The following is a 72,089-nucleotide window of genomic DNA, read 5'->3' on the forward strand; positions in this document are numbered from 1 at the left end:
CATGCTGTGCTCTGTCGCAACAGATAACCAGAGATATAAAAGGTCCGTGCCTGATGACGAATGGGGAAGGGGTTAGGCGCCCCCAATTCGCCCAAGTGCGAGCACCTGGTCTCTTATGCCATTTATTATTAACTTTGAAGAGTTTTGGGTAAAAATCATGTGAAATGGGAATGAATATCTCCGAGATAACGTCTAGCTAATCATGCATATCTCGGAGATGAATAAGAAGCACACACAAAAAGAAATGAAAGATATGACACCTAAGGATAGCTAGGTTATGAGTGTCATGCCTAATTGGTGTCTATGTTCTGGTGGACAAACACATGCATGCTACAGCTAAAAGTATAGGATCTGTACATGAAAGTAAGAAAACATAGCAAAACACACAACACAACACGACTCCACACGACAAACTCTAAACTCTAATGCGATAATTGACTCGGACCAAGATGGCCATCCATCTTAGCTGCACTACGTATCCCGGCCTCGGGAAGAATCAGAGCCAACGTAGTTCGGCGACCTATGCTAAACTACAATGCCTAACCTTCTAGGACTGCTATCCTAGACTCGATCAACTAGACCTGACTAGTTTTTAAAGCTTCTTGCGCCATTACTTAAGTTCGAGTGAATGGTAATTTTTAGGACTCCCTATATGCCCTAACTAATGCAAGTGGACCCTACACCCTAGGTGTGACTAGGTTGTGCGTCCTAAGGAAAACCATGGGCTCTCTAAGCGCGTTCTAGTCTAGCCATCGGCTCAACTAAGTGTCTAACCGACCACGACCTGAGGCCTCCTAACTCTAAGGACACTCACACGACCAGACATGACAAATCCACAAGATCAGGACAGACTCCTAACTCTAAGACACCCCAAAAGCCTAGGACTGACTCCTAACTCTATGGGAAGATCTTTTGAAGCCGATTTGCAAGGTCATTTTGAAGAAATTTTGTAGTTTTGGAAGGTTTTGAAGTTGTGAAAGTTATGAAGTTGTGGGAAATATTTGCAAAATGGTGACTGCACTCAGGATGCCAGCAGCACGCCTGAGCTGCCTACGTACCCCTCAGCTAGGGATCAAGCCATCCGTAGTTCGGAATTGACTACTCCTAATGACTCGAGATTTTGAGGTTTTTGATTTTTAGATGTTTTTGAGTGTTTTTGAAATGCCCCTTTTTTTTTGGAATTTTTGACACGAGAAGACAGGACCCTATCATCATAAGGGTACGACAGACTCCTGATATCCCGCAAAGGTTGGACAGCATCCTATGCTTTGCGGGGGGAAAATGAACAGAATCACGACTCTGCAAGGGTTGGACAGCATCCTATACCTTGCAGGAGCGGATGAAAATCACATGACTTGATGAGGGGATGGACAGAATCCTAACCCCTATGATGATAGGACAGACCCTTAAAAGACTGAAGGACTGACTCCTATGCTGAAGACTGACTCTGAAAGATGGAAGGACGGAATCCTAAATAGGACAGAATCCTAAACTCTACAGGGGTAGGACAGACACCTAAACCCTAGGATGGTAAGACTGACCCCTAAACTCTCTAGGACTGACTCTAAAGAGGAAGAAATCCCTTAACCTGCGAAGACTCTAAGGCAGGAAGGGAAGGGGGTTTAGATAAATCCTAAGACGGAGACCAAATGAGGGCTTGGAATGAGTATCGACTCCAATGATGAGGGAAGTGAACTTACGCAAGGAGATAATGAATCAGGCTTCACAAAATTTGAAACAATAAATGAAACAGCATTAAACCCATCACAATCGTATTTACAGTTCACCAAAATAACCAAGCTAAATAAAACAAGAATCGACTTCGAACAATCACATATGCAATGCAACATTAGAAAGACAAAAGAATAAAAATAAATAAATAAATAAACATAAAAGTAAATAAATGGATGAGATATTTGAGTTACCTAAGCGAAGAGCAGATGGCGGACAACGAAATGGGGAGATGGGGCCTCGGTGGATAAAACGGGGTTGGTCGGAGTCGGAGTGTCCGGAAAGTGGAGCTCGAACTCCGCTTCGGAAAATGCTTCTTTTTTCTTTTTTTTTATTATATTTATATATATATATATGTATATATATATATATATATTTTAAAAAAAAACGAGCTCCTCTCTCTCTCTTTCTCTCTCTCTCTCTCTCTCTCTTTCTCTCCCTCTTTTTTATTTTTTTATCGCCAACAGCAGAGAGGGAGGTGCGGCGGCTGTGGGGGAGGTAGACGAAATTTGGGTTTTTGAAATGGGTTGGGGAAAAGGGCAGAGGGTGGCCGGTAGTGATGGTGGCCGATGGGGATGAGGGAGGAGAGGAGGGCCGGTGGGTCGGATTCGTGGGTTTGGGTTTTTTTTTTAAAAAAAAATAAAGAAAATAAAAATGGTGGTGGTGGTGCCGAGGGTGGTGGAAGGGAGGAAACGGGGAGGGTTGTGGTGGTGGCTGATGGAGACAAAAAGGGGGGGAGGCACGGCCGGAGTGGGTCCTCTTCTTCTTCTTCTTCTTTTTTCTCTCCTCTGTTTCTCGGTTTTTTCTTTGGGTTTTGGGTAAAAGAGGGGGTGGCGGTGGAGAAGCTTGGTGGGGGTGGTGGTTTAATGGAGGTTGGGCATGGTGGAGGATTTTCGAAGGGTTTGGGTGGCTATTGGTGGTGTGGGTGGTGGCGGTTGGCGATTTTTTTTGAAATGGGTTTGGGTTGTTTGGGTTTTAATGGGGGATTTGGGTTGGGGATTGGTGGGGGTTGGAGATGGGGGATCGTGGCCGATGGGGGTGGTGGCCGACGGTGGGAAGGTGGTGGCGATTGGTGTCAATGGAGGTGGCGGTGAATGGGTTTTTCTTTTATTTTTCTTTCGAAAAGGGTTTTGGGGTGGAGGAGTTGCAGAGGTGGCTCCGGTGGGAAGGTGGTGGCAATCGGTGAAGAAGGTGGTCGCTGTAATGGTGGAGGTCGGAGGTTGCGGCTGGGGATGGGGAGGAAGGTGGTGGGTTTTGGCACTTTTCGAAGTGGGCTTTGCTGGTTTGATGGTGGATGGATTTGCAGAGGTGGGGGTTGCGGCTGTGGAGGAGGAGGAAGGTGGTGGGTTTCGTAGGTGGTGGCTGAGGGTGGAGGTTGCGGCTGTGGAGGAGGATGGTTTGGGTGGGGTTCGGTGGTGGAGAAAAGAAGAAGAAGATGGTGGACGGCCGGAGATGGAATGGGGGCCGGATTCCGGCACCACTCGCCGGAGAAGAAAGATTTTCTTCTCCCTGCTCCTCTCTCTCTGCTTCTCTCTCTCTCTCTCTGCTTCTTTCTCTCTGTTTTCCCCTCTGCTTCTTTCTCTCCTTTTTTTTTTTTTAGGGACGAGGGAGATTACAGAGGTTGAAGAGTGAGATGGGTTTCGGTGGTTTGGGCCGGAGGTTGGAGGGTGGAGATGGAATGGGTTGTAGGCTTGCCGGATTCCGGCGGGCTTGCCGGAGAAGAAGATGGTGGCTGTGGGTTCTTCTCCCTCTCTCCTTTTTTTCTTTTTTTTTTTGAATCTCCTCTTTTCATGCAAGAAATCTCTTTGTTTTATACTTAGGGTTGAATCTTTAGCTCTAATCCCAACCATCTATGTGGCATCTTCCTTCCCTTGGGTGATCTCCACCCTTGATCTACTTCCTCCACAAGCATTCCTTTCTAGAAACCCTAAAACCCTAAAATGTTCTAACTAATCTAGACCCTACACCTCATCTCTTAATCCAATGGCCCATGCATGTTGCTTGCAAAGAAAGTAATGCCCATTTTATTAAAATACCCCTAGGACAAGGTGATTTTACCCTATTGCCATTATGCCCTACTTGCTTTTATTTCCATCAATGAGCACCCTCACTTGGTTGTTTTCAACCCCCTCTTTCGTAATAAAGAGAGATAGCACCAATACTACCCTGCTTCGATAGCCGCGCTAACCTGTTCCGAATTTTTACACCGATTGACCAATGGGCCGACATGGGCGCACCCTCATTTTGTATCGGACGAGGGGAATGATATGAGCACAGCCAGTTTTGATGATGGCACACACTCGCCCGTCTTGTTCTTCATTTTTCGCCCGATTGCCCTGAAATTTTGCAGGGGGATTCTCGAGAATACTAACAACCTCCTGGGGATTTCTACCCAGAAATATGCGCCATAAGATACTCAAAGACTCAGGCCTTCCCCTCATTCTGGGCCCAGGCCTTCAGGAATTTGGGAATTTCGCTAGATTTTGAAGTTCTTATTTAATTTTTAGGAATTTAAGGCCTTGTCAAAATGGGGTGTCTACAGATGCCCCTCTTTGGCAGAGTGTGCTTGTCGCACGGAAGCCAAAGCCGAGCAGACAACACATTTTGACTGGCCCAAGATTTCGAACGGAAGGGATGCAAGGGGGTGACGAGATGGATCGATGAGACAGATTCTCGTCGAGAGGAAATGATAAGATGGATTGACGCGACGAGACAGATTCTCATCGAGAGGGAATGATAAGATGGATTGACGCGACGAGACGGATTCTCATCGAGAGGGAATGATAAGATGGATTGACGAGACAGAATCTCGAAAAGAAAACTGAGATGGACTCTCAAAGGGGGAGTGAGACAGACTCTCACAAATTGCAAAATGGAATGATTAGACATCATCTAATTAAGCCACTCAGGGATTTGGAGATTGTAAAGCGGAATGATTAGACAGCATCATGATCAAACCGAAATTAGGATCTGGGACAAGCGAAATGATTAGACGGCATCTTGATCATTCCTGAATTTGGATCTGAGAAGACAGCATCTTAACAGATAAACACAGCGGAATGATTAGACAGCCTCATGATCAAACCTGAATTGGGATCTGAGAAGACAGCATCTTGACAGATGAACACAGCGGAATGATTAGACAGCATCATGATCAAACCTGAATCGGGATCTGAAAAGACAGCATCTTGACAGATGAACACAGCGGAATGATTAGACAGCATCATGATCATTCCTAAATTGGGATCTGAAAAGACAGCATCTTGACAGATGAACACAGCGGAATGATTAGACAGCATCATGATCAAACCTGAATTGGGATCTGAGAAGACAGCATCTTGACAGATGAACAAGGCGGAATGATTAGACAGCATCATGATCAAACCTGAATTAGGATCTGAGAAGACAGCATCTCGACAGATCAACACAGCGGAATGATTAGACAGCCTCATGATCAAACCTGAATTAGGATCTGAGAAGACAGCATCTTGACAGATGAACAAATCGGAATGATTAGACAGCATCATGATCAAACCTGAATTAGGATCTGAGAAGACAGCATCTTGACAGATGAACAAAGCGGAATGATTAGACAGCATCATGATCAAACCTGAATTGGGATCTGAGAAGACAGCATCTTAACAGATCGACAAGGCGGAATGATTAGACAGCATCATGATCAAACCTGAATTAGGATCTGAGAAGACAGCATCTTGACAGATGAACACAGCGGAATGATTAGACAGCATCATGATCAAACCTATAGTAGGATCTGAGAAGACATCATCTTAACAGATGAACACAGCGGAGTGATTAGACAGCATCATGATCAAACCTGAATTAGGATCTGAGAAGACAGCATCTCGACAGATCAACACAGCGGAATGATTAGACAGCCTCATGATCAAACCTGAATTAGGATCTGAGAAGACAGCATCTTGACAGATGAACAAATCGGAATGATTAGACAGCATCATGATCAAACCTGAATTAGGATCTGAGAAGACAGCATCTTGACAGATGAACAAAGCGGAATGATTAGACAGCATCATGATCAAACCTGAATTGGGATCTGAGAAGACAGCATCTTAACAGATCGACAAGGCGGAATGATTAGACAGCATCATGATCAAACCTGAATTAGGATCTGAGAAGACAGCATCTTGACAGATGAACACAGCGGAATGATTAGACAGCATCATGATCAAACCTATAGTAGGATCTGAGAAGACAGCATCTTAACAGATGAACACAGCGGAGTGATTAGACAGCATCATGATCATTCCTGAATTTGGATCTGAGAAGACAGCATCTTGACAGATCAACAGGGGGATCATTCCCAATTTGAAAATTTGATTTGAACGACGTGTTCAAGTTTTCTCAAATCTTGATTTGTTAAAGCTGATATCTCAAACATCAATGCATGCTGGGTATCTTTTATGGTCTGACTTTCATCAGGACATAAAAGATGCCCCTAGTAAAATTTCGCTTCCAGCTCGGGAGTCTTAACAAAACTCAAACAGATTCAAGCTTTCTTTTATGAAACTTGGGTTACAAAGATTTTGAAGGTGCAAGAGACTGACCCTTGCTGAAAGGTCTACCACTTTTATGCCAATTGCAGGGGCTCCGGGCCTCAAAGGCTTTCAAAATGCACAAGAGACTGATTCTGCCTGAAATACTTTCAATTTTCTGCCAGCTATCAGAACTTCAGGTTGCAATGGTTTTCAACTTCCAAGCAGACTGATTCTGCTTGACACATCTTCAACCTCCTGCTTGCTGCGGGAATTTCAAATGGGCCTGAGAGCTTGCCGCGCTTCTAGACCATGTAGGTCATCTCGCCATCTGGAGATGCGACTTCATTTTCTGGTATCTGATACCCCAGCTTTTGAAAGGATACTGGACCAAACAGGTCATTTTGGGACACGCTTGACTCGATTGAGTACATGACTTTGACTTGACAAAGAATGACCTTGACAACTGCTTGACAAAGGACTTTTTGGTGAATACGCGACCGAGTTATAAGACTGACTTTCAGGAAAGACTGAATCTGCTTCTCAATTTGATAATTGTTTTAAGATGGTACAGCTTACCACTCTTAGAACTCTTTGAATACCGCGTTTTAAGGTGATTCCGCCTCTTTCTGGTATTACATCATGGTTATTATACCCTTTGGGTTGCTCGGTTTTAACCCCTAGCTTAGAGGAATATCAAAGGAAGCCTTGCCGGCACTATTCAGACCTTGAAGTGATGCCGATACAGGTATGAAAGTCTTGCTAGCTTTTGAAATTTAGTCCCTTACGAGAAGTCACTGCCATGACCAGATTGCCCTTTTGGGTTTTCAATCTGGCGGACCGCTTGCCTTAATTTTTGCCTGGACTGCCTACCCTTGCAGGTTTTCCGTCCAGCAGGCTCCGCACCCTGATTTTTGCCTAAGCCGCCCTTTCGGGTTTTCAGCTTAGCGGGCGAATGACCCTAACTTTTGCCTAGACCGCCCTTTCGGGTTTTCAGTCTAACAGGTCTAAGACTCCATTATTATTATTTTTTTTTCTGTTTCTCCACAAAACTTTGCCTTATCACACCAGGAGGACTTTTAGGTGGGTTAGGGTTTGAAAGAACTGGATCAGGGTGTTTGCATTGACTGGACCGAATCTGGACCCTTCCAGATAGCCTACGTACCTCCAAAGAGTGAGGATCAGGTCCGCGTAGTTCGCCTATTGGGGACTTTGGGTTGAGATTGTTTTGATTTGACTTCTTTTTTTTTTCTTTTTGAAAGTTCTCTCCCTTTTTTTTTTTTTTTTTCTTTTCAACCGTTTTGAAAGATTTGACCGAACCCGACGTTGTCAAGTTGCCTACGTACCCTGTGGAAAGGGATCAGGTCATGGCGTAGTTCAGGCTTTGCATCTTTTATGGTATAAGTCATAAAATATGCCCCTGGTTTGAGGGTGACAAAGAAGTTTTGATTTTGCTTATTGGCTCAAAGGGTTTGCAAACGGTCTTTGACTTTTCTCTTTTGTTTTTCAATTGGATTTTTGGATTTGAAGCTCAGATTGACCAAGGACGGCCTCCTGGTGTCTTAGGCATAATACTTTTTAAGTTGATCAAGGTTTGTGGGTTCTGTTAGTTTTTCACCATTTTGATCAAGGAGTCTGACGGCTTTTCCAGGCAGGACTTCATCGACAATGTAAGGACCCGACCAGTTTGGTCTGAACTTCCCTCGGGGATCATGGACCGGTGCCCTGTAGGATTTCAAAACGAGGTCATCTTTCTGGAGATCTCTGATCTTCACCTTTTTGTTAAAGGCCTTCTCAATTCGACGCTGATCCCCCTGGACATGATACAGAGCTCTGAGCCTCTTCTCATCAATCATCTGCAACTCCTGATACCGAGCCCTTGCCCATTCTGATTCTGGCAAACCAGCTTCCATCATTACCCTTAACGAAGGAATTCTCAGCTCAACTGGTAGGACCGCTTCCATCCCATACACTAATGAATATGGCGTAGCTCCCGTAGAGGCCCTGATCGACGTTCTGTAAGCCCACAAAGCATAGGGTAGCTTATTTGACCAGTCCTTATACGTCTCTGTCATCTTGCTGATGATGGCTTTGATGTTCTTGTTTGCGGCTTCGACGGCACCATTTGTCTGAGGCCTGTATGGTGAGGACTTGTGATGCTTGATCTTGAACTCCTCACAGAGGTGTACCACTTCTTTCTTGAAGTGCGATCCATTGTCTGAGATCAGCTCATGCGGCACCCCGTATCTGCAGATGATGTTCGTTCGAATGAATTTGGCGACTGAGGCTGAAGTCAGCGAAGCGAAGGATGCGGCTTCGATCCACTTAGTGAAGTAATCGATGGATACCAGGATGTACTCATGCCCGCTTGAAGATTTCGGAAACACCTTTCCAATAATATCGATTCCCCAGACTGAAAACGGCCACGGCGAAGTCAGAGAATGTAACTCAGAAGGCGGCACGTGAATGAGGTTCGCATAAACCTGACATTTATGACACTTCTTCACGAAGGCAAAGCAGTCAGCTTCCATGGTTGGCCAGTAGTACCCAAGTCTCAGGATCTTTCTTGACAGCATCTTCCCGTTCATGTGAGGCCCACAGACTCCTTCATGCGTCTGCTCTATGAGATTAGCTGCTCGATCTTCATCTACACAAAGAAGCTGGATTCCATCAAACGACCTCCTGAAGAGCTCATTGCCGCAGATAATGAAGTTAGCCGCCAACTTCTGGAGAGACCTCCGTTCTTTTCCTGATGCTTCAGGGGGGTGCCCTTGGCCTAAAATGAGATTCTTTATATCAATGTACCAGGGCTTTCCATCTGGACATCGGGCTGCTATCTCTATAGCGTTCACATGCGCTGGAGCCCATTGTAACCGCACTGCCAGAGGCTGAACTTCCATTGATGCAGAGATATCCAACATTGAGGCTAGTGTAGCCAAAGCGTCCGCGAAATGATTTCTCGTCCTCGACAGATGAGTAAATGTAACATTCTTGAACCTCCTGACCAGGGAATCCAGGTGCGTGTGATACGGGATCAATCTATCCTCCTTTGTTTTCCATTGACCATTGATCTGACAAATGATCAAGATCGAGTCCCCGAAAACATCTATCTCTTGAATATGCAGAGCCAAGGCTGCTTCGAGACCAGCAATGCAGGCCTCATACTCGGCCTCATTGTTGGTACACTTGAACTGCAATTTGATGGACACGGGGATGTACTCTTTCTTCGGAGATATCAACACTGCCCCAACTCCTTGACCTCGGTTGTTCACAGCACCATCAAAATACATCAACCATCTGGTGCTTTGGACCTCCTCTTCTACAGCCATGATCTCTTCATCAGGAAAATCTGCCGTCAGAACGGCATTCTCATCTATAGGCGCATCAGCCAACTGCTCAGCTATCACACGCCCTTTAACTGATTTCTGGGTCACATAGGCAATATCAAATTCAGACAATAGCAGCAACCATCTGGATGTTCGCCCGGTGAGAGCGGGCTTCTCGAACAAGTACTTCAACGGATCCATCCGTGAGAGTAAGAGAACCTTGTTTGATAACAGGTAATGCCTAAGCCTCTGAGTTGCCCAAACTAGTGCCAGACAAGTCTTTTCCAAGATAGAATATTTGATTTCGTATTCCAGCATCTTCTTGCTGATGTAGTAGATAGGCTTTTCTTTCTTCGACTCAGGGGCTTGCTGGGCTAACATGCAACCCATAGCTGTGTCGGTGACAGATAGGTACAGCAACAGTGGCTGGCCCGGAATAACTGGCGACAAGACAGGAGGCAAAGTTAGACACTGCTTGACTTTCTCAAATGCTTCCTGACACTCATCATTCCACTTCTTCGGAGAATTTTTCTTTAGCAGCTTGAAGATGGGTTCACACGTCATTGTCAACTGATTTATGAACCTTCTTAGGTACTGAACCTTTCCCAGGAAACTACGGATCTGCCTCTCGGTCCTCGGCGGCTCCATCTCTTGGATTGCTTTGATCTTTTGAGGATCTACCTCGATCCCTCTTTCGCTGACCATGAATCCCAATAACTTCCCTGAAGTGACCCCAAATACACACTTGCTCGGGTTCAAGCGAAGCTTATACTTCCGGATCCTTTCGAAAAACTTCCTCAGGACTACGGCGTGCTCTGGTCGAGTCTTGGATTTAACGATCATGTCATCGACGTAAACCTTGACCTCTTTGTGAATCATGTCATGCAATAAGGTGGTAGCCGCCCTCTGATAGGTTGCCCCTGCATTCTTCAGCCCAAACGGCATCACTTTGTAGCAATATGTTCCCCATGGAGTGGTGAACGCAGTTTTTATCATGTCCTCAGGGGCCATCTTGATCTGATTATATCCGGAAAACCCATCCATAAAGGATAACAAAGCATGACCAGCTGTATTATCCACCAGGAGATCGATGCTCGGCAAAGGAAAGTCATCCTTGGGACTCGCCTTGTTCAAATCTCTGAAATCCACGCACATTCTGACTTTTCCGTCCTTCTTGGGCACCGGTACTATGTTAGCCAGCCATTCTGGATATTCAACCACTTGAATGAAGCCCGCATCTAACAGCTTCTTGACTTCATCATGGACTTTCAACTCCCATTCTGGTTTTAATTTTCGAAGCTTTTGCTTTTTCGGCTTGGCACCTGGGATTAGGGGAAGACGATGCTGGACAATGTCTTCGCTTAATCCCGGCATGTCATCATAGGACCAAGCAAAAACTTCTTTGTATTCCTTAAGCAAAATGATTAGTTCTTTACGCTCCTCCGGGGATAACGTTTTGCCAATCCGTATTTCCCGGATTAAGGTTTCATCACCTATGTTGACGATTTCAATTTCTTCTTCAAGTGGTTTAGCTCGACGCTGCTCCTCCTGAGTAATCATGTGTTTGATCTCAGGGGGAGTTTCGTCGGCATCCTCATAAGAGGGGGAGTCTTGATCATTGTTATTAGTTTTATCAATTTGAGAAGCAGAAACAGAGTCAGAGACAGGAAGATACTGAAACGAGTCTTTCATTTCATTCATAGAATCAAAATTTACATCATTGATCAATTGGCCCACAGCAGGCTTTACAGTATGCTCAAAAAGAAAGTTTGTATCGTCAACTGAAATGTTGACACCTGACTCAACTGGACTATGTATGGACTTTGCAGTATATTCTATGACGGACTCATCTTCATAGACAGCATCTATACCGGAGGACTCGCCACCCACACCAGGAATGTCTAAGCTTCCTAAGGTACCTGCATCCAAAGAATTGTTAGAAATAACAGACTTTATAATTGACTCGGAAACAGACACATACTCAGAAACTTTAGACTCTTTTGGAGAAACATGACCACACTGAAGAACTAATTGAGGAATGACCTGAGAAGTCCAGTTATCGAGGGGTACCTCAGCTGGGGTAATTCGGCCCTTAGGGTTCAGGAAGCGCGCATCTTCTCCGATCATAGCAATGACCGGCGCCTCAACCTCGAAGAGGGAGTCTAGAAGCTGCGGCTCTAAGTTCTCAGCCCAATCGGATTCCTGCTTTTCAACTGCTGTAATCTGCCCATAGAAGTACTCATCTGGCAATTCATCGGCGAAGAAAATTTCAAAGCCTGGTAGCTCTTCCCCAGACTCATCAAACCACGGCTCAGGGAAACCACAGAATGGGCGATCAGCTCCTTCTTTCCTGAACCTACCATTCATCAACAGGCTGAATGGTCCCATAGGCAGCTCTAGGCCCCGACGACGCAGCTCTGCCCACTTCAGCATGTACTGCTTCCTTTCTCTGATCTCTTTCTTGGTGGGTTCATATCCTAACCCAAACAGATTGTTTGCGACCTTCAGCTCAGGCCACTCAGTTAAACCCTGCAGACTTCTCCCCAGACCAGTTCCAGGAATATACCCATATTTGCGCATTATTCGGGCTACCTGCGCATTTGCACTGGACATAAACAAAATTTCCTCGTTCATAGCTTCTTCCATAGTAATGGTTGAAACTTCAAGTGAAAACCCAGTCAGACTGACATCTATGGTGCTTGAACCGATCTGCTCTTGGGAAATCTGCCCAACCTCTGGTTTTGGGTCCCCTATAACTGTGATAATTCTGTTATTTTTGACGAACTTGAGCTTCTGATGGACAGTGGAGGGAACCACTCCGACTTTGTGAAGCCAAGGTCGGCCGAGAAGGAGAAAGAAAGAGGTCTTGATATCTAGAACTTGGAATTCCACGTCAAACATTTCACCTCCGATCTCAATTTCGGTGACCAAGGTTCCAATGACATCCCTTCTAGTCCCATCATAAGCCAGTATCCCCTGCTCCGACGGAACATAATCATTCGGCCCAAACCCCAAGGCGGTAGCGGTGCTCAAAGGACACACATTCAGAGCTGACCCGTTGTCAACCAAAACCTCTGGCACCTTCTTCTTGTTGCACACGACGGTGATTCTGAGGGATTTCGTATGATTCTTACCTTCTGGAGTCAGATCTTCGTCAGAAAAGGACACGGTCATAGCTGATCTGGCCATAGATACGAGCCCAACCAGCTCATCAGGGGTTATATTCACAGACACCTGTGCTGTATTCAATTCACGAAGTATAACCTGACGATGCTTAGGCGATGACATCAACAGACCCCAGATAGAAACATTAGCTTGGGTCTTCCTAAGCTGCTTCAACAGAATGTCCTCATCTTCCTCAGGACTCAGCCTCTGATTCTGGTTTACAACTGCTCTGGCGATCTCAGCAGGATTCTCTGCTCTCAACTCAGGGGGCTTAAAGAAACGTCCACCACGGGTAACATGGCGAACCTCATCACAGGGATCATTCAACAGAAGCAAATCCTCATCCTCAAGCTTGAGGACGTATGGGACTTCGCTCTTCTCTTCCTCCCCCTCGAATCTGAGGACATAAGGGCATCCAGAGGATTCCCCAACTTCTTGCGTAGAGGACAAGACATAAGGCTCTTCGCGTTTAACTTCTTCATCATCGGATTCCCATCCCAAGATATACGGCTCATCAGAAATAACGGCACATATACGGGAATAGTCCAGGACAACCTCTTCAGTAAGAATGGCAAAGACGTTCGGAGGAGGCATAGCATGCGTCGGCAATGGATTCCTGGTGACATTAGGAAGAGCTTCCACCGCAATTTCCTTTGCCTCGATCTTATCCTGGATCCTATGCCTTAGTGCCATACATCTGTCAGTCAAATGCCCAACACTCTGGTGAAATTCGCAATACTGATCCCTTCTCCAATATTTCGGGAGAGGATTTGGGGCTTCTCGGGGTTCCAGTAGAGTGATCTTCTTGTCCCTCAACAGCTTTTTGAGAGCCACAGATAGGGAATAGGGTAGAGGGGTGAATTGTCTGGGCTCAGTTCTTTCCGGACGAACTCCTCCGGGACCTTCTCTCCTAACTGGACGAGCAGTATTCACGTTGTTGACTTCCTTCGGAGGCGCCATAGGCCTTTTTCCCTCTCTGACATCTGAGGTGGAGGTCCTAGTTCTCAGGCCGCCCTTAGCTAATATATCTTCGATTCTTGTCCCGGTCTTGATCAGGTGATCGAAGTCATTGAAGTACTGGATTGACATGTGAGGAAAGTAAAAGGGGGAAAGATTCTTGACGGCAATCTTGATAAGATCGTCATCTGGCAACTTGTGGGTCATTTGTGCTGCCTTTCTCCTCCATCGCCGAATGAAGGAAGTAAAGGTCTCATTGGGCCCCTGCTTCAGCGATTTCAGATCCCTTTTTGTCACGTCAATCCCCTCTTCCATGGAGAATTGCTGGACAAATTTGTTGGCTACACCTTCAAGGGTCCTGCTTTCTTCTGGTTTCAGATGCAAAAACCACTTCTTCGCTGTCCCAGTCAAAGTTCTAGGGAACACCAAAGCAATCTGCTCTGGGGATAAACCGTGCTGCTGCAACAGAGGAATGACTGACTTAAGATGGCTACGAGGGCACCCCATTCCGTCGTATTTGTCAAAGTCTGGCATTTTGAACTTGGGCGGAAGTACGACCCCTGGAGCTATCATGAATTCAGACATATCCAAATTTTTGGGACCTTGGCACTTCATGGTTTCCATATCCCGAGTCAGCTTCTCAATTTGGTCGGCCAAATCCTGTGCTTTATCAGGATTTCCCAAGTCAGGGAGACAGTTCTCTGCTGCATATTGGCCCTCATCAAAGTCTTCGATTCCAGGCAATACAGCTGGCCTGGGAGAAACAAGAGGAACGGAAGGTATAACTGAAGGCTGCTGATTGGCCGGGTCTTTAGAGGTAGAAAGACGATCATTTTTCAGGAGGGCTATATCATCCTTCATGGCACTCAGCTGAAGAAGAATAGCCTTCATCATCTCATTCGTATCAGGACTGTTGTTACCGGTCCCTTCCATTGATTCAGATGCAAGTGAAATGGGTGAAAGAATTTCTGGACGACCAAGGAGAAGCGGCGCAGGAGAAGTAAAGGATTCTGGGGAAAGAGAAAGTCTATTCAGCCTGGAATCTGAAGACTGACGGGACCAGGCCGACTTTGAATTGGCTTTCTTAGGAGCGATGATGTCCCGCTAAGACTCCTAAATGGAAGTTAATAAGTTAGATTGCACATTTGATAATTGAGATGGAACACTTCACGTAAATTCAAGACGAGAAAAATAGAAAAGAACACATTTTCATTGATCACAAATCAAACTGTAGTTACGATTGATAAAACATGTCACTTTTAATTACAAGTAGATGGAACAAAATGAGTATAATGAAACTTGAAATTAAAATGACAATTGTATGAAAATGGTCTTCAATGCTCCATGATCCGAGCTCTCTTTCCCGCAGGCTCTTCTGGTAACTCCTTTCGATGGACTTTAGATGATAGAGCAAATCTCCTAGCGGTAACCTTGTTTCCCCAAGCAGCTACAATAGACTTTATGAGATCGGGAGTAAGCTTTTCGCAAGGAGGAGGGGTTACAAATCCGGGAGGACATGGACTTCCCGTGATCTGGTAAAGCAGACGAGTGGGAGCATAAAAGGTTGACTTTTCCAAACCCATAAGATACACAAATGGGTGTGGGCAGGTGCTAGTGATAACATGTAAGCATGAATGACTCACCCAGTGAAATTGATCCTTCTCCACGTGTTGCAACCAATTACGCCACTCATCAATGGATTGGGGTTTATTGGCCATTGGTTGCCACGAAAGATGATCCTTGAGGGTGTACTGAAGGGAACTCTGTGGCCGAAGGATGGTGAGTTTTTCACAGAGCCATAAATAAAGTAACTTGACGCACCCATGGAAATTATCCTTCACCTCTTGCCGGGCGATAAGATCCAGCCCAGAGAAGGTTTCTGCTAGCATGAGTGGGACAGGATTCCTTCCTTCACTAATTTGATCGACCACACTCAGTAAGGTCACAGGGGCAATACTGGAGTCTTCACGGACAACGTGACGTGCAAGGACACCAAAGATTAAGGCACTGCGTCGACAATTTTGAAAACGGGAATCGATAGGGTCAACGTTTTTAGAAAAACGCTCAATGAGGTCATCGAATTGCACGTACGTGTCTTTGAAATAGGGCATAGCATCAACAGTTTGGTTCTCAAAAAGCTTACAGAAAAGGGAACGAGGAGACGCTATACTCGAAGGTTGGATCCAGAGTCCCTCAGGTGGGAGTTCTAATAGGGCGCACCAATCCTCGAATATAGGACAGATTTCAAAGGGACCAAATTGAAAAACATGAAGAATAGGATCCCAGAGTCTTGCAGCTGCTTGAAGAAATTGCCAATTCACACCGGATGCGCTCAAATTATTAAACGTGCTGATGAACCTGTCGGCCGTACTCCACTGTGCACGCTCGCGCGGGAGAGCTCGAATTGACTCACTTATCCAAACCCTCATCACTTTGTTCGACATGATTTAACCTAATCACAGATAGGATAAGATCATAAGAGAGGGAAGATAACCCTGAATAACGAAATAATAGGGATAATTTTGACCGATCATATGGGAAGGATACAACTGGTGACAATGATTTTGTTCATCAATAATCATAGACTTTCGAATAGATCAGAAAGGTAGACCACGGCCACAAAATGACAGAAGTAGGTCATAGACTGGATCTCAAATCTGATGATGGACATTGACAACTGTATGATCAAGAGGATCGATAATGATAGATCATGGTCATAGAGACAGCGGACAAGCCATCAACCATATCTAAGACAGAGCATGCAAGTAGCGAAAATCTAACCCAATGAGTAATATCCACACACAACACGGATCTATGACACATGAATAGACCATGGCTATGAGAGTGACGAGTATAGACCACTAACCAGGTGACTCTGAAAGAATGTACATATGATTGATTGAACCAGGAATCCCTCACTGGAAAAGAGGGTTCTGATCTAACCAATCGACAAAACAGGACATACCAAAGAGATTTGTACAATCTGAAGACAAAACGACAGATATAGTCTCAACAAAGGTAAAAGAAATACTATCGACTGCATCGAAGGAGTGCAATAGGATGGATCAGACCTGGAACACCTATTGTAAAAAGGTGGCCTGATCTGAACGACCGACTCGACACATAGGGTATGCACAAGAAGATGGCAAAACTGTACATCGACTCAGCGAATAATACATGTACAAAGGAACAAGACCACCGTACACTCAGGAGACAAAACATAGACCATGATCAGGACAAAGACCAGGGAAAATGATTAACCATTTTGAAGACTGAGGAATGAAACTATGTAGCTGATAGTTAGACCAGAAAATTCTATTGATAGACAGACCCTGGTCTAACAGGTTAGCACAAAGACCGATCAGGAAAATAAGGAATCAAGGACTGGACCATGACCATGAAAGGCGGTGAACAAAACCGTCGGCCAGACCCAAACTGAAAGAAGGAATAGACTCTACCTGATGTAATGGATCAGAACAACTCAAACACATGAACCCAACACACCGGGGTGACCGTATGATAAGAGATCACAGGGTAAATCACGATCTAGCTGACAACCGAGCAAGAGTAAGGGTCATCGATCAGGTCTGAAGGAATGCACGACTGCGACAGATACAGAAACCTAATCTAGGAGACATGTCCTAATCTGAGAATAAATATAACACATACACGTACATATATACATACATATCCTAACCAGGGGCACCAGCCCTAACCTGATCTAGCGGAGCCAAGATAATCTTGACTCAAAAGTGCTTGTGAGTGTACTAGAAAACGCGCGGGTAACCACGGTGTGACTTACCCTTCTACACTACATGGGTAGGCTGACTTCTATCCTAGGCTCACATATGCTGGTCGCACATGTTCGTCCTATATGAGTACATATATATAGTGTCCTAGCAAGGGTTCCCTAATTTTGGTTCTAAAGGGAGCAACTAATATATACATACATAATGTAATGAAATAAAAGTAGGGCCCAGGCATCTCTGCAGGGTACTATGCTTATGACCATACCCTTGATGTATAATGCCAGCACACCCAGCATTATACAAAGTATGTTCATTGCTCATCGGCTGCTGTAGAACACCAGCACACCCAGTGTCTACGGCTGCAGCTCCGGCGCATAGCTCGGAAATAGATACAACGGTTCCCAACTGGTACGCGTCATATCTATTCCCTGAGGCCAATAATGAAAATAATGAAAGAAATAAAGAATATGACAATGTATGATGTGCAGTGTGTGAATCCCTTGTTTTAGTTACGCACCTACTTGGTGCCCCTGGATTTCTAACGATAAAGTTCTCATTTAACTTGATTTTGACCCAAATTTCTTCAAAATTAATTAAAATGGCATTTTTACAGAGTTAGGCAATGTTTCAAAAACTTCCCCAGCAGAGTCGCCAATCTGTGGAACCCGATCCGAGAGAGGCGGGGGGACGTGCCCCCACGCGAGTCTCAGGATCATCCACGTGAAGGAGAGCTCCACCAAGGAACTCTCGAAAGAGTGCCCCTCACAGCATGAGCGGCGATGTCAAGTGAGATACCTCTCGATTCGGGGACCAGCCCAGATTCGAGACGCACCTTAAACAAAGAAAGAGTCGCCATCCAAGGAAGTAGGCCCTGGATCCCATGCTGTGCTCTGTCGCAACAGATAACCAGAGATATAAAAGGTCCGTGCCTGATGACGAATGGGGAAGGGGTTAGGCGCCCCCAATTCGCCCAAGTGCGAGCACCTGGTCTCTTATGCCATTTATTATTAACTTTGAAGAGTTTTGGGTAAAAATCATGTGAAATGGGAACGAATATCTCCGAGATAACGTCTAGCTAATCATGCATATCTCGGAGATGAATAAGAAGCACACACAAAAAGAAATGAAAGATATGACACCTAAGGATAGCTAGGTTATGAGTGTCATGCCTAATTGGTGTCTATGTTCTGGTGGACAAACACATGCATGCTACAGCTAAAAGTATAGGATCTGTACATGAAAGTAAGAAAACATAGCAAAACACACAACACAACACGACTCCACACGACAAACTCTAAACTCTAATGCGATAATTGACTCGGACCAAGATGGCCATCCATCTTAGCTGCACTACGTATCCCGGCCTCGGGAAGAATCAGAGCCAACGTAGTTCGGCGACCTATGCTAAACTACAATGCCTAACCTTCTAGGACTGCTATCCTAGACTCGATCAACTAGACCTGACTAGTTTTTAAAGCTTCTTGCGCCATTACTTAAGTTCGAGTGAATGGTAATTTTTAGGACTCCCTATATGCCCTAACTAATGCAAGTGGACCCTACACCCTAGGTGTGACTAGGTTGTGCGTCCTAAGGAAAACCATGGGCTCTCTAAGCGCGTTCTAGTCTAGCCATCGGCTCAACTAAGTGTCTAACCGACCACGACCTGAGGCCTCCTAACTCTAAGGACACTCACACGACCAGACATGACAAATCCACAAGATCAGGACAGACTCCTAACTCTAAGACACCCCAAAAGCCTAGGACTGACTCCTAACTCTATGGGAAGATCTTTTGAAGCCGATTTGCAAGGTCATTTTGAAGAAATTTTGTAGTTTTGGAAGGTTTTGAAGTTGTGAAAGTTATGAAGTTGTGGGAAATATTTGCAAAATGGTGACTGCACTCAGGATGCCAGCAGCACGCCTGAGCTGCCTACGTACCCCTCAGCTAGGGATCAAGCCATCCGTAGTTCGGAATTGACTACTCCTAATGACTCGAGATTTTGAGGTTTTTGATTTTTAGATGTTTTTGAGTGTTTTTGAAATGCCCCTTTTTTTTTGGAATTTTTGACACGAGAAGACAGGACCCTATCATCATAAGGGTACGACAGACTCCTGATATCCCGCAAAGGTTGGACAGCATCCTATGCTTTGCGGGGGGAAAATGAACAGAATCACGACTCTGCAAGGGTTGGACAGCATCCTATACCTTGCAGGAGCGGATGAAAATCACATGACTTGATGAGGGGATGGACAGAATCCTAACCCCTATGATGATAGGACAGACCCTTAAAAGACTGAAGGACTGACTCCTATGCTGAAGACTGACTCTGAAAGATGGAAGGACGGAATCCTAAATAGGACAGAATCCTAAACTCTACAGGGGTAGGACAGACACCTAAACCCTAGGATGGTAAGACTGACCCCTAAACTCTCTAGGACTGACTCTAAAGAGGAAGAAATCCCTTAACCTGCGAAGACTCTAAGGCAGGAAGGGAAGGGGGTTTAGATAAATCCTAAGACGGAGACCAAATGAGGGCTTGGAATGAGTATCGACTCCAATGATGAGGGAAGTGAACTTACGCAAGGAGATAATGAATCAGGCTTCACAAAATTTGAAACAATAAATGAAACAGCATTAAACCCATCACAATCGTATTTACAGTTCACCAAAATAACCAAGCTAAATAAAACAAGAATCGACTTCGAACAATCACATATGCAATGCAACATTAGAAAGACAAAAGAATAAAAATAAATAAATAAATAAACATAAAAGTAAATAAATGGATGAGATATTTGAGTTACCTAAGCGAAGAGCAGATGGCGGACAACGAAATGGGGAGATGGGGCCTCGGTGGATAAAACGGGGTTGGTCGGAGTCGGAGTGTCCGGAAAGTGGAGCTCGAACTCCGCTTCGGAAAATGCTTCTTTTTTCTTTTTTTTATTATATTTATATATATATATATATGTATATATATATATATATATTTTTTAAAAAAAAACGAGCTCCTCTCTCTCTCTTTCTCTCTCTCTCTCTCTCTCTTTTTTATTTTTTTATCGCCAACAGCAGAGAGGGAGGTGCGGCGGCTGTGGGGGAGGTAGACGAAATTTGGGTTTTTGAAATGGGTTGGGGAAAAGGGCAGAGGGTGGCCGGTAGTGATGGTGGCCGATGGGGATGAGGGAGGAGAGGAGGGCCGGTGGGTTGGATTCGTGGGTTTGGGTTTTTTTTTTTAAAAAAAATAAAGAAAATAAAAATGGTGGTGGTGGTGCCGAGGGTGGTGGAAGGGAGGAAACGGGGAGGGTTGTGGTGGTGGCTGATGGAGACAAAAAGGGGGGGAGGCACGGCCGGAGTGGGTCCTCTTCTTCTTCTTCTTCTTTTTTCTCTCCTCTGTTTCTCGGTTTTTTCTTTGGGTTTTGGGTAAAAGAGGGGGTGGCGGTGGAGAAGCTTGGTGGGGGTGGTGGTTTAATGGAGGTTGGGCATGGTGGAGGATTTTCGAAGGGTTTGGGTGGCTATTGGTGGTGTGGGTGGTGGCGGTTGGCGATTTTTTTTGAAATGGGTTTGGGTTGTTTGGGTTTTAATGGGGGATTTGGGTTGGGGATTGGTGGGGGTTGGAGATGGGGGATCGTGGCCGATGGGGGTGGTGGCCGACGGTGGGAAGGTGGTGGCGATTGGTGTCAATGGAGGTGGCGGTGAATGGGTTTTTCTTTTATTTTTCTTTCGAAAAGGGTTTTGGGGTGGAGGAGTTGCAGAGGTGGCTCCGGTGGGAAGGTGGTGGCAATCGGTGAAGAAGGTGGTCGCTGTAATGGTGGAGGTCGGAGGTTGCGGCTGGGGATGGGGAGGAAGGTGGTGGGTTTTGGCACTTTTCGAAGTGGGCTTTGCTGGTTTGATGGTGGATGGATTTGCAGAGGTGGGGGTTGCGGCTGTGGAGGAGGAGGAAGGTGGTGGGTTTCGTAGGTGGTGGCTGAGGGTGGAGGTTGCGGCTGTGGAGGAGGATGGTTTGGGTGGGGTTCGGTGGTGGAGAAAAGAAGAAGAAGATGGTGGACGGCTGGAGATGGAATGGGGGCCGGATTCCGGCACCACTCGCCGGAGAAGAAAGATTTTCTTCTCCCTGCTCCTCTCTCTCTGCTTCTCTCTCTCTCTCTCTGCTTCTTTCTCTCTGTTTTCCCCTCTGCTTCTTTCTCTCCTTTTTTTTTTTTTAGGGACGAGGGAGATTACAGAGGTTGAAGAGTGAGATGGGTTTCGGTGGTTTGGGCCGGAGGTTGGAGGGTGGAGATGGAATGGGTTGTAGGCTTGCCGGATTCCGGCGGGCTTGCCGGAGAAGAAGATGGTGGCTGTGGGTTCTTCTCCCTCTCTCCTTTTTTTCTTTTTTTTTTTGAATCTCCTCTTTTCATGCAAGAAATCTCTTTGTTTTATACTTAGGGTTGAATCTTTAGCTCTAATCCCAACCATCTATGTGGCATCTTCCTTCCCTTGGGTGATCTCCACCCTTGATCTACTTCCTCCACAAGCATTCCTTTCTAGAAACCCTAAAACCCTAAAATGTTCTAACTAATCTAGACCCTACACCTCATCTCTTAATCCAATGGCCCATGCATGTTGCTTGCAAAGAAAGTAATGCCCATTTTATTAAAATACCCCTAGGACAAGGTGATTTTACCCTATTGCCATTATGCCCTACTTGCTTTTATTTCCATCAATGAGCACCCTCACTTGGTTGTTTTCAACCCCCTCTTTCGTAATAAAGAGAGATAGCACCAATACTACCCTGCTTCGATAGCCGCGCTAACCTGTTCCGAATTTTTACACCGATTGACCAATGGGCCGACATGGGCGCACCCTCATTTTGTATCGGACGAGGGGAATGATATGAGCACAGCCAGTTTTGATGATGGCACACACTCGCCCGTCTTGTTCTTCATTTTTCGCCCGATTGCCCTGAAATTTTGCAGGGGGATTCTCGAGAATACTAACAACCTCCTGGGGATTTCTACCCAGAAATATGCGCCATAAGATACTCAAAGACTCAGGCCTTCCCCTCATTCTGGGCCCAGGCCTTCAGGAATTTGGGAATTTCGCTAGATTTTGAAGTTCTTATTTAATTTTTGGGAATTTAAGGCCTTGTCAAAATGGGGTGTCTACAACAGGGTCCGGCTTCCTAGAGAAGGCATTCGTCAGATCCACTCCATTGTACCTAAGTAACTTCGTGATGAGCCTCCCGTATGGTAATCGTCCCTGGCCTCTTTTGATTACCTCATCCATATAGCCTAGAATAATGAATCCTAGATTCAATCTGATCTTCATGATAATACAATGGATCACGAGGGCTTCAAAAGGTTTAACTGCATCAAAGTTACCGGCTCTTGGGGTGAAGTTGTAAGCTACCACTTTATGAATTACCCTAGCTTGACGATTCATTTGATTTGCCTGAATATTCAATTTTTCTCCTGTAGGTGGGACGGTTCTTAAGGTTTCATATACTTCTCTCCTGGTGAAGGAATGTTTTTCAATTTTATCTTTACCCCAAAAGAAAATCCTTTTGCCCACATTTGGGACATCAATAAGATTGCAGAACTGTGAAAGATTGAGCCCAAATTCTGACTTTCAATAGCTCTTCATCACAACTCTCCGATGTGAAACCACTAAGTTGGAATAAAAGTACTTCATAAGCTCAGGGTAAATTAAAGAGTTAGACTGTACGAATATTACCCATCCTTGTTCTTCAAAAAGATCGACGAGATCGAAAGCTTTGAAGTCAGTTAGAATTACTTTACTTCCTGAGATGATGGGCCTGTCCATGAGCACCTTGTATCTATCCCTTGCTTGTGCGTTGAAGAAGTATTCAGTGGGGAATACTTCTTCTTGTTGTTCAGCCCTTGGTCTCTTTCCCTTTTGTGCAATGGATTTCCTTGAGGATGCCATTTGATCTAGGGTTTGGGTTTTGAAGAGAGAAATGAGAGAGAGAGATAGGATTTTGGATTTGAGTTAGGAAATGGGTAGAAAGGAGAAACAAGGAATGAATAGGAGTGAAAATAAGGGAAACAAAGAACAAAAAAGAGGAGATGAAAGACAAAAACGATTTTATGAAGAGAAGTGAGAAAAGTATGGGGAAATGAGAAATAGAATGAGAGGAATGAATTTCTCTTACCTAAAAAACTCCTAATCTTGAATGATCTTGGTTGGAAATGGCAAAGGGGGTGAAGAACAATCAAAACGCTAGGAGAAAATCAAGTCACGGAAGGTAAAGAATGAATCGTGGAAGAGCATTAAAAAGTAGTTCCCGACGCCCGCGGTCGACCAGGGTGTCGCGGTCGCCCTTCGCGACCCTTCTGTTCCTTTTTTATTTCTCGGCTCGCGACCTTCCGTGGTTGCCCGCCGTAGGGTCGGTCGACCTCCGAACCCTTCCTGCATCTTTTTATTTTTCTCTTTTCAAGCTACTGCGGTCGCTCGCCGAAGCTCGGTCGACCGCTACTCCCCTGTTTTCCAATTTTTAATATTTTTCAAAGGAGTTTGTGATTCATTCATTTTCTCCTATTTTTCCCTTTTCTATGGGATTATAATAGACTTGTAAGTTTGTCCCATGAGTTGTTTGAGGATGTCTAAAAATTTATTTTCATTTTTCTTTCATTTTGGCCTATGTAGTTGGAGTGACATGAATTTCTTTTGAAGTTCTATGTGGATGTTCCTTGTTTAAAATATGTTTGACCTATTTCTCGCAAAGTGTCAACATGATAAGTTCTCTATTTGTGGATGCTAAGTGCATAGTGATGTGCTTTTACACTTAGAGGATTTTTTTAGAAAGATTTTCAATACAACACCATAATAGTCTAGACAAATATTTTCTTGGTTTCTTCATAAACTATAATTTGTATATGATGTGATCATTTAAACTCTATGAACATAGATACATTGCATTGAGAATAAATAGCTATATACATCTAAGTTAAAAAATAAAAGGATATGTCAGTTAAGCTCATGTAATCTGGATACAATGATTAACACACAAAAATGAAATATCTAGAGAAGATGTATATGATATTACCATTAAGCACAACCCCTAAGAGTAAGATATTCAATGAATATTTTGAGTAGGGGACTTTGGAACTCATATTATCTTGGGTCCATTCACATTTATCTTTTCTTATCCAAACGAACTTGTTTGACCTTACAAACCTGAACTTGCATTTAGATTTGTAATGTCCAACTCTACCACAACAATAGCATGAATGGTCATGGGTGGAGGGATGATGTGAACTAGAAGAGTGATTATGGTTACACATGTTCTTATTTTCTTCTTGTAGTTTGATATTTTCTAGCCTAAGCTTTTTCTTTTCTAATTTCATCTCTTCTAACTTATCTTCTAGATGTTCAATTTCTTGAGATGAGTTCTTAAATCTTCTTCATCTTCTTTTAGGTATTTGTATTTTTCATTAAGTTCATGGTTTGTATTTAATAGACCTTTGTTTAACTCAAGCAATTTGATCTCTTTTATCTTGAGTTCTTCTAAATTTTCTTCTAAGGTCTTAATTTTACACATCATAGAGTCAATGGACTTTTTAATCAACAAATCTTTTTTGTTGCTTTCCATTAACTCCTTATTAAGCTCTAAATATTTTGCTTTGAATTGCTCACATATTTGACTATCAACTTTAGTGTTGGGTGAGACAATTTTGCAAGTGTTATGATTTTCAAAAGATTCTTTAAGTTTGTTCCACACTTCCTTAGCAGTTTTACATGATGATATACTATTATAAACATTAGTTCTTAGGGCACAACACAATGTCATTAAAGCTCTTGAGTGTAAAGTAAATTGTTTGGTGTCTTCTTCAATGAATTTTCTAGTGTTAGGGAGAATAACTCCATTTTCTATAGTTTGCCACACACCAAACTCTAGATTCTTAATATAGGTCATCATACGGATCGACCACGATCCATAATCCGAACCATCGAATATGGGAAGTCTAGATTTCATTGGGTTCCTTGGATCTTTTACTCTTGAAGGTTTTCAATTCAAAACCTGTGTAAGAGCCTTTCGCTCTGATACCAATTGAAATCCCAATAGGCAACACAAGAGGGGGGGGGGGGGGTGAATTGGGTAATTAAAAATTTTGCCCTAATTATGTGCACTATTAAAATTGATTTTAACAATTTAACGTTTATAAATCTAACCCTTGTTCAAATAATTGTGATAATGAAATTAGAGTTTAGATATTACCAATCACCACAAGAAGGAGGAAGAAGATAGGAGACGACGCAATCATGTAGAGTGGTTCGGTCATAAACGGACTTACTCCACTAGCCAAGTACCTGGTCTTTCCTTGGGATTTTCTTTCACCACGCCGAATCCTCGAGCTTTACAAATCAACTCCTGCAAAGTAACAAACCCCCTTTATACAAACCGCCTCCAAGGAACGATCCCTCTTAGCACAACTGCCTCCAAGAAAATCACCCATCTTCGCAAAACCGCCTCCAAGGAAATCACCCCTCTTTGCAAAACCTCCTCCAAGGTAGTGATCCCTCTTCGCAAAATCGCCTCAAAGGAAAAAGTTCCTCTTCGTGAGTACAATGAATGATAGAAGAAATTTAAGTTCTCTCAAGCCTCTAAATAATAAAACAATCAAAGCTCACTACAAACTCTCTCTCAAATATAAACAAGAAAATCCTAAGTCGAACACTTTGGATATAATCAAGATCAAGGCACAAGTGTTTGATGAGAGGTTTGAAAACCCAAAAATGAAAAAACCAATTAGATTAGTGGGTGTTAGGCTATATCAAAATGATTTCATCAAGTTAAAATGGAGCTAGGATCTCCTTTTTATAGCTTTTGAAAGAATATAGCCGTTGGAGGGCAATAGGGTAAAAACTGCGTCATTTTGAAAACAGTACATTGAGCTCCAGAGATGTATTTTCGCGTGGTCGCGGTCGCCCAAGGTGGAGCGGTCGCCCGCGGGCCATGCGCTAGTCAGATTTTAAAAAACAAATTTCAAATTATCTCGGTCGACCAGGTGTCGCAGTCGACCGGGTCGGTCACCCGTGAGAGGGTCGATCGCCCGCCAAATAGCTTCTGACCAGTTTCAATCTCACCTCTTTTTAAAGGGCCGGTCGACCGGGGTGCTAGGGTCGGTCGATCGCCGAATGAAAAACAGTGTTTTTCATTTGTTTTACAGGATTTCTTTTGTAATCCTTTTGGGTTCTCTCTTGGACATTAAAAATATAAATTTGGGAGGTCCAAGAGAGTGTGCCTTGATAGAGAAAACATCAAGAGTGTTAGAGATACAACCTATGATAGGATTTTACATCTCTTGAGTCTTCTCTTGAACATGATCTTCAATGAGCTCCGTTCGATGGTTGACTTGGTTGAGAACTTCAAATCTTCACTCCATCTTGTAGGATTATCCAGCAAATGTCCTTTTGAGCTTGCTCCCATCAAGATTGAGTTGCTTCACGTAGTGTCCACATGAATTTCCAAGTCATACATTGTATTGTGCCATGTATCATGCTAATCTTTTCCTGTTTCAACACAACACTCAAGGAAACTTATTAGTTCTGTAAATCTAATCAATTTGTGTTTTTTAATCATAAAAAAATGGGTGAAAGTGTGAGGAACCCTTGGGCTTACAAAGATACTGTACAGAAAGTAAAAGAAAGGTAAAGGAGTTTGTATTACAGGATCTGAGGCAAAGTGAGCCGGAGATCCTATAATGTTACCTCCTCGCACCTTATATTTGTAATGAAAGTAAAGAAAGCAGGTAAATGAAACCAAAGAGAAAGATACTGTATAGAAAGTAAAAGAAAAGTAAAGGGGTTTGTATTACAGGATCTGAGGCAAAGTGAGCTGGAGATCCTATAACGTTACCGCCTCGTACCTTGTCTTTGTAATGAAAGTACAGGAAGCTGGGAAACAAATGTAATTTTACCAGAATTTGTGTAGAAATCAGTGACGTAACGATGCTATTCTGATGAAAGAGTTCCGAAGTTGCGGAGATTTCGGCGGCGTAACGGCGTTATTCGGAAAAAGACACTCTTAAATCGTTGAGATTTTGGCGGCATAACGGCGCTATTTGGACAAAATGAAACCGAAATCATCAAGATTTTGGCGGCATAACGACGCTATTTGGACAAAATGAAACCGAAATCATCAAGATTTTGGCGGCGTAACGACGCTACTTCAAGGTTGTCGCTTCGAACCTTCGAAATTTCGGCAGAAAGACGACGCCCGGTGTGAGCCACCAAAGTGTTTCTCTACTTTTCTCTGTTCTAAAAGCAAAGAAACAAAGGATATTTTGGAAAACCAAAAGGGTTTTGGATTCGAAACCAAATGAAAAACCCAAAGAGATTTTTAAAACCAAAACAAGAGAGAGAGAGAGGGAGAGTAAAAAAGTGATTTAACTATTACCCCCTTCCCTATTTATAGTAGTGTGTGGGGGGTATTTTTGTAATTTGTGGCTGTGACTCACCCTCATGACTCATCCAAGGATGATGCCATGTGGATGACATCATCCTTGGGAAGTGTGGGTTCCCGTCCTTTTGTACTTTTTCGAAAAGCGTAATTTTTCTTCTCTTTTCGGGAAACTTCGGCGATCTATAACTTCTCCGTTTGAACTTCGAATCACGCGCGGTTAGATCCGTTGGATTCCTTGTTCCGAGGAGATTCAAACGAGTCTAATATTGCAACCTTTTTGGGTGAAATGTTTTTGGGTAAAAAACGTATTTTTAACTCAAAGTTAACTTTTGGTTGAAATGCCGTATGTAAATGGGCTTTGTATTGAGCCAAAAAAGGCAAGTGCGGTGTTAAAATAGGCTTTTCAGTTGTGCCGTAAAAGGCGGGTGCTGTGAAAAAAAGGTTTTTCTTTCATCTTCGGGATAAAATTATTTTCAAAAAATATTTTCCTTCAGCAATAACCTAAAAAGGGATTGGGAGAAACATAATCGGTGCTCTGGGATTCGTCATAAGGTTCTTCCTTGCGACACCTGTCATTAGTACCATCTTGACAAAATTGGGTGCGTACACCTTACCTAGATATCTTTAAGGACCATGCCTTAATAAACATAGCAAAAATCAAAGGGTTCTAAGCCCAGAGCAAAAGAACCCCTTCGGTTACTGTGGACCCCGATCCGAGGATGATGAGGAAACGAGTCCCTACATCCTCTAGATCTCCACAACGTGAAGGAGAGCTCTACCAAGGAACTCTCGAAACTGTTGCCACCCTCACAGCAAAGCATGAGTGGTGATATAAAAAGAAAAAGATACATCCTGATCCGGAGCCAGGGCTCGAAACCAAGATATATCTAAAAATAACTCAGAGTCGCCATCCATGGATACACCATGGAACCAAAACAAATGCTCTGTTTGCAATGGATAACCAGAGATACATAAGGTCCGTGCCTGATGACGAATGGAGAAGGTCCGAAGAGCACCCCCAATTCGCCCGTGTACGAACACTTGGTCTCTTATGCCATTTATTTATTAACTTCGAAGAATTTTTGGGCAAAATCATGTGAAATGGGAACAAAATATCCCTGGGAAGACGTCTACCTAATCATGCATGACCAGGGGATAAAATAATAAGCACACACAAAATAAAATAAAAAATGTGTCACCTAATGACAGCTAGGTTATGAGTGACATGCCTAACTGGTGTCTAAGTTCTGGTGAACAAACACATACATGCTACAGCTAAAGGTATAGGATCAGTACAAGAAAGGAAATATAAAATTAGCAGTTGATCATGAATAGTAAATGAAATAAGGAACAAAAAAAATGCCAGGCAAATAATAGAATAATGAAATAAAAAACCTATGGCGTACACATAGCGCCTATTTTCAACGGGGCGAATACATAGCGCCTAATATAAAATGCTAACGCATCCCATCTAGAAAGCAGTAAATGAAAGATAAAAAAAAATGCAGTAATACAGTAAAGTGTTACAGCTAAGAGGATAAACCTGTGCAATGAGCAAACGTCAGTAGATGACAGTAAAAGATAATAATAAAAAACCTGATAAAGATAGAGAATTATAGTTAAGCACGTGATAGCTACAACTAAACAACTAGGTAAAACACATAAGCAGGTAAATGCTATAGCTAAGCACGTAAATAAGTAAGGAAATGAACACATGCTATCATGATCCTATGCGAAAATCATCATCAATATGCAAACATAAACCCTCAAGTGCTAATAACAGACCCTAAGACTCTAACGATTTCGCCCGAGTCCTTGGATGGTCTGATGTTCATCCAAAGAAGCCTATGTATCCCCGCCTCCACGAGAATCAAGGCAACGTAGTTCTTTGCCCCTATTCTAAACTATGATGCCTAAGACACCAAGACATCTATCTTAGACTCGATCTAAAAGGTCGGACTAGTTCTTAAAGCTTCTTGTGCGATTGTTTAAATTCCAATGGATTGTAGATTTTAGGACACCCTATATGCCATAACTAAATGCAGGTTACCCCTAACCTAATGCAGGTGGTTCCTACAACCTACGTGTAACTAGGCTGTATGCCCTAAGGAAAACAATAGGATTGCTAACGTATCGAAGACCTAGTCATCAGTCGGCGATGTGAATCGCCAACTGACCGGACGAAGGCGCTCCTAGTTAGGACAAACTCCTAACTCCAACACAAACACACAACAAGCACATAACAAAAGACAAACTCCTAACTCTAAAACTCTCTATCTAGGACAAACTCCTAACTCTAGAGGAAGATCTTTTGAAAACAAGGTTTTAAAATTGCTCATTCCAAAAAAGATTAAAAATGCTATTTTCAAAAGTTTGGCTGGACTTGGGATACAAATCTCAAGTTGCACTACGTACCTCGTGGAAGAGGATCAAGCCAACGTAGTTTGAAATATCGAACTCTCCTAACTAAAACCTAACACTCCAAATGATTTAAGGGTTTTTAATGTTTTTCAAATATTTTTGATATTTTTAAAGTTTTCAAATGTTTTTGAGTTTCAAATTTCTAATGTTTTTGGATTTTAAAGCTTTTCCAATGCTCTGGACCTTTAAATGTTTTCAATCTTAAAGGGAACACGCAAGTAACACCACAAACTAGGGCAAAGCCCTAAATCTAAAAGGGAAAACCCCGAATAAGCAATTAGTGTCTCAAAGAGACGAATCACAACACGTAAACGAGTGTCCCAAGAACAGAGAAAATGAATCTATGATCTCAAATGAGCAAAACTCTAATAAGACTGAGTTAGTCTCTAATCAAAGTGAAGTAAGACTACAACTCTAAAGGAGAAACCCCCAGCTACCAACACCAAAGAAAGGGGGGAAATGAGTCAAAGACTCTCTAAAAACACTATCAAAAGCGAGGGAAAATAAGTCAAAGGCTCTCTCTTAGAACAAAGGTGGGCTCCAACATGAGGGTAGGTAAGCCTCCTAAAGGGAAAACTCTCTAAATGAGACCAGGCTTGTCTCCAAATAGGAGTTCTATAAATGAGGCAAGGCCTGCCTCCTATACACAAAGGTGGGCTCAAAGTATCTATATCATCGCCACCTACACCCGAGAGAAGTTTTTCCAAAATCGATGGAATCCCGAAACTCGAAAACGATCCTGAGGAATGTGCAAAGAATAGTCCTGAAAAGAAAGGAAACCCCTCAAACCCTGTGAAGACCCTAAGATAGGAAAAGTGATAAGAAGGGTAAGGGGTTGGCTCAAGAAATATTCCGTCATCGCCTGAATATCATGGAGAATGTAAATATGAGTGAATGTCAATGATAGGATTTTTCAAAACAAACATCGACTCAAAGATACTAGACGCATGGGCGTCAGACCTCGAAAGCTATTCTAGAATTACAACATGATCATCGACAAGACATTTGAGGATGCAAACTGAATAGATATAGTGGCAAACAGCGGCAAGATGCTTAAAACCACCATGAAACGAGCAGCCTCAATATACCAAGGGATGAGATATGAGAGACTAAGAAATCCTGTACTCAGTAGAATCAACAGATGAACGTTCTAGGTTAAGACAAAAATAACATGTTAGGTGGTCTAACCATGTTATCATATTGGTTTCAAGTCTAAAGAAAAGCTGCAGATCTACAAGCTCCAATATGTGAACAAGACAAAAAATACCGACCGAGCTTGTACCTTCACTAACCTAGTTGTACTGATATTACTTCCAAGAGAATGAAGGGAAACAGAAAGGGCTATTCATATCCATAGACAAGAAAAGCATGGAATCATTTAATCAAGTAGTAATTCAAACATCTGTGGGTAGAATTGATTCCAGATGTATATGAACAGATGGGAACTCTCGCGAACCGGGTGTAATCAAATCTTGTCAACAAATGATTGAATTTTGGAAGCCTTATCAAGTGTTCCTCGTGTAAACAAGAAAGTCCACCAGGGACTTTAGGAACCTATGAGAACAACAACATCCCATTATACATTAACTTACACCTCTCAACATTAAAAACTCCAGGAGGGGCAATTTAAGAAATACAACAGGTCACTGCTGCTATACACATGAAGTTCAGTTCAAGAAAATTCGGAGATGACACAGCATCTTTCAATGATTTTTACCAATTATAGCATTAAAATGGACAGGCATGCAAAATTTAAATTCCCAAAATTCGACAACATTTTAAGCTAATTGAAGAACTCAACCTATAGAACTCATTCTAATGTAGTAATCCAATTTAAGGATCCCAAGAAGATAATCAATATAACTCTCAAAATTGGGCTAAACAAAATAATGAAAACAGGAAAGACATTAGGCTGACTTCATAAGACTATCAACAGTGATTTCGAAAGAAAATGCAGATCTATACTACCCAAACCATCGTGAATCACTTATTAAACATGAATTGAAGGGAAGATAAACAAATTACCTGAGGTTTCCTTGAAGATTAAGCCCAAATTGGGTTTCTCTGTTGGTGCCAGATTTGATGGAGTTTGGGAGACTTAAAAGGGGGTTTAACAAATGAAAATGAGGATGAAGATGGAAGATAATAATGAAAACAGGGTATGGTGGTTGAGATGGGTTTTAATGGCTGAGGAGGTTTCAATGGAATGGGGATAAAAAGGGGAGGTCTGAGGAGATGATGGTGGCCGGAGTTGGGTGGAAATTTTCGAAATATGGTGGAGGCCGGAGATTAGAAAGGGGTTAATGGTGGAGGTGGTTGATGATGGTGATGGTGATGATGAGCTTGGATCTGTTGGTGGGTTTGCCGGATTCCCGCGGAAGTCAACAGAGAAGGTGAAGTGGGTTTGGGTGGTAGTGATGGCTGAGGTAGGGGTGGCTAAAAATAGGTGAAGGTTATAGACGAAATGGCTAGGGTTGGGGAAATGGAAGGCGGCCAGCGAAAAATGGAGGAGGCTTTGATGGGGGTGGCAAGCCCGGTTGGAGATGGTGGTGGGATTCGGTCGGAGTGAAAATGGGTTAGAGGTGGCTGGCCGGAGGAGGAGCGACCGGAGGTGGTGATGATGGTCGGATCGGTGGAGGTAGCTTGGTGGTGGTGGCTATGGAAGATGGTGGCGGTATTGGAGGAGAATGGTGGAGGTGGTGGCCGGTCCTCCTGCTCCTTCTTCTCTCTCCTTTTTCTCCTTTGCGGCTGCAGAAATCTCCCCTTCCTTCAAACCATAGTCGATGGGTTTTAAAGAAAAAGGGAATGATAAATTCGTACCCCCAATTGCTTACCGGACCACCCCTATTGCGATGAAGCACTCCCCTTTCTGGATGAACAAAGGAAATACCATTCAACCATTATGTTACCTTTTTCTGCCTTAGCTGATTGGTGAGATGATATGAACACTTCTTTGCTTGGATATTCCATTCTCCTGCTGCATTTCTTTATGTTATGCTCAACTTGAACCAAGACATGGGTTGGGGTACGACTTGGGTCGATTCATAGGTTCGGGTTTTGAAAATTTATTTAATTTTGGTAAATTAGGGTCCGGTCAAAATGGGGTGTCTACAGTTACTGTTCCTTCAATGAAACTCGGGTATACATCCCTTTTTCATCGGAAGAACAGACACGGGTCCTAGGCCCTAACCTAGGTGGCGACTCTGAGTTTCTCTTTCTTGTGAAGTCGGGACTACGATCCCGAGTTCATAAGAAATGCAGATCAACTGACACTCCCAAAAAACCCAATGTGGTGATCCCCTGACGCGCCCCCAGCTCACTACGGGAAAGAACTGGCTCCCACAGCCGTAAAAGGCGGGTCCCGTGTTGAAACGGGCTTTTGGATATTAACTTTGGGACAAATTCGGTTTTGGAGAAGTATTTCCTGTTTCGCAACCCAAAGAGAGATCGAGAGAAAGATAAGATGGGCTTTGGGCTCGTCATGGGACTCATCCTCGCGACAACCTCTCATTAGTACCACCTTGACAGAATTGTGTGTCCACAATCTCCTTTAGAGATTTACAAAGAACCATACTAAAGTTAAAAGGATAAGAATGAAATATAAGATATACAGTAGTGTTGGAGTCGGTTAACACCCTCAAGTTAGCCAATGACATTCATGCGAGGGCATATGGGAACTTATCACAGTTCAAGATGTGAAATACCCAAAATACCCTTCAATAAAATTCATCCCTCTCTCATTAGAAAGGGCATTTACGTCTTAAGGAGTTGGATCTGATTAGGACTCTCTTAGGAAGCCTATAAATATAAACTTTATGGAGATCTAGGATACTAAAGCAAATCTTAATCGTTTCTACAGTCCTAGAAAGAGGTTTTCATGGAGAACGAGAAGAGAGCCAAGAACAATGATTAAAAAAGAGGTAAGATCTACACTCTATTACGATTTTGAGTGTTAAGAACCTTAAAAAGATGAATAGTGTAATTACAAGAAGAAGATTTCAATGTTGAATAATGTTTGAAATGAATCGTACGATTGTTCTTGAACTTCTTACGGATCATATAGTTCCTTGATCCCCAACAAATTCAAGATCAATATGTTATGTGTTGGAATTAGGAATTTATAATTTAACCTAAGTCTTAGGGCTTCGATGTGAGCTCCGTTTATTGGGTAATGACGCATGAAATTGGGTTTGATGGAATCTCCTCATCAAACGGGTCCGTCGGATCCAACCTCGCGCAAAATGGAGTTTAAACGAACAAGTTATGTCCCTTTGAAGTTTGTGGGAAATCATGTAGAAAATCTGTGATTCACGACCTCGGGAAGAAAACCCAGCCCCCGAATCTCGGATGCCTGAAAAGAGATGTTCGAACGTCCAAAGGGGTGTTCAGACGTCCGATCCGGGCGCACGAAGGTGTAGAGTTTTAAAAAATCGAGGGCCCGAATTTCTTCCTAAATTCTCAGAGACGTCCGAAGGATCTTCCAAAGGATGTGTTCGGACATCCAAAGACCTTGTTTGGGCGTCCGAACCCACTGAAATATGAAACTTTACTTATTTAATTATGAATTTTGGGTCAATTATTATGACTTGTATTTTAGACCCAATAATGATTGAATTGACTAAGAACATTTAGTTAATACAAGGAAGATCCAATAGAGATTGATTATGAAACTCCCTTACTATTAACCAAAGGGAATTGAAGAACAACTTCGAGACCCACTCAACTCCGAAACTGTGATCGAGGTGAATAATAGGGATTACTCTAATAGGTTATTCACAAACTCTCTCGGATGCTTATTGGTTCTTTTGATTTCCACTTGTATTAGAATATTGATATTCATATCTCAAATTGAATTCTGAGCCCAATATATTATCGATTCTGAATGTTTGAGCGTACAAGTCACCTATTGACTCTTCTGACCTATTATTGTAATGAATTTACTATTCTCATTTATTGAAACCCACTATTGAATATCGAACCATTGAATATTAACAATTCTTAGGAAGCTTAAGTTTATTTCTGGACCCATGCCAATGGGGAATGCATAATTCTTTGGTAGACCAAACAATCTGAACTATTAGCCAATTCTGGACCCTAATCAGTTGGGAATGCACAATTCGCTGACAAATATCGACAATCAAAATTCTGAAAAATAATAAACTATGCTCTTTCTGAACCCAAGATGTATTGAATTCTGACATTGATATCTCTATTGAAATACCATATGAAATCTGATTATGGCCATTTTCTTTTGATTACCTCCATTATCGATATTCTATCCGTAAGTATAGTTCTTATTACTTCACATGAGCTTTGGCTCACCACGGTTTACAAATTTCATCCCGAGTTGTGATTCTAGCTTGAAGTTGGAGCGGCAAGGGAAAATTATCATGAGGAAGATTTTGGTTTACTTATTTTAGTTGATAGAGTTAGTAGTAGATGGACATGTTTTTTTCGTTTATTAGTTTATTGGATTGAGAGTGTGAGATATTGATACTTAGAAATATTTGATTAATCAATGATAGAAGATTTATGGATTGAATTTAATATAGTTATTTTGAGCATGGTTATGTTATATTGTTAGCCTTGCATGCTTGTAGAGTTCTCTTTACAGATATGTGGCGCTGTTATGTTCCAAGCTACGGTGGTGGATTGGGGCATGACAAGATGTTCAGCTAATTTTGAACCAACACACCAAACCTTTCGTGCAATCACTTGCAGCCTAGTGACCAGGGGTTATCAGTTGTTGGCTTGGTCACTTGCTCTACTCGAGCGATTAAGAACGTCTATGTTCCCTTTCCATTCCATAAGGTCCCCTGTGGATTACGAATGCGGTGTTACAGTAGATGAGACCTTAACCCTTGATTGTAAGAGAATCTTGACCATTAATTGTAAGTGTGGTAGATTATGCAATTGGTTGGATTAGGCAACTCAAACAATTATGGTAATTAGTTTAGATTAGGTTGTTTCTATATTTATCTCATTCCAAAATAAACCCTTATCTTTCCATATTCCTTGAGTACGTTCTATTTAAACACTCAATAGGCAACTAGATTAGATTAACATGGTTAGGTTAGAATAAGATATTCTATTCTTAACTCTTTCCATAGTTATCTTCATCTCATTTCATGTTTATCATGTAAGTGCTCTATATAAGCAGTAATCGAATCTTTGTAATTTATCCAAAGATTAGTGAAATTCACTTAAATTTATCAGGATAACGATTTTAACAAGGAGAAGCTTTTAGGTGGCATGACTATGCCTTAAGAGCTTATTAGATGACCTATGCGTTAAAATTAAATGATCGGTCAATGTGAAGGTGCAAGGAAAAGAAAATAACTTAGACATCTAAAGGTAGGTAGAAATAAAATCAGAGCTCTAAACATAAATAATCAGATACTAAATGACAATCGGAATGTAAATGATAAGAGGAAAGTAAATTGCATTAAAAGACAATAGCGTAAGAAAATGGTCTATCAAACTACTGGAGCACTTTGATCACTTTGACAATGAAATGATAAAACAAGCATCAAGGTTGTGGACGGGTGCAAAACGAAAACATTTCTAAAATGGGAGCTCGTTTAGAAAATAAAGACAATAGTAAAAATGAACGTCGGTGGTAATGGCCATTTTCACGTGATTTTTTTTGGATTTCCTGGAGACGCGAGCTCACTCTCTTGTCTTATTACCCATGCTTCACTTTCTAGCAGCCCTCTATAGCAAAAAAGGTAAAAAATAAAGTCATGGCTGTCGTAGGATCTGGGATGATCGAGTGGCTATATATGAGTCATAAATACACTAGAGGGGCGCCCTGGGGAAGGAGGGAGGGATATTTCATTTCCCTTTTTTATGCTATAGAACTACTATAAATGTCATTCCAAAATCTAATCAATATATGCAGAGTTGGTGTGGGATTTGATGGTTAGGATCACCCTTTCACAATGAGGAACACTTAATGGAGTGGAGATTAATGATAATAACACAGATGGATCGTTCCTTAAATTTGTTTTAACCGTCCATTTAGAGTCTAAAGATAATTAGATTCATTGTTATATCCAATCCTTAATCCATTGGAAACTACAGGTAGCCCTCACTGCAACGATGATAGTCAATTGGGTCTCTGTCTCTTGTCATCCATATCGGATGATCCCAGCACTTTGATCAAAGTCGAATAAAATCAACATCAATAAAATAAAAATAGTAAAACAAATTGTCATAAAGTTTAATAAAGTCAGCAGCTAAGTAAAACCAGATATTAAATATGTTTGGAAATCCTTAATAAGAAAATGAAAGATGGGTCTCTTTTAGAGTCCAACAAATAGAGGCCCACTCTGAGGGAGAAGGCTATTATTTCTACATTTTGATATTTCCACTCCTATAACAGGTGGTATCTGAACTTACCGGCCCCTTTCCTTTTGAAGCTGAGTTCTCTCCCATGCCGCGAATTCGAGTCTGATCCTTTGCCTTCGAGCTTTTTCAGTCTCAGGAAGAGTCTCAGGAAGAGGAGGGGCCGATGATTCTGCTTTCGCCTGAGCCCTATCCCTTTGGTGGCGAATTGTTTCTCTTTCGGAGATATCTGTGTTCCATAGGATCAGAGCCTCTTCCGTTGCCTGCAGAGTAGTGTACCTTCGGAGGAGATCAGTCTCACGTTCACTGATGGTTTCTCGCAATTGTTGAAGGCTGTGGTTTTCAACAGGCAATGGGGGTTGATTGTTAATGGCATCCATTTGTCGTGCCAACTCATCCATTTCGGCTTGGTGCTCAACCACCAGTCTTTCGTGCAGAGCCCTCTCCTCGTCATATCGAGCCCTCTCAGTTTCCAGCATTGCCCTTTCCATCAAGGGATCCATTTGAGTCTCTGCACCCGGTTACAGATGAACTACACTTTTGAGAGGGGAAAAATGTGATATGGCAAAAAACGAGAGGGTACTAAAAAATACACTAGAGCTGTATGTCCAAAGTGAAAAAAAAAAGAGGGTGAATATATCACTTCCAAGATGAAAATTCAAGTTTAATACAGTATTGGTTAAAACCCTAGGAAACCAATCAATCAAATAAACGAAAACAAGGAAAACATATTTAATAAGTTTAGAAAGGTTGAGGACCCGAGGTTGACCATGTAGAGAACCAGACATAGTTTCTTAGATAGGTTCGTTAGGTGGTTACAAGATTAGAATGTGACAGGCAGCAAACAGATCAGGTTGAAGATTGGTCTCTACATATACACATGAACTAAGCTAAAATACTTTAAAACATGAAAGATTGCTCTAAAACGAATAATAATTAACTATGAATTATGTAAAATTAGTTCCTACCTATGAAAGGAAAACGTGAAATGTGCTAGTCATTCGATCTTCCTCTTCATCCACACAACCTCTCCATGAATAGAAGGTTGACACGATGGAGATAAACAACTTGTTAAAGCATAAATGTAGGAAGAACGGTAAGACCATTGATTTGCGTTGGAGCGCACATCCTCTAACTTCCATGAATTGAAAGTAAAGTATACAAGGAGGACAAATAATGATCCTCAAAAAAATAAATATATAAATAAATAAGATTTGAAAATGAGCTCTTCCCCCTCGAACTGACCGATCACGTAGAAGCACTTGACCAATCATTGATCATCGATGTAGCATGCGATCACTCATGCTGTTGGCATTGAGATGTGTTTGAGGGGAGAGGTTTAAACAAACAAAGGTTGTTTTGAACTGTGTCTAAAACAAGGGGGAGAAGAGGATAAATGCTGAATTGTAACTAGTCTACTTGCAATGTCGAAAAGAAACCATAGAAGCGAACTCTCTTATCTTGCAAAAGAAAAATACAAGAAATTCATAACTAACAAAAACCTTCCTCTTGGAGTGTGAACAAGAGTGGGGATCCTCAGTTTTTCCTTGAAAGCCCATAAACCCACTCTCCATTTGCATATCAAATGTGTTGGTGATGCAGGAGCATCCCTAGGGAGTCATTGCATCAGCCTTGAACTTTTACTTTTGTTGCATTAGTCTTAGTGGTAGTTGGTAATATTGGGCATTTTTCATGTTGTTAATGACTTTTGGCTTAAATAGGGATAGCTAGGTCATTTTGTTATTATTAGTATCCTTGATGGCTATTTGACCTTAGATAGGGGTGTTTTAGTCATTTTCTCATCGTATGACAACTTAGATAATCCCATTGTCTCTTGTTTTTTTAGGATTGGCTTGAATTTTTGGAATTGAAGTTGGATTTTAGACCCAATTGAAGATTTTGGAGAAGGAGGTTCTCCTCGTGGAGAAATTCATCCTAGAAAAGGGTGGATTTGAGCTTGGTTCTTCATGCTATTCCCCCTTTCAACATCTTTTAGCTTTGAGTTGCAAGGAAATCACTTTACATCTTTGATTTTGTGCCTCCCATGGCCAAAATCACTTTCATTTCATGGTATCAATTTCTTCAAAACTAGAAAGATCAATGAAGCAGCTAAAATGCATTCCAATCTCTGGTCATGATATTCCTCATTGGCCAGAAGTGATTTCTCAGAATCTTGTAATGCAGAGCTCCTGGTAATTGTTAGAATATGTGAGATCTCACCGTGGATTGATTTGGGATTCAGTGTTGGATCTTCTTGGTGGTAGATTAAGAAAGTTGGTTAAATGAGGCGATCTAGATAATTAGACAACCAGAATAGATTAGTAATTAGGTTAGATAGGTATGTTTCTATCTTCATCTCTTTGCACAATCAATGCTTATCTTTCTATGTTTATCTTTTGAGTGTTCTATTTAAAAACTCATTAGGCTCATTGTAATTCATCCAAGATTAGTAGAAAATCTCTTAATTTTATCATGGTATCAAAGCAACCAATCCAGAAGTGATTCCAAGGACTGTTAATCGTATGTTTAATGTCTTGATGGATGAATATGCATGAACTGAAGTGATTCCAAGGACTGTTAATCGTATCTACTCTTGGTTTCATGTGGTTATAAAAGAACTGTGATATCTAGATCTGCGGTCTAGGCTCAAATAGGATCTATGCGATTTATATACTACTGGATATAAGGCAATTGATGTTCGTAATTTGGAGCGAATTCAGTCTATTTCCCAAACGTGACGACTGAATATTGTTGAATATGCAAGGCTTAAGCAGAATTGAACTTGTGAAAGTTGGAAAATCTGAGCAAATACGTTTGCCCTCGGTTCTGTCATGCAACATTTGGTAGGTGCTTAATTGGATATGGAGCATCTTGGAGCCGCAATGGTAGTTCTATTACAAACACTTCTCATGTAATATGGCTTTCAATAAATGAATCTAGTTAAGATTTTATTCTTGAAAAGCAGTCTACTGTCATATGTTGAATTGAACCTCACTATGCTGGTGAAATTAGTTTTATAACTATAGCTTTTGAGTTTTGGAGTGCCATTTTAGTTGCAAGTGGTTTTTCTTTTGCACGTAGGAATTTGTGTAAGAGTATTAGAGATCTCACCACTAGATAATCTTGGTGGTAGATTAGGAAAGTAGGTTAGATGAGGCAAGCTAAATAAATTAGAATATTAGATTTTATTTGATTTGTTAGTAAATTGAGGAAGGTAGGCTCATTATGTAACTAGATTAGATCGAGATCATTTCTTTGCTTTCTTATATTGAACTCTTTCCATATTTATCTATGACTATTCTATTTAAACACTGATTGGACACTTTGTAAAGTATTCAAGTTTAGCAAAATACTAAATTTATCAGGATATAAGAGCAATTGATCCTGTGCTGACCACAACACATAGTTCCGTTTTCCAGCGGCGGGCCCTAATCGATCACCGCTCAAATAATACCCTTTCGTTTTCTTCCTAGGCATCTTCAATTCCATCCGTCGCTCTTCCTTTGTTTGCTACAAAACTCTTAGATCTCTTTCAGAATTTTTCTTCATCGAATTAGTTACCTTGAACCCTCATCTTCATTATTCACATCTACACATCTCCGCCCTCCGCTTCTGCTCCTCAACTGTGGCGGCAACCATGAATTATGCAACAACAAGGGTGCTATCAAACGAGAGACCTATGTTATGGATGTTTCCTCCAAATAAATACCTTCACCATGAAAATCTCAATGAATCATCATCAATATACAGCTTGACAACTCACTAAACCAGTCACTAATCCTGACCTCACTGTTCTATCTCTCGTTTCAAGCGTCGTTCCTCATCCTCTCCATATCTCGGTTTGTTAATGAACCTATTTGCCAGCACATCGCCACTCCCGCCTATTTCCCTCCTGGCGTAGCCGGAAGCGCGAAGAACGAGTCGGGGTTGAACGAAGTCGACACCGATCAGATAAACCTTCGAATCCACGTAGGATGTTCTACGAATCCACGAAGAACAAAGCAAAACAAGAAGAAACTTCTTCTTTTCTTTTAATTCAATAAAACAAAGAAAACCGTGCAACAACCCTTGCACGTAGGAGTTTATAGGAAGACTAACTTCAACCCTAACTAGTACTAATCTAGAACATTGATTTAATCTAACTGTTATTAATGACTCTCTAACCTACGACTCAAATCCATCCCGAAATAAAAAAAGACATGAGGAGCTTTCCTCTTTGGATTGGCTAAGCATGCAAAGAGATATATTTCCTTCTTTATTATCTTAATTTTAGAAAGAGGCATGCAATTTGGGGCAGCTTTTCAACTCCTTGCAACGACAGCTTTTCAATGCCTTGCAGCCCATGTCATTCCCCTCCACTTGAGGAGAACTCGACTTCGAGTTCATTGGTAATGTCGCCATAGCAGTTCCAACTTCAAAGACTTTGAGACGCCGGTGCTTTGGATTTTCCTCGTTATACTTAGCTTTAGGCGGAGTAGGCTTCTTTTGCTTATTTTTTACTCCATCTTGTATCACTTTCTTCCTGGATTTGGCAAGGGATTCCTTTACCATCAAACACGATTGCCCCTCCACTTGAAAAGCTTTAGGGTCCTTTTCATTCGCCAAAGGTTGAAGTGCATAACTCTTGTTGTCATGGCGAACAATGAATACATTCTCTCTTCCCTTATGAGTGGAATCCCTGTCAAATTGCCAAGGTCTCCCCAACAAAAGATGACATGTATCTATATTTATAACATCACAAAGAACCTCGTCTTTAAAAGCACCAATTTCAAATGGAATACGACAACGTTCCATTACTTTCTTTTCGTTACCTTTTGAAATCCAACCAAGCTCGTAGGGAGTAGGGTCCTTCTCCGTTTTCAATTTAAGTTTCTTCACCATGTCTTTTGACGCGTAATTCCCCATGCTACCTCCATCAATGATGACATTGCAAACCCTTTCTTTGACCATACACTTGCATCTGAAGAGATTGTTGCGCTGCGTGGACTCCTCTACTTTTGATGTTCACATAACACGATTCATCACCAAGGATCGTCCAGGAGCACAAATAGTACGAATGGGATCTTCTGTATTTTGTTCTTCTTCGTGCTCTTGATCGTCCTCTTCATGTTCGTCACCAACGACTAGATTTGTCGTACGCCGGCCACGGGACACTGATTGGATTTGTGACCCACTTGGTTGCACTTGTAGCATATGATCTGCTGCTCGAACTGCGACTCATACGGATCACACCTTGGAACTTGGGTCTTTGTTGAAGTAGAACGACCATCTCAATGTCCTCTTCCGTGTCGGGAACGCTTGGGCAGATTTACTTACCCCAATAGGAGGATCCAAAACCGCCTTCTCTTTCACCGTAGAAATTGTCGTCTGCGGTGTCTCTACCACGGTTTGATTCTCATAAAAATCCCTATGGGCCGAACGGTTGAGCATAGTCTCAACTTGTTCCACCATCTTTACCGCCTCAGACAACGTCCAAATCGGGTGGAGGGTGATTTGATCATGGATCACCTGATGAAGACCTCCTTTGTAGCATGCCACTTGTTGTGCTTCTGTCTCCGAAATATCGTTTCTAGATGATAGCCGATGGAACTCTTTTGTATAATCTCGCACCAATCTACTACTTTGGCGACAATTTTGGTATTGTTGAAAGATTACCTGATCATAATCAATGGGAAGAAATCTCTCACGAAGGATTTGACGCATCCGTGCCCATGTCCGAATTGGTCACTTTTCCATCCTTGTATGAGAGAGTTGAAGTTGTTCCCACCATGCCGAAGCACCTCCCTTGAGTTTGATAGCCACAAGTTTTGTCGTTTTCTCTTCGGGAACTTCCATGTAGTCGAAAAATCTCTCGACCACCGCAAGCCAATCAAGAAAATATTCAATGTGGAGTTGGCCATTAAACTCGGGCAGATCCACTTTAATACGATATTCACTATCACGAGCCACGGTTTGCGGAACACTACCACGAGTATTCCTTGGATGGATGATGTCTTCGAATTCCTCCTCACCAGAGTAATAATCATCGGGAAAATATGTAACTCTTGTACGGGGACGTTGAACTCGATTTAGAGCTTGAGCGTCCCATTGTCGATCACCATTGTCAATTTGGGGTTGCTCGCGCTCAATATGATTCAACCATGTCAATTGATTCGCTATTTGATTAACGGTAGCCTGGAGAGTGTTAAACATCTCCACCGTCATGGTTTCTTGATTTTCCCCTTCTCCGTGGGAAGTCATGTATGGAACGTAGCAGGGCTCTGATACCACCTGGAGTAGCCGGAAGCGCGAAGAATGAGTCAGGGTTGAACGAAGTCGACATCGTTCGGATAAACTTCGAATCCACGAAGGGCGTTCTACGAATCCACGAAGAACAAAGCGAAACAAGAAGAAACTTCTTCTTTTCTTTTAATTCAATAAAACAAAGAAAACCGTGCAACAACCATTGCACGTAAGAGTTTGTAGGAAGACTAACTTCAACCCTAACTAGGACTACTCTAGACCATTGATTTAATCTAACTGTCTTTAATGACTCTCTAACCTACTACTCAAATCCATCCCGAAATAAAAAAGGACGTGAGGAGCTTTCCTCTTCGGATTGGCTAAGCATGCAAAGAGATATATTTCCTTCTTTATTATCGTAATTTTAGAAAGAGGCATGCAATTTGGGGCAGCTTTTCAACTCCTTGCAACGACAGCTTTTCAATGCCTTGCAGCCCACGTCACCTCCCTTCCATGTTATTCTAAAGCCTACAACCGACACTCTGATACCAAATGTTATTCTAAAACATTACCGTATGATCCCATTGGATCTTTGGCAATGAAAAACAAAGACAAACTTAATTTTAACGAGATGGGCTTGGTGTACCCTTCACCATGGTCTCCGTTTAGAAGCTTCAAATCAAACGAGTCTTCGATCTTTTCTAAGCACAGTGAAGGACTAGAAACACCCCTTTGTTCTTATCTTTTCTCCCACATCACTTGGCTTAATGGGAAGCCTCTCTCAATGTGAATTCTCTCAAAGGAAGAGCTCTCACTTCTGTAATGGTGAGAAGAGGGACCAAGGGTATCCTTATATAGGTAAACGCTCCCATAAAATTTTCCTTTTAGTGCCCAATTCGTTTGGCTACTTTCACTCAAATTATCAAGTGCAATTTGAGTTAATATTCCTTCACAAACATTTCCTAAAGTGAGGATTCAACCCAAAGAAGAGAAATGTTGCTTAATATGCAAAGCCACACTATGATTAGCAATTCTAAAATATGGAAAGCCATGTTCTAGATTGCCCAATCAAAAGAAAACACTAAGTTTGGAAACTCCAAACTTTGAAAATGTCTAACATGCCACCCTCTAGTTCTAGTGGCACCCAAGCTTTGTGATGCCATCACAGTCCACGATGAGGACTCCCTCGGCTATATCTCTATCACTAAATTTCATCACATCCTCACTAACACCGACAATATGATCTCCATCCAATGCCCATCACCCTTGTCCTTGGCCAAAAGCTCGGTGCCTGCTTCACTAGTCCACAAGAACAACAATGTCCTTGGATGTGGCCCGATGGCATAAAGATGCCAAGAAATGATTAGCCTTCATGGTGAGAAGTAAAAAAAATCCAACCATGCAGGTGGTCGGTGCTGTATGTCATGTCTAAAAAAGGACTGCTTAATATCATCTTTTGCAACTCGAAAAGACAACCCTTTATTATAAGTATTAAATGCTTGCGGAGATCTTCTTAGGGAGCCAAAGGTAACAACCTTATCCCTTACTATTGATCTTTGCACCCCTCAAGTCCATCTTAGGCAAAATAGCACCCTCCATCGTATTGATCATACATACTCCACTTCTGTTTTTAGCATGATTCTTACCCATAGTTGATAAAGGACACCCACTTTTGCTTTTATATTAAGGCCTACCCCAAAGCTGATAGTGGCACACCATCCAGAAAACATTGTCTTATTACTTGGAGTTATCATTCTTAGCTTTTTCCATCATCCCCATCCGCAAATTGTCCCACCCCAATAAGTTTTGTTTTCTCTCAATTATTTTTACTTCATTCTTCTATTCCAGTTAAGGTACCTTTCTTAAGGTGCATGCCTAAAATATTGACTTCTTTCGATTGAGTTGCTTCATTTTTTTGGTATTATTATTATTATTATTATTACTAGTAGTAGTGAAACCTTCAAATTCTTAAAAAATAGGGAGAGTATAGAAGTTTTTTTTTCAGCTTTTAGAAAGCTTTATGTATAGTCATAGTTATTAGGATAAGATTGTGGTTTGGGGTTCTATTAGAAAGTTACTATTTTAAAGGTCATGATAGATAATCCTTGGATTAGAAGTCTATCTACTCTTCCTAACTCCCAAGTTTAAGATGTGATTTGAGAAGATTGCTTCCTTGAATTTTTATCAATAGGAATAGAGTCATATAGGGGAGGGCATTGACAAAAAGAGAGGGAAAGAGAAAAAGAGGAAGAGGGATGTCTTTTGGATTGAAGAGAATCTCTAATAGCTATTTTTATTAAAGAAGAAAACCCTCACTATTGAAAGGGAAACGCTAGTTGGCCTTGAACAAAAGAGAGAGAAAGAGAAAAAAAAGAAGAGGCACAAAGAAGAAAAGAGAGAAAAGAGAAATAGGAAGAGAGAGGGAGAGAAAGAGAGAAAGAGAGTGAGAGATGATTTCTCTCAAATATTGACAATTGTATTTCAAGTTCCTCTCCGGTCTCGTCTGGATTTTGGATTCTTGTTTTCTTTCCTCCTCTTCCATCTCCTTGGATGTTGATGTTTGAAAAAGAGGTATGTGAAATGAAGTGATCAATGTTAGATCAAATCTCTATCGTCCATCTATTAAAGGTATCCAACTAAGCCACTACAAATTCATTGGGATTTGTCCTTGAAAATATCTGGGATATAAAGCAGAAAGATCTATCTTCCTCTTCTCCTCAATCTTGATTTTGCAAAAGGGATTTTCAGAGGATTTTCTTAGAGGTAAGTGATCTCCCACCTTCTCTATTTTATTTTATCACTTTATTTTTTTTTAAAATATTGTTATATTAAATTAGTTTAGAAAAATTATTCTATCATTCAATCATGTTGAAAAGTGGAATTGTTTATGTTGAATAACTTAGAAAATTATTTTATGTGAAATTCATTCTAAAATTGTTCTATGTGGAAGTTGTTTTCAAAAGTGATATTATTATGGATTCTTATTTAATATTCAAATACCTTTTGAAAGGAAACCTGTCACTGAATCTTATTTGTTACAAAAGATTGTTTTAAATAAATTGTTCGGATCAAGTATGTAAAAAAATTGTTGACTTGTATCATAGAAAATTTCCTTGATTTTGATACTCAAGTATTGATTTTAGAATGTGAACATATTTTGCAATGCGATTCTAATGTTTTCGAATTGATTTAGTGGACTCTCTAAATATTCCATTCGAAATTTGTTTTAATCTCATCTTGCCTATTGAGTGGATCTTATCAATTGGGGATTAAACATTGGCGGCATGATCATGTTTTTACACCACGTGGTATTGTTATAAAGAACCATGTGACAGGGGTAGTATGTGGTTAGTGTAGTGGGCCTCCCCCGGAATAAGTGTGGTCGGAACTATTTTATACCAATGTAGTACGAAAAAGTTTGAAAACATTTATTTCAAAATTCTTATTGTTTTATAAAATTCTGTCTATCTGTGTATTTAAATTTTTGGGAAATGATCTTCTTGAAAATCTCTGTTCTTAAACGTTTCACCTCACATGCTTGATCCGGATAGTTAAGGCCGGTGATTGTCTACTAAGTTGTCTAGCTCATTCTATATTTACCTTATTTCAGATGATTATTCCGATTGGTGCACCAAGGCCGACATGAATACCTAGAGGAGATATTGGAAGACAAAAGTATTTACTTCATTCTTATTTTTATTTGATAATTGAGAACTTAATTTGATGATTGTAATTCCCATAATTTGGAGGCCCATGCTTCATTCTTTATTGAGTAGTATTTTGAGATTAATTATTATGTTTGACTTTGACAAATTATGGGATTGATTTTATTTGATCATCATTGATGTTATTTAGAATTAAACTATTGTGAGTTTTGAAATGCAGTTAAAGACCTTCATGCTTATGGGATAGAGCCCTGTGATCATGCGGTCACTACTATGTCCCTATCTTGTGCTCCCGGGTCGAGGGCGTGACATTGAGTCTTTTTTAGTCCATTAAGGCCCTGATCTATTATGATCCAGTTTCTTTTATAAGCCCACTTTGCGGTACATCAACAAGAGGAGCCTTCTTTGGAAATTAGTATCAGCCATCATCACCATCAGGCAATAACATAAGGGGATATTCATCATCAAACTTCGACAATGTGCTTCTAATCAAAGGATTCTATTTTATTATGAAAATTCTAGTAGAAAATTCTATTTTTCATATTTAGACCAGATCCACTGGCTTTTATAAGCCCTCTTTGTGACACATCAACAAGAGGTGTCTTCTTCGGCAATTAGTATCAGCCATCACCGCCTGACATCAGGGATATTCATCATCAAACTTCGACAATGCGCTTCAAATCAAAGCATTTTATTTTACTATGGAAATTGTTGTAGAATTTTCTATTTTTAATATTTGAGAATTTTATTGTAATCAAATGTATGTCAATTCTTCAATCCACATACATTTGAGAGGGCATGATAGACTATGAGAGATGTCACCATTGGATCGTGTTGGTGGTAGATTAGGAAAGTAGGTTAGATGAGGCAAGCTAAATAAGATGTTATATTTGATTTGATTTGGTGGTCAACTGAGGTGGGTAGGCTTATTAGGTAACTAGGTTGCATTGAGATCGTTTCTTTCCTTTCTTATCTTAAACTCTTTACGTGTTTATCTTTGAGTGTTTACTAGCCTCTTTGTAAAGTGATTTAAGTTTAGTGAAATCCTAAATTTATTAATTTGGATCGAGCTAATTCCTCAAGGAAGTAACCCAAAATTACAATTTCACTTGAATTGAATATCAATCCCTAAGTTTATATTTCTGCCAATAGAAGTTGTATCTTTGGTTGTGCCTAGAATGGACCCCTAGTTCAATTCTCACAAAGATATATTTGGAAGCTCTCTTCGTCTCTTATCTAGTTGAAATCTCATAATTCCCTTGAAACCTCCAAGCTTAGCCATGAATGCGTGCTGAATTGTGAACAAATTTCAAGGGTATAATGACCAATCTACTGTTAAGAGGATGGATAATATGGTAACTGCTATAAAACTATGACCTTTCCTATTTGAAAAGCCATGAACTGGTGACATTAATTACAGAGTCTATCACTAATCCACGTACTGTATCCTCAGCTTCTTTGGACATTATACCAAGGCTTCTTTGGTCATCATGTTAAAAGACTAAATCTTGCTAATTATCTTCATGGTTAAATGGGCATAATTGAAGTCCATTGTTGGCACCTGATTCATACATCTAAGAGGTATAATTGAGCTATAAATTTGGGGATTTTCTTGTGGGTCCTAAATCTTAAATTGGGGCTTTAGTGGTAGACCATCAGACTAGCTTTGCTATTTTAACAGTTGTTCCTAAATCAGATTGTAAATTCTGAATAATAGTGAAATGGAAGTCTGTTAGTGAGTTTCTTGGATGGACAAGGACTACTATCCTCTTCAGTCATTTCATGGTTTCTCTTTAAAAAACATCTATTGTAAATGTGCCTTTGCTAACTTTCAATTGCTACACGTTCTATCTGTTAGCCCAAGGGTTCTCCATGGGTTCAACTAATCACCTTGTTTTGATGACTAACAAAATCAAATTGAGTAGCTTTTATGGACTAATAAGTTACCTTGTATTGTTGTGCTTTAGATTGGTTCACATTGGCACAATCCAACCTAGTACTATGCTAAGCTTGAGGATCAACATGCACAAAAGGTCAAAATAGCTTGGACAAAATAGTGGCATCATCCTTGGAAGATGTCAAAGTAAAGAGCTCTAGTTGAAGATCCCACAAGCTAGCCAAACACTAAAGGAAGACCAAATGAAGAATGGTTCAAGAGATGTTCAAAGGTTCAAGGGAGCGATTCGATGTAGTAGATTGTATTTCCCATCTCTTTTGATGTTTTCTCTTGATGAAGGCAAACTCTTAAAAGACCCTAAAAAGGGTTCAAACTATGTTCCAAAACCAAGTACCTAAGATTGCAAAAATCACAAATGGTTTGAAAAATAAAGAATAGGGTTTTCATATAACCTAGTTGATCGGCCACTAGAAAAACACAGAAACAGTGTTGAAAACAGAACCTGGATTTGGGTCGACCGGCCTTCTGGGTTGACCAGCCCCGATCGATTGTAGTACCCTGGTCGACTGGACCCGTGTAAAAATTGTGTTTTTAAATAATGACCCGTAGCCTTCGGGTGGTCGATCGGCCCCCTAGTTCGACCAACCCTGACCAAAAAATATACCCGTCAAAGTAGTAACAACTAGTTCCAAAATGACCCAGTTTTTACCAAAATTCCCCTAAAAGGCTAGTTTTCTGTTGGAACTCATTATATATACTTAACTTGGTTTCAAATCATGACTAATCATTTTCCAACACCTCTAACCCTTGTACAAACACTTGCAAATCTATTTCGGGAAAAATCCCTCTCCAACCTTCACATGCCTTGATCTTGAGTAAATTCTATTGAGATTGGATTAGGTTGAACTTGTAATCGACATTGTCATTTGTTGAACTACAAAGAGAAATCAGCCCTAAAAGGAGGGAAAAACTATCTTCTTCAATCTGAGCCATCATTGTAAAAGGTGGCGAGGACACCATTCTTAAATTCCTCGAAGAACATTGTAAGACGCCCTTGTTTCTGGGGTTGGTGTGGATTCTGAATAGTGAAGCCCTCAAGGTGGACTTGAGAACAGTGGATGTAGGCTCTTGTAGTTAAGGGACCGAACCACTATAAAACCCTTATGTGTTCTTCTTGTGTGATACAAATCTCTCTCTCTAATCTATTTTTTCCCATAATACCTTCACTAATTAGAACTTGGTTAATATTGCATATCTATACTTGCTAATTTGCCCAATCACATTATTAATCAAGTTTGTGAATCACATGCATCATAGTTAACTAATCTAACTTGATTAAGCAAATATTAAAATTAGGGTGAACTTTGGAAAAGTTTTAAAAAAGGAAAATAGCTATAAATACAACCAATTAACCCCTCTCTTTGTTGCCAAACCGGGATTTCACAATCAAAGAGTTCCTATGCTAGCATTTACTTGAATCAAAGTGGTATTAGGGCATCCCTATGACACTTACCCAACATCAGTTGGACACTCACACGAAATGTAAGAATAAAATAATGTTTTTACCTGGGCTCACCTGAGACTCACTAGAAAAATTGTCTGTTCGAATACAAAGTATACTCCCAACCAACTCTTTAGTATTAAATTCAATTAGTTGAATGCCATGTCAAACTTGGTTCTCATGTCAAATCCTTAATGGTTCTCTCTTGAGTCGAATAGCTTGTGATGTTTGTTCTTGTATTGGAATTCCATATATAATTATTAGGTCTTGGGGTTGGAAATAAAATTTTCCAACGTCAGTCTAAAGCAAATCAAGATCTTGAGTGTGATAGGATTTGAAATCAAAGGTTTACATTAATTTAAAGTTAAAATATCATTTTTGGGCCAACACCAATGTGTGAGATTGATAATGGGGCACTAAAGATAAACGCAACACCTAGGCCATGCTTATCATGTTTTTAGGCTCAGGGTTCAAATTCTATAACAGAACCGTACATGAGATTTTCACCTCATACGGCTCCTTGTTGAATTCTTTCGAAGTAATTGGATCCTTTTCCTCGTTCGAGAATCTCCTCCCTTCTTCCACTTCGTCCCAAAGAGTAACTAGGACCAATTCAGTCACGTTTTACTGTTCCAATTGAGCACTTTCCATTTTTTATTGTGATCAAAGGAGAAGATTATTCTTTTTACCAAAATATGAGGATCAAATCACGATCTTAGAATAAGAAGAAGAGATCTTTCTCGATCAATCAATATTTCATTATTTCATGCAAAGGAGAACCGATCCAATCGATCACAGACACTCTTGACTGATCATCTTGGAGATATCTGATTTGTCTACAAGTATTGCGATCATCAAAACCTTTAAACAATGCAACTTGAATAAAATTTTCTTTAAAATGGGTTAGGTCAAAACTTTTTATCTGACTTACCCAAAAAAATGCATCCTCCCATAGGAGTATTTATATCATCAGATTTTTACATATTATTTCATCGATCCAATATCCTTTTAGTAGGATTTCAAGGGGTTTTTAAGGTTCCTATGGACCAGGGTTCTATAAGACTTGATCCTTGTAGAGAAGTGAGAGGTAGTGCTTGGAAGTCAAAATATCAATAGAGGGTGTCATTACCATTATAAAGAGAAATTAGGTCTAAAATATTGTTGAATAATTACATATGGAAAATATTCTTGAATATCAAAGTATAGTATTTTCTGTAAAAAGGGAAATTAAGTCTAGATAAGAAAAATATGAAAATAAAATGAAATAAATGCTAGCCCCATTATTGGTGTGCCACACCTGTGAAATGGAATACCCATTACCAGTCTACTCTGCTTGTAAAATAAAACAGGTAATGGTGGGTTATTTATATGCATGTCACACTTGTGAAATGGAAGACATTATGGGCCACCTTACAATTAAAATAAAATGCATGATGTGCCACACTTTTAGCGTGCCTCACTTCTATAATCAAATGGATGGTACACGCATCATCAAACTGTCATACTTGTAAATTGAAATAGATTGCGAGCCCACTGTCAGAGTATGACATGTATGAAATGATATACATCAGTTGTCCTACAATTGGTTTGATGCACTTGAGAAATAAAATACATGGTGGAATAACTGGCAACATGACATACTTGTAAATGAAATACATGATAGGCCCATCCTTGGGGGGCTAGACTTGCAAAATAAAATAGATAATGGGCTTACTCTTGGTGTGAATATAAAATATAATATGGGACTGTAGACACCCCATTTTGACCAGGCCCTAAACCCTCAATCTTTATGCAAAACCCCATCTAAATCAGTCAATTAGGGTCCTAAATTCTACCCTAGGGTAGCATAGGGTTTCCTTTAGGTCCCCACAAAATTTCAGGAAAATCCGTTGAGAGTTGCCCTATAAATGAATGTGTTTAGATAAGTAGCGTAAAAGGGGAGTGCATTGGCCATTAACCTTGCTAGCCAGGGCAGAGGAGGGGTGGAACATCCGAGCTGTGTGTGCCAGTATCAATTTTCCAAGCAGCAAAAAGAAAAGACTTGAAACTTACCCCTTTTCTTACTTGTACCACCTTAAAATAACCAAAGCAATTATGAAGCACATTAGAGGGGGCCGTCTAGAGAAGCAAAAGGGGGGGGGGCATTAATATATCATTTTCCCTTTATAAGGGATCGAAGGAAAAAAAAAAAGAGGGAGGAGAGGTTGCATTTTCGTAAAAAACAGATCTGAGGGGAGGAAGAAAAACGATAGAGAGAAAAGGGGATTTCTAAAACCCTAACCCTAGATCCATCCTCTCAAACCAAGATCCATCACCTCCGATCGCCTCTCTGGCGGAATTCACTGGAATCTGCTCTTCACTTCACCACCGGCCAACCACACACCTTCCTCATCTCCAACATCATCTTCTCCGATAACACTCTTTCATCTCCAGTCAATAAATCCGAGCTTCAGCCATTTTACACAAAGATCCGATCAACAAAGCTCCGGTGAACTCCATTGATTCCGGCCAGATCCACCGGAGCTCAGGCAAGATCTTGTCAATTCTTCTTCATCTTCTCCGATCAATCCAACCGGATTCCGGCCTAACTCCGATTTAATCCAAACCTTAGATTTGGCCAAAGAAATCCTAATTCCACCTTACCTAACTTAGATCCCTCTCTGTCACTCGTTCTTTGTCATGGATTTGAGAAATAGAGAGAGTGAGAGATCTATTAGAGATTTAAGAGATTGAGAGAGAAGAGAACTGGAAGAGAGATTAGGAGAGCGTTTTGAGGGAAAATTTCAGAGAAAACTGAAGTAGAGAGAGAGAGAGATTGAGAGAGAGAGAGAGAGAAAATTCCCAATTTCAAACCCTCATTCGAAACCCTAGTCTTTCATCTCCTTATCCGGCCATTTCCCCAGCCGATTCACCTCCTCCGGCGAGCGTAAATTCCGGCAGATCCTTTTCTTCTTCCTCTATTAGCTTTCTTTGCCGAACTCTAACAAGAGATCTTGGATTTATCGTTTCAAAACCCTAGCACAAGTGTAGAAACCCTAACTCTTTTTCATCGTCTTCTCCGGTTAAATTGCCGGATTCCAGCGAAGCTTTGGCCGTTAATTCCTATTCAAATTGCTGTGGTGATTCTCTTATATGAAAGGACTTAGATATGACCTGTAAGGATTTGGATCTAAGATTTCGTTTGCAAGAATCGTTGATCTTTCGAATCAGAGAAGAAAGAAAAATATAAAAAGAAAATTTGAGATCTTGAGCAAAGAAATCAAGCTCGGATCTAAAGGTTCTCTAAAAATTACATCGTCCTCTATTCACTGGAGAATTCTTCCTCTGTAATTGTGATGAAAATTTCAATCAGGTAAGTTTTGTTTATTTTCAATAATTTTGTTTATATACATGAGAATTCAGAGCATGTATACTGTACCTTGTTTATCTGCACTTATTACATGTTCTAATTTAAGGCATTCAGATTTTTTATGTTTATTTTTCTTCAAAGTTTTCTGAGTTTATATCTTGAACCTTATGTGGATTTGCTTCACATGATAGACTTTCTAATATTCCTAGTTGGATAGATGATTAGTTGGATGCTATTCTGGAAGAATTTTGGGGAAGTGATACAAGTATTACCAGATTTTATCTGTACCTTACTCTAAAAAATTGTAACCATGTCCTGTTGCTTGTACCTATATAACTTGAAAATTGCTTTGAATTGGTCATGATAATTGCCTTGAATTTACAATGCTGTTGTTTCAAATTCCATTTACACACCCTGTGTTATATAAGTTTTAATGTTCCTATCACCATGTCTTCATAATAAAATAGATTTATCCTTCAAGGGTTTTGTTATTAGTCAAAGGAATTATGAACGGACAAGTTTTTTCATTGTGTGAGCATAAATTGTTTGTCCAAATGCCTGTACATATGAGATACATGATACACGATAGACGCATTTAATGTCAGATAAAGAATAATTAAAGCACATGTATGTACATTTAGTTTGAGAAGTAATATAGATATAATGCAAAGGTTGGGACAAGACATTGTCGATATCACTCATGTTTTGACGATTGCACAGGGGTTTATATTTTTTTTCAATCTTTGATTTTATATATAAAATGGTATCTGAATTAATGAGTATTCTTAAATAGTTTCACTTACATATTTTCGAGATGATTGGATGATGGTATATGCTTAAATTTTAATTCCTTTGTTGTCTAGATAATTAAGATAAATGAAATACAATATAGTGTATGTGCTAGTACTGTTGGTAAAAAAACTCAAAAACATTCAGAAAAATCAAATCTTTTTAGGAGACAAGCTATGTCTCAGCAGAGAGGTCAAATCTTCTGGAGACAGGCTTGGTCTCTTTGGTCATTGTGTTCTCTCTTTTAGGAGACTGTCCAGTCTCACTAGCATCCTTCTTTATCTCCATTTCTTTTAGGAGATTAACTTAGTCTCATTAGCACTCCCCTCTTAGGGTTGTGCACTAGGAGTCAGTCCTTTCATATATGAGTCTGTTCTTAACTAGAGAGTCAATCCTTATTTCAGGAGTCTGTTCTATCATCATAGGGGTTAGGATTCTGTCCAACCTCTCATCAAATCATTTGATTTTTATCCACTCTTGTAAGGTATAGGATGCTGTCCAACCCTTGCAGAGTTGTTATTCTGTTCATTCCTCCCGCAAAGCATAGGATGCTGTCCAACCTTTGCGGGATATCAGGAGTCTGTCATACTCTTATGATGATAGGATTTTGTCCTCTTGAGTAAAAAACTCTTAAAAATTCAAAAACATATAAAAACCAAAAATTCTCAAAAATCTGAGTCATTAAAAGTAGTTAGGAAAGTCTTTTCCGAACTACGTTGGCTTGATCCCTTTCCACAGGGTACGTAGTGCAGCTTGGGATCGTTATCCCAGGTCCAGCCAAACCTTTCAAAATAAACATTTCAAACCTTTCAAAAATTACAAAAATATTTCAAAACCTTTTTCAAAGAGATCTTCCCTCGAGTTAGGAGTCTGTCTTAGATATTTAGGGTGTTTTAGAGTTAGGAGGCTGTCTTGATTTGTATTGATATGGTGTGTCCTGTCGTGTGAGTGTCCCTAGAGTTAGGAGGCCTCAAATTGATCGGTTAGACATTTAGTCGAACTGATGGCTAGACTAGGAAGCATATAGTCAGCCCATGGTTTTCTTTAGGATGCACAGCCTAGTTACACATAGGATGTAGGGCCCACCTGCATTAGCTTAAGGCTAATCAATTTGCATTAGTTAAGGCATATAGAGAGTCCTAAAAATTACAATTCACTTAAATTCAAGCAATCATATGAAAAGCTTTAAAAATCAGTCGAGTCTAGTGGATCGAGTCTAGGATAGCGGTTCTAGATGGTTAGGCATCATAGTTTAGAATAGGTCATAGAACTATGTTGACTCCGATTCTTCCCGAGGCCGGGATACGTAGAGCAGCTGGGATGGACGGCCATCTTGGTCCAAGTCAAGTCTTGCAATAGAGTTTTAGGATTTGTCTTGTCCAATTGTATATAGAATTGATTTGTGTTGTGTGTTTTGCTATGTTTTCTTACTTTCATGTACAGATCCTACACCTTTAGCTGTAGCATGTATGTGTTTGCACACCAAAACTCAGACACCAATTAGGTATGACACTCATAACCTAGGTATTCTTAGGTAACACTTATTTCATTTCTTTTATGTGTGCTTATTATTTATCTCCGAGACATGCATGATTAGATAGACGCCTTCTCGGAGATATTCGTTCCTATTTCATATGACTTTCGCCCAAAACTCTTCAAAATCAATAATAAATGGCATAAGAGACCAGGTGCTTGCACTTGGGCGGACGAGGTGCTCTTCGGACCTTCCAAATTTGTAACCAGGCATGAACCTTCTTTTTATATCTCTGGTTATCCGTTGCAACAGAGCATAGTATGGGATCCATGGCCCACTTCCTTGGATGACGACTCTTCTTTGTTTAAGGTACGCCTTGAATCTGGGCTAGTCCCCGAATCGAGAGGTATCTCCCTTTGTATCGCCACTCATGTTGTGAGAGGCACATTCTTTCGAGAGTTCCTTGGTAAAGCTCTCCATTCACGTGGATGATCCTGAGACTCGTGTGGGACTCGTCCCCCCGCCTCTCTTGGATCGGGGTCCACAGGGACCACTCTTGATGTGAATATCAAACCACTATCTCGTCAATAGGAAACGTCTCAAACAGCCTCTCCATCCCTGCATCTTCTCTTCTAGACTTCAGGATTTTGTCTTTTTTCCAGCACCCTCATTCTCAGCATGATTGTCTTGGATGTTAGGTTAGTTATTCTCAAATGTAGGTATTGTAATTGACAACATGTTGCCAAGATTGAAGATCCGATGTGGTGCTGGCCCAAGTTTTTCTTCGGTATTGTTGCTCATTCTGGCAGCATCGAGTGGCCACATTGACGACACCATGTTGTATGATGCACAAGATATCAACCCTACATCACATCCTGTAAGAGAATTTGGATGTTGCCCACCTCTTAGTTTCCATCCATTGAATACTCCCCCTGCATCGCCTCTAGGTAGATTATCTGCTGATATTTTCATTTTCGTCAATAAATCCATCGAACAAGTCTCATCTTCCAAAAAAAAGCAAAAATAAGAGGATCTGCCTCTGTGATAGAACATTGTAATGGAAGTAACAGTTTGAACCTATGACAATCTTTTTGTTTACTGCTTATTTCCCCTCTTTATCTCCTTGTAATTTAATATATATTGTTCCAACAACTTCCTTTCATAGCTTTTCAAAGATAGAACCATATCTTTTTTGCCTATTTCTTGTAGGAATCTCATGCTTTGAATAAAGCAAGTCTGGCAAAAGCCATTTGAGGGAGGAAAATGGATGAAATCATCATCCTCTCATTTTCCTCTCTACACAATCTTTTTATCAATTTTGTTTCCCATGCTTTTTCTTGCAAGCCCCTCTCTTACCTTGGCCGATGCAAAAGAGCATACTTCATATTCGATAATGACACACCCTCCAATAAAATATGCACTATTGTGTTACTAGTCGTTGTGATTTTTCTAAGGTTGCTGATATTTACCTTCATCTTGTTGCTCATCTCTTTATTTTTTTCTCTCAATTTTTTCTCTTCTAAGAATTCATGTCATATTTCAATTAGGGTACCATACCTATGTGTGTGCATGAAATATTTCCTCTACCCAATTGAGTTGTCTCATTTCTTTGAGTTGCATGCCTGATAGAGTAGTTTCGAATTTTGTGAGGATCGGTAATGGAAGTCGACCCATGCTATCTTACCCATTGAGGCACATTCTTTCCCATTTCGGCATTGGTTTATAATGAGCCATTTTTCAGAATGATCGATATCCAAAACCGGTCAATGAAAACTCGTTGATTGAGGCTTGAGTATCGTCTATTCCCATTTGAGGCTATGGTCTATTAAGGTCCATTGGTATAGGTCCTCTTTGCGACCCATCAACAAGCGGTGTCTTTTTGACAATCATTGTCAACCATCATCAGATATTCGGCAACAACATTAAGGGATATTCATCATCGAACTTTGGTAGTGCTCTTCAAATCAAAGGATTCTATTTTCTTATAAGGAATTTTAGTGGAAAATTTTATTTTCATACTGGGGAATTTTATTGTAATCAAACGTATGTAAAATTTTCAATCCACATACATCTGAGGGGCATGTTAGAATATGTGAGATTCACCATTGGATTGGGTGTGTGGTAGATTAGGCAACAGTTTGGATAGATTTGCAACTAAGCTAGATTTAGTAGGTAGGATTTCCATCTTTATCTCTTTCCTTACTTATGTTTATCATTGTTGTCTTTATCCCTGTGAGCATTCCATATAAACACTCCTCAGAGCTAATTGTAAAAGTTTAAGATTCAATGAAAATCTTTAATTTTGTCAGTTGTCCCTACTTCCTCCCTGATGCATATGTTTTATTGTTGGTGGGTGATTGGTTTATATTTTAACATGGGAAACTAATATTTATGATAATGATTTCATCCAACTAGTGAAATGATACATATGTTTTATTGATGGTGTGTGATTGGTTTATATTTTGACATGGTAACTAATATTTATGATAATGATTTCATCCAACTAGTGAAATGAGTAATATAGAAAGAATTACCTGAGCAAGGTTGGTGATTCCCTAACTCGAATAAAAGATTCAACACACTCGTGCTTCCCTATTTATCAAACAACACATAAGCTAGTCAAATGAGAACACGTAGATAGAGCATGATAGAAATACTTAAGTATGAATTCACAGATCTTACATTTCTTGCCATGACTTACCTTTTATAGAGAAGATTTTGGGAGATGCTTATGGAGGTCGGGCTTGGTATGTTTGCAATGTGTGTATTGTGGTGATGGGTTCGTTGGGGGGGATGGGGGAGGAAGGTGGTCTATGGGAGATGAATAGGTAGAGAGAAAAGGGCAAATAAATAGAGGATGCAAACACCTCTCTCGCACAAAATAAATAAAAAAGCAGTAACAGTGAAGTAAGAGAGAGAAATGAAGAACAACCATAAATTAGAGAGCAAGAGAGAAAAATGGTAAATTAGAGAGAAATGTGGCTATATATAGTAAGAAAATCATAGAAAATCTTGTAAGATAATAAAAGATAACACAGAGAGACATGTGGCTATATATATATATAGCTAGAGAATCGTAGAAAATCTTGTAAAAGATAATAAAAGATAACTCATGATAAATGTGTCAGTAGTCTTAACCGTGGTAGCATGCCCCTCTTTTAACCACGGTCGCTCTCTTTTATTAGTTTTGTAACTATTTTTATCATAAAACACTGTAATGGGTTGGCCCTAGTAAATAAAGGGGCCCTAGTAATAGATAGCTGATGGGTTCATTGGGGTGGGGCGTGGAGGTAGTGGAAGGTCGTCTGTGGGGATGAAGAGATAGAGGAGAAAGAAGGGTGAATAAATAGAAGATGTAGCACCATTTTCACACACTGTAAGCAGCTTTAACCATCGAATTTTACATTTATAATAGAGACAATGGTTAAATTAAAAATTGACCACATAGGATGCAAGTAAGACTGGAGCAAGAGAGAGTGCAACGATAATTAGAGAAAGAGAAAGAGATGTTGCTATATGTATATATATATATATATATATATATATATATATATATATATTTAAAAAAATACATATTGTGTATTTTTTACTAGCAAGCATGCAATATCACGGTGAATCATCAAGTATAATCATAGCTACGGTACCAATGTAATAAAAATATAAGCTACTAAACATCTTGTACATAAGAGCTAGCAGGGCATACCTTATGTACGCAACCCAAACGTGGAGGTCAAGATCTTGTCTTGATGTTACGAGCCCATTGATACCACAATCAATCTGGTAACGATCTCATTGTATGGCATAGGAGAGGCTACTAGAGACGCTCCTTTGTTCTTCACGATCACAAATCTGAGAGCCCAAGGATGATTGCTCTAGAGAGAGTCTATAGAGAGAGAAAGAGAGGGAAACTTGAGGGAGAGAAAGTTGAGAGATTGAACGTCTAATTTTCTTCTCTCTTCTAGAGACCTTTGGCTACTTATAAGCTAATAGTATTCTAGGATTTTAAGGCTCCCATTCTACATAGGAGTCTAAGAATCCCACCCAAGTCTAACTCTAATGCCTTATCATGATATGCAACAATGGACATCAAATATCTCATCCTAACTAATTAGGATTTATCCCTTTGGCTTGTTGGGGCCCACCAACCTATGTGGGCAGGTAACCGAATCCATATCCCAACATTTCCCCCTTACTACCGCCTCAGAACTTTGAACAAGAAAATTTATTAGACTTCAGTTTTCTCTGTCATTGCCTGGATTTTTATCTATGTTTAAGACATGGAAATAATTGTGAGCAAAGCACTTACCTTTGTAGTTCATTGTATGAATAAGAACAAAAATTATCCGTATTTAAGATATTGAAGTTCTTGTGATCAAGCATTCGAACTCTATTGCATTGGACATAGAAAGCCAAGATGATTTGGCATATAAAGATTGGAGTTATGATTAGATCGGGTCACATAGAAGGGCCACTATGGTCAGAATCACAATCTGGTTACAAATCCACTTGAAATTACACCTATGCAAATGTTTACTCTGTTCCACTACACTGCGAACACAATTGATGGTGTGTTGCTTGACCCAAATGTTGAGCAACAACCTTTTATCTATTGATATCTGTAGATCTCCTTTATAGATCTACAAAGAACCATACTTGTCATGCCCCTAAGGCCCTCACTAAGCCTGAGGACACGACAACGCCATGCCCTCACTAAGCCTGAGGACACGACAACGCCATACACATGCAAGGAGAACCTTACAAGCATACAAGGCTAACAAAGCGATAACAAAACCATCCATATCATAACATCCTTAAAGGTCCACAAATGCATTAATAATTCAAATAATCAAATGTTTAACTCTTTCTCTCACTCTCCCTGATAAACCAATAATGAATAAAATAAAATAGTCTCAATGATGTCTGATCCATACTCAATGTCTAATAAAACTAAAGGAATCAACTAAAGATGAAAATAAAAAAATCATGCCTCTGCTCCCTCGTCCACACCGCGAGGGTCAAAATCTGAAAATATTAAACCACAGTCAGTCGAAGCCCAGTTCATAAAAACGCACTACAAAAGTTGGGTCAAAGCATGCTACAAAAGGGAATATCAATAGGTAAACAAAGTTGGTACAAGGGTGCACATGAAATGACTAGTGCAAGTACAATAACTAAGAAGCAAAGTCCACAAGGTCATATCTCAAAATATCATAATAAAAAAGAGTCACAATATGAGAGAGAGAGAGAGAGAGAGAGAGAGAGAGAGAGAGAGAGTCTCAATAAGGATAGTCACACATCACAAGAGATCGCTAAAATCAATCAGGTAGGTACGATGCCACCCCAATGTCATTGGCTTAGTCCAAAAAGAAGTTATTTTACCTTACTGCCCACTAGTCGAAACTAGTATCTAAGTTCACATATCTATTGACAGGGCCGGCGTATAGCACCCACTGACGGGATCCAAAAGCCAACCTACTAACGCCATTGGTGCGGGCCCTTATAGTTCACATATATACCTATGCCTCCACAAAAAGTGTCCACAATACACAAAGTCCAAAAGGTGTACAAAGGTCCAAAGATAGTCATTCACATGGGTTCTACAAGAGTATTCCATTACGGCACATATTCAATATGAGTATCATGTGTTGTCAATAAGTATGAGATTCAATAGATTTCAATCAATAAAAAAACAAGCATGCAAGACCCAAATCCAAAATCTAAGGTTACCGAGGATTTGGCATATTCAAAGAGTTTAGGAAGATATAATCAAAAGGGAACTTCATCGAAGGGTAAATCATCACACTAAAGTAGTACGAAATTACGTACCTCTACGATCAAAAGATCTTTCTTGATTCCACCTTAAGAGGCAATTACCTAACATAAACAGTCCTTATTCATCAATTAAGGGCCTCGAGAAGTGGGCCAAAACAAAGAATCTGAAGTCCAAAATCTACAAATCAACATACAAGATTTGACGGGTTTGGGCGCCCGAACATTGTCTTCAGGCGTCCGAGCACCTCCTTCAGAAGCCCCTTCGGGTATCTCTGAGACTCTCCCGAAAGGGATCGAACTCTTGCGTTTTGGGATTTCATATGTTCGAGCACCTGAATACCCTCAATCGGGCGTCCGAATCACGGGGTTGGGTTTTTCACCTGAGCCGCGAGAATTCCTAATTTTACCCGATTTCAACACAACTTCAACGAATCATTACTTGCTCGTTGCAACTCCAAATCGCGTGAGGTTGGATCCGATGGACTCCTTGCGATGAAGGGAATCCACCAAAACAAATTTCAGACTCCAAATTCATACAGACAATTACTATCAAATAGCCTAATATTTTAGGTCAAAAATCCCTAAATCTTGATTTTCAAAGTTATAACGACTCGATCTTGGATTCGTTGGGATTCGAAACGAGATACACTATAAGGAATCCGATATCAAAAATTAGATTCATATTTGAGCACAATCTTTCATTACTTCATCCCTTCCAAACAAAAATCGTTTCTTTTTAAGGTTTATAAAGACGTAAAAATCATCCAAGAGCATAGTTCTTACCTTTATTCGTGTTCTCCGATTCCAATACTTGGTTTCCTTCTCCTCCCACACGAAAATCCTCTCTTGGGGCGGTAGAAAACGATTAGGGTTTATTAATGTTCTGCACAAACACTCTTAAAAGAGTATTTATAGTCATACTAAGAAGCCCTAATCTTAATTCTAACCCAAGGACGAAAACACCCTTCACACACTCAAAGGGGAACAAAATTATGAGAGGGGCGTTTTTGGGTGTTTACAATACTAAAGTTAAAAGGATAAGAATGAAGTATAAGATATACACTAATGTTGGAGTCATTGTTTTTCTGAAAGTTGACATACCTATTCACAATAACATATATAAAGAGATTGGGGACCAATAGTCCCACCCCATTACATAAATGAAGAAACCCAAAACCGAAATCCCAAAAAATACCCACAAAAATCCCATGATATGCTGCCCCTAACCCTACAATCCAAAAATTAGAAACAAAGGTACAAGATGACTAAATACGTGAAAGACCAAGGTCTCTCAAGCACATGGGAAATGCAATTATAGAACCCTATTCCCACCATCAGATCTGAGCATTCATCCTAAAACAAGAAGAGAAAAAATCACCCATCATAAGGACATAAACAAACACCCCAACCAGCGAAGGATCAAAATCCCTCAAAAACACTTTGTTAGTGCTATTGTACCATCCTTGACCCAACGTAAACCAATCTTAAAACAAAGGTAAGCGACCATCGTAGCAAGCTCACAACCTCATCCTAATCAGAACTACCTAAGAAGTCTATTTACAAACATGAACAAAACTCTTTATCCAGTAAGAGCCTTAAGCTCCCTGCTACCCCTACTCTGTCTCTTCCATTTCTTTTCTTCAATAGCATCCCAATTCTCAATACCGCAGAACATTCTCTTAGTTTCTTCCACATTTTCTTCATATCCAATCCCCAACATACTTCACATTTTCGCTGAACTCTTCTGAGCGCACTTTATCTTCCTCCTCCGAAAGCTTTTTATCCCCCTCCACTGATACGTGGTCAACCCTAATGAGACAAGATTTAATGTTAACACTAAGTTCAACATCCATAGAGTCATGAGAAGGCCCATATTCACGTTCTAACTCTGGCTTACTGTCCTTACATGCCTTTCCACTCAGACCCTCAGAGATCTCTTCCTTCCGATTCTCTCCTTTCATTGAGTCTTCACCCAAAGCTTGTTTTTGTTTTTGTTTTGGATTCGGTTAACACCCTCAAGGTAGCCGATGACGTTCTTGCGAGGGCATGTGAGAACTGGTCGCAATTCAAGATGTTCGGCTAATTTTGAACCAAGGCACCAAATTGATCACTCATCATGCAATCACTTGCAACCTAGTGACTGGGGGTTATCACTTGTTGTCTTGGTCAGTGGTTCTACTCAAGCGATTAAGAACCTCTATGTTCCCTTTCCATGAGCCCCCCTGTGGAGTACGATTGCGGTGTTACAGTAGATGAGATATGTTAGCCCAAGGTTCCCATGGGTTCAACTAATCACCTTTACCTTGTTATTTTGATGCTAGCAAACCCAAATTGATTAGTCTTTATGGACTAATATGTTGCTTTGTAGTATTGTGCCTTAGACAGAAAATTCACATGTCAATCCAAAGTTAGCACATCTAGCACAATACAACTCAACACATGGCTTGCAGATCAACATGCACAATGAACCAAACAAGCTTGTACATACATTGTAGACATCATCCTTGGAAGATGTTCAAGTCAAGAGCCAGAGTCAAAGATCCCACAAGCATGCCTTGCAAAGTGCAAAAAGAAGCTTGAAGATGAACTAGCTTTGATGACCTTCACATGAACCATTGAAGATGTTCAAAGAATGGAGAAAATCATAAGGCCCAAAGCAAGTTGAAGAGTTCACTCACAAGTTGAAGATGTCTAAGAAAGTTCTAAAGAGCCAAGACAACAAGAAGACTAAAGGTTCTACATTTTATAGATTATATTGGAGTCCTCCTGTCAAATTGTATTTGCACTTTCAAAAGGTTTTTAAAAAAAAAATTGATATCTTTAAAAACCACCCACATACCACAAAATGTGTTTGAAAACCTTGGACAAAAGCCTAAAGACCATGGCCCAAAGCCCTAAGGATTCAATGTTTAAAACCAATTTTTAAAACAGGGCCGGTCGACCGCGATACCCTGGTCGACCGCAGGAAGGATGCTGGAAACCCAGCACCTACCCAACAATAGAGGGCCGATCAATTGGGCACCCCGGTCAACCGCGGATTAGCTCCTGGAAATTGCGGAGCCATCCAGAATGGTCACGACAGTTGACCGCCATAGGGTCGGCCAACCGCGGATAGGTTTCTAGAGAAAAAAATAAATGTCTAGAAAGGTCAAGGCGGGCGACCGCACCACCCCGGTTGACCGCGGCTGAAATGCAAGTGTGGCAACCCAAGAGGGGGGGGTGAATTGATCAATTAAAAATTTTGGCTGAATTAGAATTAGATGTGGTATTAAAAATTAATTTACCAATTAAGCAATTTATATCTAACCCTTGTTAATTAAACAAGATAATGAAATTAAGGTTTAAATGTTACCAATCATTTATATTCTCCAACCCTTATTTTAATAAAACATAAATACAAGTTGGGGTTAGAATTTACCAATCACCAAGTGCAAGAGGAAAAGCAAGAGAAGAAGAGAGACACTAAGATTTATAGTGGTTCGGTCACAACCTGACCTACTCTACTATTCTAAGTTTGGCTCCTTGGGTACTCCACTAATGTTGAGATTTTACACGCCCAATCTCCAAGCGTTACAAGCACCTTTTCTGCCTCCGAGGGGACAAACCCTCTAGCTCCCGATTCTCCTTTCTTAACGGGTCGAATCCAAGACTCTCTTACACTCAAGCTTCTCCTTCAAAGGCTGAAGCGAAAACCCTCTTCACAATCAACTTCTCCTTTCTAAAGGGCCGAAACGTAAAACCCCTCTCATAACTCCAAGATTCACCTTTCTTATCGGACCGAATCGGAAACCCTCAATACAAATGAAGAACTAAACAGAAAAACTCTCATGCCCGAATACAAAGATTCAAGCTCACAATCTCTCCAAATAAAAATACAAATGTAGAAGCCTATGGAGATCCTCTTGATAAATGTTGATTTGCAATATCAAAACTCAAAGAGGAAAAACCCTTGAGATGAGAGTGTAAGCTCACAAAGATTTGAAAATAATCTTCCAAAAGGTTGTTTAGTTGGTCATGGATAGGGTATATATAGCCCATAGAAAGATATTACCGTTTGGGGCAAAATCATAAATAAACTGGCCAGAAATCAACTAGCCGTTTGAGCCCCAACAACTACTTTTTGCTACCGTCATGGTCGACCGAGGTGTCACAGTCGTCCACCCCTATCGGACGTCCTTTTTTATTTTCAAATTCCTTACCACCGCGGTCGATCGAGCCTGTCGCGGTCGCTAGGCAAGGGCTTCCTGAACTTTTTATTTTTGGTCCAAATTCCTATCTACGGTCGACCGGACCTATACCAGTCGACCGGCCCGACCATGCTGGATTGCCTCCGGATTTTCAGAAGCACATCCGCGGTCGATCGGCCCAGGTCGACCGGCCTGCTATGTTTTGGCAAGTGCTGGATTTCCAGCCACCTTGCCGCGGTCGCCTAGGGAACCCCGGTCGACCAGCCCTGTTTAAAATTCTATTTTAAAGTTAAAATCTTAGGGACTTTGGGCCATGATCTTTGGGCTTTTATCCAAGATTTTCTAACATATTTTTGGGGAGTGTTGATAGTTTTCAAAGATAATAAAATTAATTATGAAAACCATTTTAAAAACCTTTGAAAGTGCAAGTACATAAAACAAGAGGACTCCAAATACAATCTAAAAATGTATAACCTTGAGTCTTCTTGGATTGGTTGGCTCCTCCGCACTTTCTTGGACATCCTTGACTTGTGAGCGAACTTCTTCTACTTGCTTTGGCTCTTGTGACTTCCTCCATTCTTTGACAAGTTCAATGGTCCATGAGGTGGTCACCAATGCTTGTTCAATTCCAAGCTTCTACTGGCACTTGCTAGGCAACTTGTGGGATCTTTGACTTGAGCTCTTGACTTGAACATCCTCCAATGATGATGTCTCCAATGTAGGTGCAAGCTCTTTGGTCCATTGTTCATGTTGATCTTCAAGCCATGTGTTGTGATGAGTTGTGTAATGGCGATATGACATATGACTTTGTTGTCTAAGACACAACACTCAAAGACAACACATTAGTCAATAAAGACTAATCAATTTGAGTTTGCTAACATCAAAACAAGAAGGTTAAGGTGAATGATTGAACCCATGGGAATCCTTAAGCTTATAGCGGCGGTTCGAGATTTCATTGTTTGTATTAGCCTATCAATAGGTATTGAGTGAGCTTTATCTTATTCATTTTCATTGTAATCGGGGTCTACGATTCGGCCCAACAACAAAAGTGAATCTGGTTCGAGAAGAGAAGTGATTCCTTGTGAGGCGGCGTGCGAAGAGGGTTGATCTTCTTGGAGGCGATTACGAAAAGGATTTGTTACCTTGGAGGCGGTGTATATTGTAAGGCTTAGAGATTCGGCGTGTGGAATCTCATTTTTGTGAAAGAAAATCTCAAGGAAAGACCAAGTACTTAAGTAGTGGAGTAGGTCCGTTTGTGACCGAACCACTCTAAATCTTTGTGTGGTCTCCTTTCTCTCCTTCTTGCCTCCTTTAGGTGTTTGGTAAATTCTAACCTTCATTTATATTTATGCTTAATTGAACAAGGGTTAGATTTAAACTTGAAATGTTTTCAAAATCCTAATTAAATTTGATTGAAAATTTTAATTACCCAATTCACCCCCCTCTTGGATTGCCTATTGGGATTTCAAGATCTTAACCCTTGATTGTAAGAGAATCTTGACCGTTGATTGTAAGTGTGGTAGATTATGCAATTGGTTGGACTAGGCAACTACGCGAAACATGGTAATTAGTTTAGATTATGATTTTTCTATATTTATCTCATTCCAAATAAACTCTTTATCTTTCCATAGTTATGTTGATTTCATTATATTGTTAATCATGTAAGTGCTCTACATAAGCTCTCGAGAAGAGTCTTTGTATTTTAGCCAAAGATTAGTGAAATTCTTAAATTTATCAAGATAACTATTTTAACAAGGAGAAGGCTTGAAAAATGATTTCAACACAAGTTTTGATACGAGACGCTCATGTTTCTTCTCTTTCATATTTAAAGAGCTGTAAAAGGTTTTTATTGTCCCCAAAAAGCACTTACGTGACAATTAAATGGTAAAAGACAAGATACATGAGCACATATACAACATAGTTGCGCTGAAATCATTTCCTCACGGTTTTTGGTGGCTTGACTATGCTTAATCAGCTCATCCGTTTACCTATGCTAGGCAAGTAAAGGACTGGTATATGTAAACGTGCAAGGAAAAGAAAATAACTTAGAAATCTAATGGTACGAGGAAAATAAAATCAGAGCTCCATACATAAATAAATAGATATCTATGACAACTAGAATCCAAACATAAATATTAGGGCTGAAACTCGGGTCGGGCGGGTCGGGTTTTGGAGAACCCAACCCTACCCGAGAAATATCTCGGGTCGGGTCGGGTTGGGTTTTTTTTTCGGAAAACCCACGATTCCCAAACCCGGCCCTACCCATGATAAATCTCGGGTCGGGTCGGTTCGGGTTTTTTCACGTTGACGCAATTTTTTAAGGAAAATTCTTATTTGGCAAGGCAACTCAACTCATAGAAGCAGAAATTACACTCACATTACACTTGAATCAAACAATGATGTAATTACACTCACATCACACTTGAATCAGACAATGCTGTAATCAAACAATGTTGTAATAACAATCAAACAATGCTGAATCAAACACTTGAATCAACTCAACTCATAGAAGCAGAAATTTCACCCACACGCAATAACAGTGGGTGCGTGGGTTTTCACTTTTAACTTTTAACTAACAATAGAAAAAAATGTACATACTATACCTTACGTAACTCGGGTCGGGTCGGGTCGGGCCCCTTCAAACCCGGCTCGACCCGAGATTCATGCGGGCTTTTGAATGCTCAACCCGGCTCGACCCGAGATTCATGCGGGCTTTTGAATGCTCAACCCGGCTCGACCCGAAACCCATGAAACCTGAACCCAACCCATGCTATTTTCGGGTCGGGTCGATGCGGGTCGGGTAAAACCCGGCTCGAGTTGCAGCCCTAATAAATATAGTCGATGAAACTAGAAGAGCACTTTGATCGCTTTGACAATGAAATGATAAAACAAGCGTCAAGGTGGATGGGTACAAAAGGAAAATACTTTTAAAACGGAATCTCGTTTAGTAAATAAAAACAACGGTGAATCCAACGATGATATTGCCATTTTTCATGTGATTTTTTGCATTTCCCGTAGATGCGAGCTCACTCTCTTGCCTTATTGCATATGCGTCACTTCAAAGGACTTCGTCTATTTTCCCCAAACAAAATCCTGTTTTGCTAGCAGCCCTCTGTACAAAAAAAGTAAAAAATAAGTCATGGCGGCCATTGCATCGGGGACGACCGACTGACTATTTATGACTCAAGAGTAAAGAATACATTAGAGGGGTGGCCTGGGGAAGAAAAGGGGGGATATTTCATTTCTCTTTTTTATGCTATAGACCTACTACAGAGGTGGGTACAACATCTTATCGATATATGAAGCATTGGTTTGGGATTCGACCGTTAGGGTCACCGTTCCACAAATGAGGAACACTCAATGGACAGTGGAGATTATTGATCATAACACAGATGGATTATTCCTTTAATTTGTTTTAACCATCCATTTAGAGTCTAAAGATAATTCGATTCATTTGTTAAATCCAGTCCTTTGATCAAGGTTGAACAAAATCAACATAAACAAAATAAAAATAGGTGATTAATGTAGTAAACAAATTATCATAAAGTTTAATAAAGTCAGTAGCTAAATAAAACCAGATATTAAAATATGTTTGGAAATCCTTAATAAGAAAGAGAAAAATGGGTCTTTTAGAGTCCACCAAGTAGGAGCCCACTATGAGGGAGAGGGCTATTATTTCCACCCTCACCCATTATTTTGATATTTCCACTCCTATAACATGTGGGCCTCACGCGATTGGTATCTGTCTATCTGAGCTTACCGGCCTCTTTCCTTTTGAAGCTGAGTTCTCTCCCATTCCGCGAATTCGAGTCGGATCCTTTGCCTTCGAGCTTTTTCAGTCTCAGGAAGAGTCACAGGAAGAGGAGGGGCCGATGATTCTGCTTTCACCCGAGCTCTATCCCTTTGGTGGCGAATTGTTTCTCTTTCGGAGATATCTGTGTTCCATAGGAACAGAGCCTCTTCCGTTGCCTGCAGAGTAGTGTACCTTCGGAGGAGATCAGTCTCACGTTCACTGATGGTTTCTTGCAATTGTTGAAGGCTGTGGTTTTCATCAGGCAATGGGGGTTGATTGTTAATGGCATCCTTTTGTCGTTCCAACTCATCAATTTCGGCTTGTTGCTCTGCCACCAGTCTTTCGTGCTGAGCCCTCTCCTCGTTGTATCGATCCCTCTCAGTTTCCAGCATTGCCCTTTCCATCAAGGGATCCATTTGAGTCTCTGCACACGTACGGTTACAGATGAACTACACTTTTGAGAGGGGAAAATGTGATATGGCAAAAAACGAGAGGGTACTATAAAATACACTAGAGCTGTATGTCCAAAGTAAAAAAAAAAGGGGCCAATATATTTCTTCCAAGATGAAAATTCAAGTTTAATACTGTATTGGTTAAAAAACCCTAGGAAACCAAACAATCAAATAAACAAAAACATGGAAAACACATTTAATAAGTTTAGAAAGGTTGAGGACCGGAGGTTGACCATGTAGAGAACCAGACATAGTTTCTTAGATAGGTTCGTTAGGTGGTTACAAGATTTAGAATGTGACAGGCAGCAAACAGATCAGGTTGAAGATTGGTCTCTACATATACATATGAACTAAGCTAAAATACTATTAAAACATGAAAGATTACTCTGAAACGAATAATAATTAACTATGAATTATGTAAAATTAATTCCTACCTATGAAAATGTCATTTGCTTTTCTTTTGAGGGTTAGATTTAGAGTGTATTCGGGGGATCGAATAAAATTTTGGAGGGATGTGTGGTGTGCTGATGAGCCTCTTATGAGTTTATTCCCAAATTTATATCGTGTAGCCGCTGAGAAAGAGAGTTTTGTTTCTGAATGCTTTGCTCGAGAAGGGGGTAGTTTAGTTTGGTCCCCTAGGTTTAGAAGGAACTTCTTTGATCGGGAGCTAGAGTCGGTTGCCCAATTTCTTAAGCTTTTAGATGGTTGCTACATTAAGAGAAGCGGTATGGATAAAAGAGTATGGACTGCGGAATCGTCTGGTTTTTTCTCTGTCAAATCTTTCTATTTCAGCTTGTTGCCTTGCAGTGTATCATCCATTTCAGCCGAGGTATGAAAATTTCATTGCCCGCCTAGAGTTGGTTTCTTCGGATGGGCGGTATGTCGTGATCGGATTCAAACGATTAACTTCCTCCGGAAGCGCGGTATGATGCTTGTTGACCATTGCCCCCTCTGCTTGAAAGATGGTGAATCTGTGGATCATCTCTTCATGCATTGCTCCTTTACGCGTCAGGTATGGAGTTTGATATTTCTGAGATTTGGCATATGTTGGATTTTTCCATTTTCTATTCCAGAGTTGATTCTTCTTTGGACCTTTGTGCCATGGAAGAAGAAGGGCAAAGTATTGTGGAATTTGTGTCTTCTTGCAACATGGTGGGTGATATGGAAAGAGAGAAACTCCCGTGTCTTTGAAGGAGTTGCAAAATCTCCGTATTGGATATATATGAAAATTATTGCGCTCACTATTTCATGGGCGAGAAGTTTACCGGCTTTCCGTTTTGTATCGGCCTTTGACTTATGGGAGGGTTGGAGGATTGTTTGCTTTAGTAGGAAGATCCGGCATCCGATTGTTCAGAGATGGGAGGCTCCGCCTATTGAAATGT

This window comes from Tasmannia lanceolata, unplaced genomic scaffold, assembly GCF_043159265.1.
Source record: "Tasmannia lanceolata isolate RefF3 unplaced genomic scaffold, GAP_Taslan_0.1 ptg000012l, whole genome shotgun sequence".
Classification (NCBI taxonomy): domain Eukaryota; kingdom Viridiplantae; phylum Streptophyta; class Magnoliopsida; order Canellales; family Winteraceae; genus Tasmannia; species Tasmannia lanceolata.